The sequence below is a fragment of the Equus przewalskii genome, chromosome 11 (assembly GCF_037783145.1).
Source record: "Equus przewalskii isolate Varuska chromosome 11, EquPr2, whole genome shotgun sequence".
Taxonomy (NCBI): Eukaryota; Metazoa; Chordata; class Mammalia; order Perissodactyla; family Equidae; genus Equus; species Equus przewalskii.
In genome coordinates, this window is record NC_091841.1 from 28,084,433 (window position 1) to 28,140,800 (window position 56,368).

A 56,368-nucleotide genomic window follows, 5' to 3' on the forward strand; every position below is an offset into this window, starting at 1 on the left:
GCTGCTTTCCCTCAGCATTATAAGCAAAATCCATGCATCTTGTTGCAGGTGCTGGAAGTTTTGTTTCCTCTCTGCAGCTCTGTAGCTTTGGTACATGCGCTCTGGCTCTCATGTGCTCCGGCTCCTCCCGCCACTGAAGGGTCTCGAACATGAAATTGACAAGATCTCTTTCCAGCTCACTCCAGTTCCTGCATCTACTGGGGTTGACACCAGAACCAGGCTGGCCTCAGCTGCGCCTGTCTGCTGCTGCCAGAGCAGCCGTATCAGACAGCGCAAGTGGGCTGTCCAACTCACCACTCCCTCCCAAACCAGGAACCCTGTCCTTCCTCAGGCCCCGGTGTCCTCACCTGGAAAATGGGCTCAGTCCTACCAAAGCTGTAGTTGTGAAGATTAAGTTAAATGAGAAATGGCAGTGAAAGCCCTGGCCCTCCCCCGCCAAGGGGCGTAATTAATACCCTTTCTCCTTTCTCCTCCAGGTCCAGAAAATCAACGGGAAAACAAGGGCGCTCCCTGTGGATGGGAGTGAAACTGCAGCCCTCGCTCCCCAGGGTCCTGCTTTCTAGGTGAAGGAATCCAGTGGCCACAAGGCCAGTAAAGACCCAGCTCCTACTGAGAGGGCAGTGCCCACAGGTTGATCTCAGCCCCAAAAGCCCAGGGAGTAGATGATCCAGGAACCACTGCTGCCTTTGCACACTCGTTCCCCACCCCTCTTCCCAACCTCAATCCAGACCCTCCAGGAGACCTCCGCAGGTGCCCACTAAGCCTGCTCTCCTGGTTGCTGTGCCCACAGCACGTGGCACCATCCCCTACACACCCCAGCCCCTCCTAATGCCTGCGTGCCTCCCCGCCAGACTGCGCGGGCAGGGTGGGACCTTTAGCCCTGTTCCCGGAAGACGGAAGATCGCCCACACCTGGCACAGTGCCTCCCATCCAGCCAGGGGCGTCATAAATATCTCCTGAATGATTCATTCATTCTTTTGGGAGAGAAGGCGTGACCTCTAAGTGGTTAAGAATATTGGCTTCGAAGACACAGACTTGAGTTCAAGTCTTCTCTCTGACCTTTGGCTCTGTGACCTTGGGAAGCTCATTCACCTGTCTAAGCCTGTTTCCTCATTTAAAAAATGGAGTGACCACGACCCCATTAGGTCATTGTGAGGATTTAGTGAAGTGATGTTGGCCTACAGTACCAGCCCAGTCATGGTGGGAGGGGGTAATCATCCATTCAGAGAAGGGGAACCCTCCCCCTGCTCCGCCTGTTTTCTCAGCGGTTCCTTGAAGTGCGCAGTACCGGGCTCGTTTTACAGAAAAAGAAACTGAGGCCCAGAAAGGAAACAGAATAACCCGGGGTACGGCAGACTGGGGCTAGAACCCGGGCCTTCCGACTCTGCGTCCAGTGCTCTGCCTGCGTCTCGGAGCCTCTGGTGAGCACATCCCCACCCCACCCTCGTCCCCCGGCCTGGGAGTGAGGGGCTGGGGGCGCGGCCTCAGGGAGACCCCCGGACTCCAGGGCCCGCTTGGGGATCCTCGACTCAGACCACGGAAGCGCCGCGCGGCTCCCGGAGCGGAGAAAGCGCTCGGGGTTGTCACTTTAAATTAAAGAGGGAGCGGGCGGGCGAGCGCGAGGGAGCGCGCTGCGGGCTCCTGGGAGCGTGCCCGGACTGCGGCGCAGCTCCCGTCGGCCGCCCCGGCCCGGCCGAGACCCCGGCCCGCGCCGCGCTCCTCCGAGGCGGGCGCTGGGCGACACTGCAGCGGTGGCGCAGCCGGCGACCTCCGGGCTTGACGCCGGTGCGTGCGCGCTGCGGGAGGCCGGCCGGGAACCCGGAGCCGGGAGCCGGAGCCCAAGCCGGAGCCCGAGCGGGAGCGGCGGCCCCTCGGCGGAGCCGGGGTGAGTACGCACCTGGCCGCCCCCCGCACAGCGCCGGGATGGGCGTCCGGCGCGCGGACGCACGCAGTGCCCTCTCCCCGTGCCGCGGACCCCCGGGCTCCCCGCGCTCTGCGCGTCTGCACACCCGCGCGGAGCGCACACCCGCGCCGCGCTTGCACACGCACGCCCGGCACAGCGCACGCCGGGCGCCCTTCCCCGGCCCGGCCACTCCGCGCACTGCGCATCGCATCGCGTCCCGCACGCCCGCCCCGCGTGTGCACACACGCGGCTCACTCGGCCATTTACACACCTCCCCAGGCGAGTGTGCACGCCCCTCACGTTCACACTTAGCACCCTGACTATCCCAACTCCCCCTGCCCCGCCTCACACCCCCTCGCGGCTTCGGGGTCAGCCCCCTACACTCTGATCCTCATATACCCTGGGGGTTCCCACGGTAGGGGTGCTGGGTCTTCAGTAAATGCCCCGGTCCTGAGAGGCATGTCGCACCCCAGCTCCAGGAGGCTCTGCGATCCCGGGAGAAGATCCTCAGCCTCTGTCCGGCGTCACCGGCCTGGGTCGGGGGCTTTCCAGGGGCCCCTGGGAACCTTTGACGCGCTGCTTTTTGGGAGAGGAAGCTTGCCCCCTCGGGCTCTAGATTTGGGCTGAAGAGGGTGTGGGGCCGAATGTGAGCGCCTGGAGCCAGGCCTGTGGGTGGAGGAGCCCTGAGTCAGCCATCCTGGTGACCCCTCTTCTGGGGGCTGCAGAAGGACTGTGTGCCCCACTCCTCAGTCAGTGAGGCACCCCTACCCCAAAGTGCCTGGAAACCCTGCTCCCTGGAATGTCATCCCCTTCCGGAGCCAGGGGTTGACAGGTTTGGAGAGCAACAGCAGTGTGCTTCCTTCTAGAAATGGGGAAACTGAGTCTCAGAGCAGGCAGGAGAGCCGCCTAAGTTAACCCTGCCAGTCTGGAGAAGGGTCACATGAGCGCCCAAGCCCCCGCCTCCCCTCTCTGAACTCTGAAACCTTCCCCAAGCAGTTTGGGCCAGGGGGAGCTCCCAGCCTGGGGTTCACGTTTGGACTGAGCCTCTTGTCAGCTCTGGTGACATGGGCAAGTCATTGCCTGTACCTCAGTTTTCTTTCTAGTCCAATGGGCAGAGCAGCAGCCCCCTGAGAGGGCGGCAAGGAGAACTTGCTGAAATAACACAGCAAGTCCTTGGTACAGTGCCTGGAACACAGGTGCCCAATGAATGCCAGCCACCACCACCCCAGCCCATCTGTACTGTGGTTTCTGTGGGCTTGTGGGGGGGATGGTAGCAGGATGTGGTTATCTCAGAAATGGGATGAGCACTTGAAAAGGATTTCAAACCCAGAGAGCCCATAGAGGCCCGCACCCTGGGAGCTCGAGGGCTGCCCTGTACCCCCCCCCCACCCCCCCCATCCTTCCCATTACCTGCTGGCCTCAGCGTGAGGGCAGGGGGAGCCAGCACCTTGCCGGCCAGAGATGTGATGTGGGGACAGAGTGAGCAAGGAAATGGGGTCGGGGGGAGCAGAGACACGAGGCCTCTGTCCCCTACAAAATTTCTGGAAGGCCCTTTGTCTGACAAGCCCAGGAGGGGGCCTCGGCTGTGGTCGGATTCCAGTAAGGCCAGTGGCAGTTCATTCCACCCGCCTCCACTCCGAAACGCCTGGTCAGGAGGTGGCATGGCTGCCAAGAGCCCAGGCCCAGATCCATTGCACTTTGGCGCCAATCCCAGTGTGGCTGCTCATATGCTGAGTGACCCAGGGCCCCAGCTTCCCCATCTGGAAAGTGGGGATCCATTTGTCCATCCAATCATCAGCCCTAGATTGTGCGCCTGCTATGGGCCAGGCGCCGTTCTGAGCATTTAGCATATGTTGGGTCTCATTCTTACAGCAATGGGCGGGTATTACCAGGTAGGTATGATTGAGCCAGGATTGGAACCTAGAGCTGTTTGCAGTGAGCAAGCTCCGTGCAGTTTAGGGTTTGGCTGGGGAGGGGGACCAAGGAAGGGACGTGGATCGAGGAGCTCAGACGAGGGTTGGGGCAAGTCTGGCTCACCCCTGCTGTGACCCATTTCCTGTGTGTCAGAAGCTCGGGGAAGCTCTGGTCACAGGCCGTCCTGGCCTCAGATGTGCCTTGTCAGCATCCTGTTCCCAGCTGAAGCCGCAGCCCCTCTGCCTGGCAGACCTCCAGGCTGCCCGCAGGAGCCCGTGGTCGGTGAGGTAGAGCCGGGGTCTTGGGAATAGCGGGTAAAGGCATTAAGAAGGGCACTCGCTTTGCAGCCAGATCTGGCTCGGTCTCAGCTTTCTGCTTCCTGGTTGGGTGACCTTGGGCAAACCCACTGCCCTTCTCTGAGCCTCACTTTCCTCCTCTGTGAAGTGGGGCTAATTATAGGATGTGCCCCATAGGGAGTCTTGGGAGAGGTGATAGGGAAGCGATGCATGAAGTCCTTGGCACAGGGGCTGTGACTACTAATAGAAGAGGCACTGGACTGGGCAGCAGCCACGGCTAGCTGTGTGGCTTTGGGCAAGCCACTTAACTTTTCTGATCCCCCCTCAGCTCATCTGAAGGCCTGCTTACCAGGCTCATGAACAGAGATGCTTCCAGGGGCCAGCAGGTTCCGGAAGAGGTAGGGGGAGCGGTTCCAGGCCTGAAGAGCAAATGCCCCATGTGGAGGGGCAGAGCCTGCTCAGCTCCAGCTCTGGCTGTTAGAGGGGGTGGATAGGGAGGATATAGACCCACTGTCCCCAGAGCTTCTATCGTTTAAAGGGAAACTAGAAATCCATTGGGTTTTTTTTTAGAAATCCATTTTTAATGGGAAATTTTCCAATTTTTAAACGTTGGCAACTCACTGTAACACGCACAAAAAAGGTACAGGCTGGTAGTGCTGCCCACGTGATCCCACTGTTCAAACTAGGGCCTAGGGGGCCTTTTGGACCATTGCGAGGCCAATAACCACAGCAGCTAGTATTTGCCAGGCCGGCCACGCTTCTCCTTACACCCTGAAGGGCAGTTGTGAGCCCCAATTAACTGATGAGACAAGCGACGCTCAGAGCTAGGCAGGGGACAGATCCGGGATTCAGACAGAATCTGGGATTCTGGGGTCAGAAGCTGACCTCAAACCCTGTGCTCTGGCTGCCCCCGCCCCCCACCAGCCCCAAGCCTGTGCATCTCCCTTCCCAGTTCTCTCCTCCCTCCTGTCCCGCTTCTGCCCCTTCACAGGGGACCCCTGCAGGAGCTTCTGGCTGGGGGTGTACCTAGAGCCATTCACACCTTCACTGAAATCACAGCTCCCAGGCAAGGGTGTTGTGATGAGGAGAGGGGAAATGTGGGCAGTGTGGGAGTCTGGGGTCTGCGCTGGAACAGCCTTGGAGGGATGGGGGCCCTTGGACGGCCAGAGGTCTGATAGAGCAGATCTGGGCTCTGTCTTGTACCATGTGTACTTACTGCAGGGGTGTCCCCAGCGCCTGCTAGCATGCTGTAAGGCACAGGGGATAGGAACGTGGAGCCAGATGGCCTGGGTTGAACAGTTTCTTAGCTGTGTGGCCTGGGGCAATGGCTTTACCTAAATGACTTTACCTTCATGCCTCAGGACTCTCCTCTGCAAATCAGAGATAATAATAGTATCTACCTCAGGGGCTGTTAGAGGATTAAATGAGGTCATATATATGCAAAGGCTTAGAGCCTGCTTGGGTGTGAGGAGTGCAGCAAGGCTAGCTATCATTATCCTGATTCCAGCCCAGGGCCCAGGAAGGAGCCTCCACTCAAGTCAGCATGGGTAGAGCCCTTCCTGGGTAGCGCCTACCTACCATCACCATGACAACCCGCATCTCACCATGGAGTGGGGCATCATCACGGGAGCTGGGAGCAAGGAGCTGTCTGGGCCCCTGGCAGAGGTTCGCCCCAGAGCCCTGGTCTGCCCTGCTCCTCGAGGCCTCCCGCCCTGGGACTTATGGCACTCCCAAATGTGCTGGCTAACACTGTCTGGATCAAGGCATCCCAACTTGGCTCCAAGGCCGCACACTGGGGAGAACCTTAGGATTCCTGAACATGCTCACCGCCTGATTTGACCCCAGTCCCAAAGGGAGTCGATAGAACGCTTCGAGGGGTTGCAGACAGGCTAGCCACAGCCCAGGGTCTTTTTATGTTGCGCCTAAACGGCGTTTACATTTTTTGTGAATTGCTTGCAACATTTAGAAACCAAGAACCTGCACATAAAAAATCCAGGTATCTAGCTTTTCTTTCAAGAGCCAGCTGTGCTGGGCTGGCATTCCCACGGGAACAGAAAAGCAGCTGCCCTTGGGTAGGCAAGCACCCTGCGGTTCTTACGCCCCGTGGGCCGCCTCCGTATCGCTCACCTTGTCGGTTCTTAGGCACCTCTCTGCACTACGAGGGATCGTGGAGGCTGGGCTGGAAGGTCTCCTGTCCTTGCTTGTCCCTTGAGCTGAGACCAATACAGCTCATTCCAGCCTTCCTTTTTCAACACCCGCCCCCCTACATTTTGAACATCTCTGTGAGCCAGATTTACCTCTTAGCAACAACAATAATAAACCTACGTGTAGTCACCGGGATTCGGGTAATGGCTTGTATGAGCCCCCGGACCTTTCTAGAACAACCTAGACCTTTAGTGGTTCATAAAACTTGGGAGTGGAGAATGAAGTCGGGAGGAAACCATCCCAAGCAGTGAAAGGACTGATAATAAAATTTGCAGAAAGGCAGGCTGTCCTTTCCAATTTAGATGAAAGCGTTTGACGTCAGGCTCGGTGAGCATCCTGAGGGGCTACTCCACTGAGTACCAGAGTCGCTGCTGGTCAGCCTGTTGTTCCTAGGATGGAAATGAGGTGGGGGTGCCAGATTTAGCAAATACAAATACAGGAAGTCCAGAAACTTTTGAGTTACAGAGAAACAACACGTCATTTTTTTGGTGTAAGTATGTCCCTCGCAGTATTTGGACATACTAAAAACGAGTCTGAAATTCGCATGTCACTGGCAAGGCCTTAGCCAGACAGACAGGGAAGTTCTCAAGGCAAATTCAAATGTCACTTGTGTTTTAGCAACCCTGAAATGCAGTCTGGAGGGCTCAAAATGAGCTTTAAACACCATTTTTTAAAATGCTACTTTAAAAAACCACCTACTTTTGCCCAGGGCCCCCCTCACGGCTGAGTGTGCACTCCAGATGATGGGTACACAGGCACCAGGGAGGCCAGGGCCCAGGGTCGGGCTTGGTGACCCTCTGAAGCCCCCTCCACTGACTCTCCTCTCCTTTCCAGTCTCAGCCACTGCAGCAGGCGTCATGGCCGTGGACGTGGCAGAATACCACCTGAGCGGTGAGTCTCAGCGGCCAGCATGTCATCTCACAGGACCCGCCCACCAGGCCTGGGGTGGGGGGGTGTCCCCAGGACACTAATAACGGCCCCGTTTTACTGGTAAGGACACTCAATGACTTGCCCAAGGCCACACAGCCTTGGGGACACCAGGCTGGGACCAGTCTGAGGTCTCTTCCTCTTTCTGCATCAGTGGCTCCTTCCCCTCTGTTTGACTTGAGGGGATCCCCCAGGAGAGCCCGTGTCCCGCTGCTTCCTCACGGTGAGCCTGTGACGTGGAATCTGCCCACCCGGGGCCGTTCCTGGATGCTGTCAAGTGGCCAAGTGAGAGGAAACCCAGGAAGGTTGACATTAGATCCATGGGCCATTGAACTCAGAGATGGCCCAGTCCAGGGATGGCAAATACCTGGGACGCAGCTCCCGCCTTCCCGTGTGTGCCCCAGCAGGCACTGAACTTGGCAATGGCCTCAAGACACCAGACACACTCCAAGTGATGGTGGATGATGTCAGAGCTGAAACAGACTCCCATCTTTTCTCCTTATGTTCCCCTCCCCGTTTACAGATGGGAGAAAGGAGGCTCAGCGAGGGAAAGGGACCGTGAGTAAGTAACAGGGTCAGGACATGAACCCAGCTCTGCTGACTACCTGGCCAGTGCTCCCATCGCTCCAGCTCCTCCCCTGGCACAGCCCCCCACCAGCCCCGGGCAGAGCTGAAGGGAGCATCAGGGACCACCTTTCCCAACCCCCAGCCAGGGTTTCTCACTTTTCACCCACAGGCCCACAGGTCTTGGCCCAGGCCCTGGCATGGCCTTGGGCAGGTGAGGAAACCTCTCTGAGCCTCCACTGAGTCATCTGTAAAATGGGGGCAACCAGGCCCGGCCTCAAGGATGCTGGGAAGGTTCAGAGAGCACCCCACACTGTGCGAACACCGCTGTCTCCCAACTCCAGGCCTTTGCCTGGAGCGGTTCCCTGCGTTGGCCTGGCTAAGTCCCCACGACCCAGCTGGAGGTTGCAGGTGCAGATCCCGAGCCAGATTTTCCAGCAGCGAGTATCTCCTCTCTCCCTCAGCTTCCTCCCCTGTAAGATGGGGATAGTAACAGAGCCTTCCTCCCAGGGTTGTCCTGAGGACTCAGGGGTTAATGTACAAGGAGTGCTTGGAACAGGGCCTGGCGCATAGTAAATAGTAAGAGAAGCTATTATCACTAGATTCCTCCACCTCCTCCTCATTTCTAGTCTCGGCTTAGACCTCACTTCCCTGGGGATTCTTCCCATACCGTCCCAAGGCTGGTATTCAATAAAATGAATAAATAAATGAGCATTAATTGTCGTCATTTCCTATCACCTTCCTGAGGCTTTTCCTTTTGCCTGCCCGGCCCTGCGCCCCTTTTCTGCCAACCAGGGTGCCGGCTTCAGTCCCTCAGCCCCCTGGGATCCTCATTCTCAGGGGAGCCCTGCTCTGCCTTGTCACCTTGCCGTGCCCGTGGTCTGCTGGGACCTCAGGCCTCTGTGCCCGCCCCCTGCTAGGACCCGGGCCCTGCTGTGAGCCAGCTGGGGCAGCGTGCACGTCTCAGCAGGAGCCGCTCGCGTGTGCACCTCACTCTGCACTTTACCAGATCCCCTGGTATCCCAGCCCCTCCCCTCTTCAGCAGACTCCCAGGACCTCCCGAGCCTCATCAGGTCTGGCCCTGGGGCCTCTGTTGATCTTCACTGTGGTCTTATTTAGCCCACAAATTACCTTCTAGCAACAGGAGTCAGGAGTAAATAGGGTCTGCTCACGGACCCCCATCCCTACTTTCTGCTCTTCTCACGTCTCCCTGGGCCACCCAGCCCTTGTGCACACACTGTATGACTTTTACATCAAAATCATGTGTTTCTACCATCTTGAGGATTGACTTTTTTTTTCTCTTAACAATGCCCAGAACATTTCCGTGCATCCCCACAGTGACATGCTAATGACCTCAATTGTCATTCTTTAAGGCCAGTGACATTCCCTCCCAAGACAGCACCACAGGCCCCCTCGGTCGGACCCTCAGGCTGTTTCCAGATTTCTGCTGTTATAAATACAGCCCCGATGACTCACCAGACATAAAACTTGTCAGGATTTTTCCCTTAGAGTAAATTCCCCCCGTGGAACCACTGGATACGGGATGTTGTTGTCGTCACCTCCTTTTTCTGGGCGAGGAGACTGAAGCCCAGAGACGTTAGCTGGCTTGCCGAGAGCCGAGGAACTGGCACCCAGACTCTGTGTGTCTCCCCACTGTGGCCTTGAGCCGATAAATCGCTGTGTCCTTTAGCCTCTCAGCTCAGTTCTCCTCAAGAAAGTGGAGGTGGGCACCTCGCGGGTGCTGAGTGCTGGATGAAGGCCAGGGCAAGCGTCGTGGATTCTGGCTGGAGTTTGCCAGGCTCAGGAGAACAGGGCAGGGGGAGGCCTCCCACTGTCAGGGGGCCACCACTGCTGCGTGAGCCCTCCCTATGCGGCTGGGCTTCAGGAGCAGCGGTGAGGACCCCCTCCAGCCCTAAATGCCCCACCACCTCCCTCCCCAGGGGCCCTCTGAGACCTCTGGGCTTTGTACACCTGTTCTTTTTCCTACCCTGAACTCCCAGTCCCTGGTACCTTGCACACTTCTTGCTCCTGCTTCATATTTCAGGTTAGATGTCCCTCCTCCAGGAAGCCCTCTTGGGCTTTTCCCATCATGATGCCCATCACTCTGTTTTGTCTATTTATTTGCCCGGCAGTGGTTACGCTGCTTGTTCTGGAGTCTGGCTGCCAGAGTTGGAATCCCAGCACCACCCCTTTCTGGCTCTGTGACCTTGGGCAAGGTCTTTGTGTGCCTCAGTTTCCCCATTTGAATTGAGTATAAAGGCAACACAGAGAATGGTTTAGAGAATTGTATATGCTACCAGTGTGACCTCCTGCAAAATGAATCCCACTGTCTCACGGGCTTCTTTTGGGAATCAGAGCCATGTCTTCTGGTAGGAGGATGACCTCCCCACATGTCTGGTCCTGCCATGTGCCAAGCACCATGCTGGGTGAGGACGCTCCCACAGTGCAACCATCAGTACGTTCCATTTTTAGAATCTATTCATCACCCCAAAAGAAACCCCATACTCCACATTTCCCCCTACTCTCGCAGCCCCTGACAATAACTCATCTGCTTTCTCTCTGTATAGATTCACCTATCTTGGACTTTTCATATAAGTAGAATCATACAACATGTGGTCTTTTGTGACTGACTTCTTTCACTTAGCATGATGCTTTCAAGGTTCATTTATGCTGTAACCTGTATCAGGATTTCCTTCCTGTTTATTGCTGACTAATATTCCATTGTATGGATAGACCACATTTTATTTATCTATTCATCAGTTGGTCGACATTGGGTTGTTCTAGAGGAGGTTAGAGGCAAAAATGAGGTCGTTTCTTTTTCTCCCCCAAATCCCCTTCCTCTTCCCCCAGACCCCAAAAAGCTGCTTTGATGGTCTGCAAGCAAGAGATCTTCTGAAGGCTATGAGGTCAGAGAACTCAAGGAGGCAAGAACAACCCTATTTACCTAAAGCCTAATGAATGTTTAGCCATTGTTCACAGCTCTTCATCTCCTCTAGCCACATATCGCTTCTGATAGAAACGTATGCTTTTGTGGAAAAGGGGATAGAAGCAGAAGTCATAGAGAGTGTATGTCTTGTTCAACACTGGATCCCCAGGACCTAGCACTGAGCCTGGCACACAGTAGGCACTTAATAAATATTTGTTCAATGAATAAGTAAGTCAGTGCTGAATTACCCCCTCCCTGGGTGGGGATCTGTCACCACTGAGAGGCCCCATGGTCCACTAATGAGAGGCTGCTCTTGCCTTACAGTCATCAAGAGCCCCCCTGACTGGGAGGTTGGTGTCTACGCTGCGGGGGCCCTGGCGCTGCTGGGAATCGCAGCTGTGAGCCTGTGGAAGCTCTGGACGTCGGGGAGCTTCCCCAGCCCCTCCCCATTCCCAAACTACGACTACCGGTACCTTCAGCAGAAGTATGGCGAGACCTACGCAGAGGCCAGGCAGAAGGTGAGCCTTTGCTCCTGCTCTCATAGGGCGCACCCCGAGCTGTGTGCCCCGTGCCCCACTGTCCACTCTTGGGATCAGCCTCCACTCCCTCCCCACCTCGCTCCCTCCTGGGTAATTTCCTCCTGTGAACGGGGACCCTCGTCCTCCTCCGTGTCGCCCACGTAGCCCCATGCTCGGTAATCAGTGAATACTTGTTGAATGAATGAATGCTTTCAATTTTCACAAAACTGTCCTGTGAAAAGTACAGGAAAATATAAATAAGGAGAAAAACCTCTCCCAAAATGCAACGGCTGTTAACTGTTTTTCAACTATGGACATTTTGATTGATTTCTTTCTAATATTTTTAATCTACCCCCTGCGTCTTCTTTCCATGCATAGTCTTTACACAATGGGTGTCATTTCTGCATAGAATGTTGTACTCTGCTCTTTTCATCTCACTTATAGCTGAAGCGTTTTCCCGTATTGTTGAACACTATCATAAAACATCATTTTAATGGCTGGGTAAGGTTCCTTTTTATGTGTGCCATGATTTACTAAATGCCATTATAAATATGCAGTGAATGTTTGATATGTAAAACTTTGTCTTCATTTGTGATTATGTGCTTTGAGTGGATGCCCAGATGTGGAGTTACTGTATCGGGGAGTACAAACGTTTTTAGGGCTCTCAGTATACATTGCTGGGTGTTTGGTCGTTTGATACTTGGCAGAGACTTTTTCTAACATCATGTAGAGTTCCAGAGAGCACAGCCAGAATGTGTTACCACATAAGAGTCCCACATGCTCACTCCCTGGGGGTTTCAGAGGGGACTATCTCTCATTCTCTTGGGGGGGACTATAAATTGGCAACATGTGTCAAAAGCTTTCAAAAGGACTGTGTCCTCTAAGCCAGGATTTTAAGAAAGCTATTTGATGCTCCGATATTTATATTTGGGAAAAACTAGAAACGACATAAATGTCTGACAGCAGGGGATGGTAAAATAAATGATGGCTACCTGCCCAATGGCAAATTGGGGGGAGGTGTTAAAAATTATGGTAATAAAGACTATGCAGGAACATGAGAGATGCTTAGGGGACAAAGGCTTTTGTTTTCTCACATGCCAAGGTCAATTTGGAGAAAAGGAAAATTTTAATAATAGGGTGAGTGTTACCCAACATGAAAGCTTTCTTGCGTTGTAGACATTTTTGTAAACTTCCTTTGAGGCCGCTTGATCATCTGTTGAGTAGCTATATTCTAGTATTCTTACCTGTTCCCCTTCTGCTGGACACTTAGGTTACTAGCTGTTTTGTTTTGTTTTTTTATAAACATCACTGCAATGAACATCTTTACGTATGGAACTCAGTCCATATAAATAAACAGTTTTGTGAAAAAGCTCTCTTCCATCCTGGTTAGAGAGAAAACTGAGTGAAGTGAAATAACATTAAACAAGGACCTTCCTACCCAAGGCATGACCTGTTTTGGCAGAAGGGGGAACTTGGAGGTGCCTTGAACGCACAGGGTTTAGCGCATTTCTTTGCCGTGTTCCCAAGACCGTGTGTATGCCCTTACGAGGCTCCATGTCCCTTTTTCTCACCCTCAGAGAGTGCCTGCCTGGAATGCCCAGCGGGCCACCACTCGAGGACCACCCAGTCGCAAAGGCAGCCTCAGCATCGAGGACACCTTTGAGAGCATCAGCGAGCTGGGGCCCCTGGAGCTGATGGGCCGTGAGCTGGACCTGGCCCCCTACGGGCCCCTCCGGAAGTCCCAGTCGGCTGACTCCCTGAACTCCATCTCCTCCGTGAGCAACACCTTTGGGCAGGACTTCACGCTGGGCCAGGTGGAGGTGAGCATGGACTACGATGCCGCCTCCCACACTCTCCACGTGGCCGTGCTGCAGGGCAAGGACCTCCTGGAACGGGAGGAAGGCAGCTTCGAGTCCTGCTTCATGCGTGTCAGCCTGCTGCCCGACGAGCAGATCGTGGGCATTTCCCGGGTAAGTGGGGGCTGGGGGGCCACACGAATCCAGTGTGTGGTAATTGTCCATTTGCACACCTGTCCCCTGAGTGAGCTTAGGGTCCTGGCAGGGAAGGGATGACATACTCAAGTTGGCTAATTTGGGGAGAGCTTAATAAGGACTGTTAACAATGGTGTGGGTGGGGTGTGGGGCCACCTCAGGGATGGCGTGTTCACCTGGTCTGAAGGGATGCGGGGAAGGGGAGGTTACTGGACTGAAAAGGAGACAGGTGTGTGGAGAAGGCCACCTTGATAGGCACTGTGCCCTTTGGTCAAGGGACACAGTCAGACTGTAGCAATACGACGGAGAAGGACCTGGGGGAATAAGCCCCCCAACCTCCAGTTTCCCTCCAGTGACCCCACTGGCTGACCCCACCTGAAGCCAGAGGCCAAGGGAGCCTGTTGATGCAGCCCGTGGAGGTCCACTCCTCGGCAGGAAAGCAGGGTGGGGAAGGGTGGAGAGAAAACAGGGAGGGCCAAGGAGAGGCCCCGGCACACCCCCGCCAGGCCACCCTCCACGTTCGCTCCGCAAGGGAGCAAAGCCTGCAGGAAGCACCCCTCGCTGCCCAGCACCGGCGGCTAGTAGCTCCAGGCTGGATGGGGGTCCAGACGCGGCTGCCGGGAGTCCTCGAGGTGGGCGAGGTCAACGTACCATGACCTCTGACCAGTTCAGGAGGAGCCTGGGGACCTGCAGGACCAAGTGCCCCTGACTCATTGGAGAGCCACCTGTGCCCCATCACTTTTATGATGCTGAGAACTGGCTGTTCCTCAGTGGTGGACACTGTCATCCCTCCCCCACCCCATCCTGCCCCCCGCACTCTAGGAGGATCTAGAACTGACCATTAGCCAAGTGCATGTGGGCCCCAAGAGGGGGCGGCCCAGCTTCCGAGAAGCAGTCCAGTGGGTGGTTAGGAGCAGGACCCTGGAGCCTGACTGCCTGGGTTCAAATCCCGGTGCCCTACTTCCTAGCAGAGTGACCTTGGGTAAGTCACCTAAGCTCTCTGTGACTCAGTTTCTCTGTGTGTCAAATGGGCGTCATAATTCTTGAGGAGCGGATGCATTAATATATGCAAAGCCCTTAGCCCAGTCCTTGGTAAACACTCAATAGATTCTCTCTCAGGACCGTCAAGGGTTCCTGTTGAGCCTGGATCCACGCTGCCTATGGGCTGGGCTGCCTGGAGGGCCTTGGGTGCTTTTGGACATGTCCCTTGAGGGGGGACGTTGACAGATGGCAGCCACCACAGCCTGCTGTGTGCTGAGAACCTGGTTCACAGAGCCCAACACATCTGTGATTCTCTCGTTAGCACCAACGAGACAGAGTAAGGGCATCTTGCAGATGGGGAAACTGAGGCTCAGGAAAGTGTTTTGCCCAAGACAACCCAGGCACGTGAGCAGGAGATCGAGGACCCACCCCTGGGGTTCCCATTTTCCTCCACCCGTGTGCTCAGAGAACAGATGGTCAGGGAGCCTGAGCTCCTGTGGGCAGGGGCCAGCAGAGAGGCTAGTTTGGCCAGAGGAAGGAGCGTCTGGCCGAGGATGATGAAGGGCCTGAATGCCGAGGTCAGGATCAGGAGGTGGGCTTTATGCCATGGGGGAGGAGCCCTTGATTCTCAAGCAGGCAACTGGGTAGGGAGCGTAGTTCCGGGGGAGCAGCATGAGAGGAGCCCTCCGGCAGCCCGGGCAGCCACCAAAGAGTGTGTTTCAGGGCTCCTGGAGGGGCCGGCGGATTTCTTCCCAACAAGGCAGGCTTCTTAGCACCACAGCCCAGCCAATCCCAGCAAGTGCGTGGCTGCCTCCGGGCTGGGCAACCCCCCAGCTTCAGGCGAGGTGCCAGGAATGAGAGCTCCTCTCTTTAAATATCGCCAGGCAGTGACTAAGGCAGCCCCCCACGGAAGGGGGAGCAGCGCCCTCAAGAGCCCCTTCTCAGGGGCCTGCCCACGGCTTCCTGGGAGGAGGCCAGTGGCGCCCAACAGGCAGGACCGGGCTTGGAAACTGAGTCTGGCCAGCCTCCCATAGTCACTCCACCCACTCCTCCATCCCACAGCATTCAGGCAGTCCTGGCCGGGCTCTGCGGGGGCTGGACGTCCATGGTCTTGACTCCACCGACAGTTATCCACAGCAATGCCCGCCTGGCCCAGGGCTGGACTTGAATGCACACAAGAAAGATGGAGACCAGCTCAGCAAGCGCTTTGCTGTGGGGCTGTGGGTACTGAGGATGGGAACTAGTTGGAGTCTGACTGTGGAAGCTTTGAATGCCAGGCCACTAGTTTGGCCACCATTGAGAGGAAGACAGGGGAGCTTTTAAATCACCAAGGCTGAGCCACCGAAGGAAGCACTGACATTTAGGTTGTGGGGGCAACAGAGTCAGGACTCCAGCCTAGGTCTCCAGACTCCCCATCCAGTGCTCTCTCTCTACCATGGCCTCACAGGCCCCTGGCTGCCTCCTCCCCGCCAGCTTCGGAGCTCCTTCCAAGGCCCTTTCTCTCTGCAGATCCAGAGGAACGCCTACTCCATCTTCTTCGACGAGAAATTCTCCCTCCCCCTGGACCCTGCAGCCCTGGAGGAGAAAAGCCTGAGGTTTTCTGTGTTTGGTATCGATGAGGACGAGCGGAATGTCAGCACGGGGCTGGTGGAGCTGAAGCTCTCTGTACTTGACCTCCCACTGCAGCCCTTCAGTGGCTGGCTTTGCTTACAGGACCAGAACAAGGTGAGTTTACCCACTTGTCCACCCATGAAGACAGTGTCACACGCATACACTCAGAGGAGGGACGCCACAGCAGCAGTCCGAACACCAACAACTTTAGGAAATTAGAGAAAGAGACCTGAGCCACATTCAAGGAAACTCAGTTTACTGCATGCCAATGAAAAACACTCTGACCACTGTTTACAGCTCTTCTACTGCTCTTACCACCAAACCTTGGGAAGCTCTGCTCCTCTAGTACAGTAGTACTCCTCTGGCCATAAACTGAGTTATTTCAGACAGAGGCCAAGCTGAAGTTTACCTTTATAGGTGTAGAGATGCTGGGGGAGCATAATTGTTATTTTAGCAAATGATCTAGTAATTCTAGTCTACTTGGGCCTCTATATGCTATGGCCACAGAATGTTTTCCTTGGTCTGGAATGAGGAAAAATAACTGCATTTGATTGCTACATTTGACAGGCAACCTCTGGCGCTCCTTCCAAGGCAGGACCCATACCCCATGGGAGTAGGGGATAGTGCATGCTTCATGGAGTGGGGGAGGGGGTCCCTTTCTCAGTCCTACCAGCCTGGTGCCCTGCTGTAAGGGACCCCGAGAACAGCAACTTCTCAATGGAGAAGGAAGCTTCTGCCTTTCCCTGGACCCCTCAAGTTCAGGGGGCAGGAGCCCTCTGAGCCAGCCACCTGTTCCCCAGGCCGCTGACGCTGTGGGCGAGATCCTGCTCTCCCTTAGCTACCTCCCTACGGCCGAGCGCCTCACCGTGGTCGTGGTGAAAGCCAAGAATCTCATCTGGACCAACGAGAAGACCACAGCGGGTAAGGCCCTGCTGGCTGCCTGGCTCCTCCATGTGGCTGCTGGGAGCTGTGGCCCAGCTGCTAAGCCCTGGGCACCTGGAGGCACCAGCAGGTGTGGGGCACGCTGCCAGGCCTCCCCACCCCCGGCTTTGGCTGAGCTCAGGAGCTGCACACGGTGGGTGGATTAATCTGGCTGGGGAAACATGGGAACCGCAGAGGGTAGCAGGGAGCCCCTGGTGGGGACAGACGGGAGCCTGAGACCAGGAGGCAGCGCTCGAGGTGGGGGCACTGGGAAGAAACCAAGGTGGGCACCTGCTTCCCAGAACTGGAATTCATGGTGGAGGCTCCATTCCCAGAGGTCGAAGTGCATCCCAGATCCCAAATAGGGACCAGGGCCACCGGGATGGTGTGGGTGCCATGCAGGACCTGACGCCCTAGGCCTGCAGGAGCCTCAGCCCTGGGTAACTGAAGACAGAGGGCTGAGGGAGCCCGACTTCCTGGGAGCCTGAGGGGACTCGGGGTCCAGGCAGGCGCAGAAGGATACCAGTGGGCGGTAGGTGACGAGCAGCGACTTGTTATTTCAGGTCTGCACATCACTGAGTCAGGCTCCGCTGAGCGGGCGCCCAGTGACTCAGGGCTGACGTCTGCACTCAGGCCATTTATAGAATGAAAAGCGGTGGGTCTGCCGAGCTCCCCAGAGCGTCATGTGAGGGGAGCACATGCGTGGGCTGGGACGAGGGCTGCCACAGCCCAGCTCCTCTCCTGACTCCAGTGTGAGCCTCAGCTTGCTCATCTGTAAAATCGGAAAGAAATAAAGGACCAATGGCAGACTGCAGGAGATAATGGCGATAGGGAAGCTTTGGGGAGTTGGAGCCAGCGGGCCGCTGGGACCGGGCAGGGCTGTGCCAAGTGAGTGTGGCGCTGGCCTTCACCCCACCCCCCCGGCCCTCCCACAGACCCCTTCGTCAAGGTGTACCTGCTGCAGGATGGGAGGAAGATGAGCAAAAAGAAGACAGCTGTGAAGAGGGATGACCCCAACCCAGTGTTCAACGAAGCCATGATCTTCTCGGTGCCAGCCATTGTGCTCCAGGTGAGGGGGAATGGCGCAGGGGTCGGGGCCAGGCCGGGTCACCCCCAGGGCTCTGGGCCACTCTATCCCCTCCGGCCTAGCTTCTCAGGGCTCCTGCGGGTGCTGATGGTTTGTTTCAAGCTGTCACCTTTCTAGTCCAGAAGCATTTACTGAGCACCCTCTAGGTACCTGCCCTATGTGGGTGCTGAGAACACAGGCACTGCTTCCTTGGTGCCCACGAGGGACAGGCAGGAATGTCCCCAGATGGTCCTAACCCACTAAGAGCATGCCAGACTTTGGCAGTCGGAAGGGGCTTCTGCAGGGAGCGTTAGCTAAGCTGAGATCTGGGGGAAGTCAGTTCCCGGGGGAGGGAAATGCAGAGACCTAGAGATGAGCCAGGGCTCACTCAAGGGCCCTAAATCTCCCGAAGTTCTACCTGCAGAAGCCCTGCTAAGGTCCCCATACCCCCATGGCCTTTGGAAGGTGATGTGTCCCAGGGAGACCCACTCCCAGCACGGATATCACAGACCAAGGGTGAGGGAACTGCAGAGGATAGGGCCTGGGCCACAGCAGTGCCCTGCTTGCATGCCTCAGAGGATGGGGAGCTCACCACCTCCACTCACTAGCTCCTTCCATCCTTGGGCATTCCTGACAGTGAGAAAGTCCTTTTGTGCCTTGAGCCAAAAGCTGCCCCTTGGCCCTGGGGCTGGACAGAGCCCACCTCCTCTCCCTTCCCGGGACAGCCTGTCTGAGTTTGAAAGCCCAGAACTCTGCCTCTGTCAGGATGTTCCTAATCCAGGCGGACATACCAGCATCTCTGGTTGGTCCTGAGGGTCATTGCCTTGTCCTGCCGCCCTCATAGTGCCACTATTCCACTGCCTCCTGACGTCTTGGGACCAGGGAAGGAGGGAGAGGAGAGAGGTCAGGCTGGGTTCCCACTTTGATCTCAAGCAAGTTCTTTCCCTTCTGCAGTAATGAACCCAGCCTATAGGAAGATAGTAGAGGAGCGTATTTTAGGAATAACAGGAGACGCTCTGACTATGTGCAGGCACCATTCTCAGTGCTTTATGCATTTTAACTTATTTTGTTCCCAGAACAGCTAGGAACTATTATTATCACCATTTTACACATGGGGAAACTGAGGTAGGAAGAGCCCAAGTCACTGGCCAAGGTCACACAGCAAGGAAGTGGGGAGGCTGACGCTTGAACCTGGGCAACCTACTGCTGCCAGGGTGTAGGGAGAAGCAACAGAGGGCTGGGGGTGAGCCAATCAGAGGTGAGGATTCAGTGAGCTGCAGGGGCCTGGCATTTGTAGACCAATGCCTGGGAGCCATGGAAGACCTCTGGCACTGCCCTTGGTCCCCAGCCCCCATGTCACTTCCTCCCCAGGACCTGTCTCTCCGTGTGACAGTGGCTGAGAGCAGCAGCGATGGCCGTGGGGACAACGTTGGCCATGTCATCATCGGGCCGTCAGCCAGCGGCATGGGTACTACGCATTGGAACCAGATGTTGGCCACGCTGCGCAGGCCCGTGTCTATGTGGCACCCCGTCCGGCGAAACTAGCAGCCGGGACAGGGCCAGGGCGGGCACTGGTGCCGCCTGGAGCCTGGTGCAAGCTCAGCTCTGACGCTCTTCTCCGTAGTCCAGCTGGAGCCATGAACGCTGGGGTCCCCCAGTGGAGTCCCCATGAGCCATCTTGGTCCCTCTGTCCAGACTGCAGTGGAGGAGTAGGCCTGGCTAGATGTCCAGGGAGCCAGGGTTTTCTCTCACTGAGGACCAGCTGTGGCTGGGCCGGGACCTGGGGAAGGCAGCTGGGTCCTGGCCCCTTGTGCTCCCATCTCGAGATCCCCAACAGGTGTGTCCCTTGGCCTGGGAGGGGGCCTTGGCCTCTCCGCATACCCCACCCTTGCTGGGAGGCCAGCGCCAGGCTGGGCCACATATAGGAACGTGCAAGTCTTGGGGGCCAGGTGCTGTGCTAGGCACTGGCAGGGGTGACACGAATAAGACTCAGCCCCTTGGATGTCAGGAAGACAAGATCTGCCTGCCCTGGTGATCTGCTCAGGGCAGCCCAGCCGTGTGGACTCGGGGAGGGCTCTGGGGGCTGGGAGGACGAGATGGGAGCTGTGCTTTGAGGGGCAGGGAAAGAACTGAGGGTGTCCCGGGCAGCAGCCACCTGAGATGGCAGGGACGTGAATTCCCTGTCACAAACACAGTCCCCAGCCCACCACAGTGGACATAAGGGCCTCTCTCTGGGCGGGAGAAGAAACCAAGAGACCAGGCCAAGCAGAGGCCCACAGGCCCCCTGGGACCCTGGCTCCAGAGTCATTCTCTATGAAACCTACTCCCTTGAACCAAAACCCTTACAAGGCCCAGAGGTCCGAAGAGGCCCAGACCCGGGTCCTTGTGTTCAGTCCCGCACACATCAGGCATTGGCTCCACAGGTGTTTGTTGAGTCCCTCCAGGCTAGGCCCTGCTGGGAAGAGAGATGCCTCAGCCTGTGGGGCTGGTGGGCAGTGGGGTGGCCGGAATACAGACTGCAGGGGACCAGCGGTGGGAGAGGGCTCCGTGGGCGGCACTGAGGACGTGGTGAGCAGGCGGGCCGGGCCTTGGAGGAAGGGGCAGCCGAAGCAGTGGCAGTGAGGGGAAGGCGAGGGGGGCCAGAATGGAAGTGGATAGGCAGGTCTGAATGCCAGACTGGGAAGCAGGCGGCTCTGGAGCACAGTTTGAGCCCCCAGGACACCGGGTGTCCTAGGTCGAGTTCCAGAAGCAGACCTGAGATTCTCAGGCAAGGGGGTTATTGAGGGAGAACCTACGGGAACAACCTGTAAGGGAGAGGGAGGCCCTAGACGGTGCAGCCGAGCAAGCGGTGGCTTCCAGAGAGTGGAGCTTCAGCCTGGTGGCGGACGGGAGCTCTGATGTGTGAATGGCACCCCAGAGGGGTCCTGCCCAGACACCTTCCAGGTGTCACTGGCTGAGGCAGTTCCCATCCATCAAAGGCAGCCCCAGAGAAGCAGCCAGCTGTGTGCCCTTTGCAGCTGAGGGGTGGGTGCCCCTGCTGGGTCAAAGGGAAGGGGCTGGGGGATGTGTGGCAGCAGCATCTGCTGTACGGGGCCACCCACAGGGTACAGAATGGGCTCTCAGGCTGGCTGCCTCTGATCCTCCACCCTGGTGAGCTCTGGAGATGCAGGCCCAACCAGTTATCCCCAGTGACGTTGGGGGGCCTGCAGTGGTCATGGGACTGGAGCCATCTGACACAGCGGTGGCCCAGCCCCGAGGTCTGCATGGGCCAGGCCAGCACAAGGCCCGGGGACACACAGCTGGTGCGCCTCCTCAGCCTGGGAGACCCCGACTCTTGCTACCCCAGCGGCCACGTGGGGCAGGCCGTCGACCCTCACCTTGTCTTCCCCTTGCTCCTCCCTCTAAATGCATGAAATGTTGACTGTGCCCCTGGGATGGGCGTGGTGGGGACTGAATATGCTGACTGGAATGATTCTAGAACCAAAATAAAGCTGGGGCAGGAAGGAAGGGGCTTCCAGGGAGCCCTGCTCAGCCCCGAATCACCTCCGTCTCTTCTCTAGGAATCAGGGACTCAGGCCTCCGTGCGGGTTACTGTGAGCACTCCTCCCCCTGCTGCAGGGTGCCCAGAGTGGAGGGAGGCCCCAGTCTGGTCAGGAGACCATCACAAGGACCGATGCCATTGGGCTGCCTGGGAAGCTCAGAGAAGGGGCCCTGAAGCAGGCCAGGCAGGGGGGGATGGTGGCAGGGAATATCAAGGAAGGCTTCCTGGTGGTGTCGCTGAGCTGAGTCTTCAGCGCTCCTTCTTGGAGCATATCAGGTGGACAGGCCGAAAAAGCATTCCTGGCAGAGGGAGCAGCATATAGAAAAGGGCAAGAGTGGGCAAAAATGTGGGCAATTTATGGATCTTGCTAGAGCAAAGTTGGGGGAAGACGAGAGAAGGGAGCCAAAGGAGAGGCTTGGAGGTGAGAAGGGCTGTCTGAGCTCAGGGAGTGCTGGGTCTCAGCCTGGAACCCTGCAACCCTTGGAGGTAGGTGCTGTTGTCATCCTCTTTTTTGCCCACATGGAAACTGAAGCTCAGAAAGTTTAGGTAGGGGCCGGCCCCGTGGCCAAGTGGTTAAGTTCTCACACTCCGCTTTGGCGGCCCAGGGTTTCGTCGGTTTGGATCCTGGGCGCGGACATGGCACTGCTCATTAGGCCACGTTGAGGCAGCGTCCCACATCCCACAACTAGAAGGACCCACAACTAAAATATACAAATATAAAAATGTACTTGGGGGATTTGGGGAGAAAAAGCAGGAAAAAAAAAAAGAAAGAAAGAAAGGTTAGGTAACTAGCCCAAGATCACACAGCCAGAAGCTCTCGGAGCTGGGATTCAAGCTCAGGCTGTCTGGCTCCAGATCTCACGCTCTTAACCACTAAGCCACGCCGCCCCCTTGCCCAGCTCTTTGAGGGTGGAGCTAAGAGGCAGCAGAGAAGCAAAGCTCTTCTGTATCCCAGGCTACTCTGGTTTTCCCCCCCTCCCCTGCCCTGCCCTGGAAGATGACAGCAAGTGTGGGAGGAGGAGGAGGATCTGGGTGGGAATTCCCCACAGGCCCCGGGAGGCCTGCCCACCACAGGGCCTGACTAGGAAGAGCTTGTGTGGAAGCCCCCCGCCCACACCAGGCAGACAGGGGTAACCAGTCAGGCCGCTGCAGGAGCCCATGATGGGTGGACACCAGGGAAGGCTTCCCAGAGATGGAAGCAGGAGTGCTGGCCTTGCGGGGCAGGGAGGACGGTGCACCTGGAGGAGGGAGAGGGGCCTCCAGGCATGAACTGCCTGCACAAAGGTGTCACGTGTGTCTGGGGAGCCACAGCCGGCTGAGGCTGGAGGTCAGGTGGGGCTAAGCTGTGGAGGATTCATGTCCAGGGTAAGGCCTAAGGTCCTGGTCCTGCAGGCAGTGGGGAGCCACAGAGGGGTGCTGAGCAGGAGCAGGCCAGAGGGATGAGGAGGGAAGTCAGCAAGCGCCACTCTTGATCAGTGAGGGGCAGTCAAGCTGCCTGTAGGTTTCAGGTTCATCCAGCAGGGCCCAGACGGAAAGCCCCCCGTTTCGTCTTGCCCCTTCCTCCTCCCCACTCTTGCCCCCTCCTCTAGCCCCAGGCGCATGGGCCTGCCTCGAGGGTCCCAGGCCCCCTGTGTTTGGGAGCCTTCAGGGATAGGCCGAGACCCGCCCAAGAGCGCAGGTGTGAAGGTCACTGACCTGACCAGCGGCATTGGCTGGGCCAGGCCTGAGTGTGGGAGGAGCAGGATGAGTCACTTTAGAATCCAAATTGACAGCAACTCCAAACTTCACTTCCTCTCTGCTGCCTGCGGTCGTCTGTGCCTGCAGACACCGGAAGGGACAAACCGAGAGGCTAAATAAACACTAAGACTGGGCCACAGGGCTCCATCGCTCTCCGCCCAGTCCCACCACATTATCAACCTTCCCAGCCCATCCAGAAGGATCAATTATGGCAAGGCGGGGGCGGGAGGCCTGCGTCCCCAGCCCTGGGCTCCATCAAATGGCAGCTGGGGTTGAGTTGGCCTCAAGGAGGCTGGACAGAAAGAAACTTGGAAGAAAGGGCCCCTCTGGGTTCCGCCTGCCATAGACTGGTCTGCTGCTTATTTGCTGTGTGACAGCTCCCCTCCCTTCGAGAGCCTCAGCTGCCCCATCTGAAGAATGAGCGTATTGGACAAGAAGGCCTGTAAAATCCCCCTGCACCTCTGACGTTCGGGGATTCTGTGTGTAGGGCTCTAGAGCCCAAATGCCCGGCTTAGAATCCCAGCTCCTCCATTTACCAGCTGTGGGAACTTGGGCAAATTATCTGTCCCCTTTGGACCTCAGTTACCCCATTTGTCAATGGAAGATAAGAATTATACATAGTTCATAGGCTGGAATGAAATGACACATGCCAAGTATATGGCATACAGTAAGTGCTCTGTAAACTCGAGGTCAAGGCTTTGGGTGGAGGTGTTCTGGCCAAGGACAAGGGCTCTTGGGATCTGGTCTTTGGGATGAAAGGGAGCGGAGGGTACATAGGGAGGCCTGCCAAGGCATCCAAAGGGGCAGGACCACACCTCTAAAGTTCCACCCCCTGGCACCCACTCTCCCCCACCTTCAGCCATCCATAAACACCACACATACCAAGCCAGGAACCCCAAGCAGAGCAGGCAGCCCTGGATGATGATGGTGCAGGGAGCAGAGCGGCCACACGGGGGCAGCAGAGACTCGGCCGGGACCGCAGGAGACTCCAGGGAGGATGGGAGTGGGGTACCAGAAAATGGAGCAGAGGGGCCAAGGCCGTGGGATCCTTGGAGCAGATGGAGGCTGGAGGATGGTCACCTGTCTGCTCGTCCCCCATTCAGGTCACATGCTGTATTCAGTGATCCATGCAACCAAATGTGCCTTTAGTCATTTCTTCAGTTTGTTTATTCTGAGTCAGCCCATCTTCCTTCTTTCCTTTCTTTCTCTCTTGCTTCCTCATTTTCCTTCCTTTCCCCTGTTTGTCCAGCCAGGCAGTCAACTGGTCACAACATCCTGAGCCACAGTGGGGTGCCAGCCTGGGACAGGCACTCCTGTCTGGGGCTACAGAGATGGGTCGACCTTGGTCCCTGCTCTTGAGGTGCTGAAGGCTTGGTTGGGGGCTGGAAGAGCCTGCCTGGCCACCTGCATCCCTAGGAAAAGATTCCACGTCAGACCAAGGGCTGGCCTGGCCACCTCTGCTGGGCTGGGGTCTGCGGGACAGGGACCCACTGTGTGGGGTGCCCAAAGGACTCTGGGCTTGGGACTGGTGGGGCCTCAAGGAGCTGAGTTGCCCACAGGCTGGTGGTAAACAGCAGCCACAAAAAAACAGTGAAACAGTAAACAGTACCCTGGCGAGGCAGCCTGTGACCCGGGCCACCTCCCCACTCCAAAATAAACTCCAAGAAAACAGTGCCATCCAGGGCTCAGCAATGTCTGAAATTTGGGGAAATTCCCTGCCAACCAGGACTGATTTCCCTGGCCCGGTGGCTAATCTTCCTCCTGCAGAAGCACAAGCATAGAGCGGGGTGAGGCTGGGGTTTAACACCAGGAGATCTGGGTTCAAATCCTGCCTCTGCGTCTTGCTAGCCTGAGACAAGCCGCTGCCTTTCTCTGAGCCTCGGTTCCCAAATCTGTAGCATGGGAGAGGCAGGTCGCCCACTCAGTCTGAGAGCTGAGCGGAATAATGCACAGGAGGTGCGATTTCAGAGAGAGCCCAGCTTCATGGGCAGACCTGTGTTCAAATCTGGATTCTGCCTCTTACTAGCTGTGGATCTTAGACAAGAACTTAAACTCTCTGCGTCTCAGGTTCCTCATCTGTGAAATGGGGTAACAATTCCCACCTGTTGGAGGACAGTGCCTGCACATGGTGAGCAATCCATTAATGGGCGCTGTTATTATTAGGAAATGTCCAGTGAAACTGAAGTGTGACACATGTCAAGGGTGTCATTAGAGTGATTATCTCTATAGCAACCAAGGCCAAACATGTCTGCCTGCCTTTTAGCTCCCTCCACCCCTGGCCCAGCCCCACCTGCCTCCCAGCCTGGCCACCCAAAGCCTGATGACAGAGCAGCGGGAGGATAGGGGATGACGAAGCTGACAGTTGATCACAGGTGGACGGGGCCCCTCCCCACCACTCCTAGGGGCGGGGCGCCCTGCTCAGTGGCAACACACCCAGCCCAGCCAACTCACTGCCCAGCCCTGTGGCAGTTTCGGGGAGGAAGGAGCGCCTGAAGGGTGGGGAAGTCCTCCGATGCCCCCAACATTCAGCCTGCTGACCGTGGCCTGGGACGAGCTTGGCCCAGGAGTCAGGGTCCGGGCCCTGCCTCTCTGCAGGGGGCCCTGACTCCCGCTCCGGCTGCCTCTTGGGGCCACAGTGAGGTTCCAAGGGGGCTGGCAGTGCTATCTCCCGTCATGGGATGACGTCACGACCTGCTTTGGCGAGGGCGTGAAACTCAAAGACTTCTGCCCTCTGTTCCTTTGAGCTTTGACGAAAACACTCAGTCTAGGATCTGGGGAGGCCCTTGTGCCCATTGTTAAAAGATTTCAATTCTGACTGCTAACAAGGGTGGGAAATCAGGTGACAGTGGGTTTCCAAGTCAGTTCTCTATTTATTCCTCCACTATCCAGGTCTGTTTAACCCTCAGCCTCACCCCCAGCACCAGCTCCCTAACCCAACCTTGCCCTCCATCTCAGGAAGGACTGCGGGCCCCCTAAAGCACCCCCCCCCTTGCCTCCATACCTTGCATATGCTATTCCTTCGGTTTGGAACACCCTTCCCTTCCCCCATCTGACAGGGTCTCACTTCTTCCTCAAGACTGGCCTCTCTTCTCAGAAGGGTTTCCTGACCCCCTAACCCAGGGAAGGAGCCCTCTGTCCTACGCCCATCCCACTGCCGGTCCCTCCCTCCACTGTAGCTCTCGTCACACCGTGGTCCTGCCTGTCTCCCATTTGAGGCCAAGGGCTTCTCAAGGTAGGGACTTTGTCTTGAACGGTTCAGGGTCCCCAGGCCCTTGGGCACAGAGGGGCCATCAGTGTTGGGTTAAAGAATAGGAACCACTCACACATGGCACCAGCCAGACCCTGCTCCAAGCACTTCATAGATGGAAGTTTCCATTACTTTCCCCAGATTATGCCCCAGCCAGAGGGGAGGCAGGCAGTGACCCACCTGCAGCGAAACTTCCTGGTGCTGGCTAGGGGCAGGCGGGCCAGGCCTGGCAGTGCCACCACTGACCCATAAGGGCGTGCCCGGGTCACTCCCTTCCCACCTGGCCTGAAACACCTGGAGGGAGGACTGTGGTATGCTCTGTCTCCAGAGCCCTGGGGGAAATGCACTTTCATTCATTCATTCATTCACCAATGCTCAGTGCCCCACCTATACTGGGTCCCCAGGACCCAGTCCCTGTCCCCACCAAGCCCGTAGGTGAGCATGGCAGACCCCCACCTCTCTCCTCCCAGGGGAAGTAAGCCAGGTGCCTCCTCTTTCCCTGTCCACCGCCCCCCCCACACACACACTGTCACTGTCCAGCTACTTGTCTCCTCCCCATCAGATCAGAGTGCCCTCCTGAGGACAGAGGCTGAGTCTGGGTGCCCCCTCCTGTGGCCTCGGCGCCTGCACCCAGGAGGTGCTCAATAAATGTTTCTTTAGCGGCTGAATGGTACGGGAGGGGAAGGGTCCGAGCCCGGCCGCCCCGCCCGGCCGCCGGAATCCCGGCTCGCCTCTCACCTGGGCCCGGCCGCCCGCCCCGGCGCGCCCTCCCGGCTCGACTTCCTCCCGCCGCCCCGCCCCTTCCACATTCCTGCCCCGCCGGGCCTCCCCGGCCCCGCTCCGGCCCCGCGCCCGCCGCCCGCCGGCCCCGCTCCGGCCCCGCTGCGGCCCCGCGATGAGGGCGGCCCAGGCGGCGGCCGAGGAGGCGCCGCCAGGAGTGCGGTCGGTCAAGGTGGTCCTGGTGGGCGACGGCGGCTGCGGGAAGACGTCGCTGTTGATGGTCTTCGCCGAAGGGGCCTTCCCCGAGGTGAGTGCCAGCGCTCCAGCACGGCGCCCGGGGCCTGCGCGCATCCCCCGCTGGGCGCCCCGTGCGCCCCGTCCGTGCCGGAGCTGCCGAGGCTGTGCGCCCGCCCCGGCCTCCCCAGGGGTCTCCCAGCAGGACACGAGATCAAAGAGAGTTCTCCCTCTGCCAGCGGGGTGGGGGGAGGTGAAGGCCTCAATATCATCTGTGAAGTGGCAAGAATGGCACCTACCTGGGAGAGGTGTCACAGGGGCTGACTTAGGCCACCTGGTATGAGGCAGGTCCTAAGGGAGGACTTGGTGGCCCAGCGTGGCTAAGAGGGACTCACGACTCTGGAGCCAGACTGCCTGTGTTCGATTCATGGCTTTGCCACTTCCAGCTGTGTGCCCTTGGGCAAGTCCCCTACCTTCTCTGTGCCTGTTTCCTTATGTGTGTAATAGGAATAATGATGGCGCCCACCTCCCAGGGTCACTGTGAGGAGTGACTTAGTACAGGTCAAGGGCTCAGCTTTGAGCCTGCAACAGGAAGGACTGGTGGCACACGTCTTTCTTGGGAAACATCGTCTCCCAGATCTTGCCCCTATAGTGGACATCCCGTGGGCTCTGCTTTGGAGGGCAGGAGCACACCAGACCCCAGTCAGACAGCTGGGTGGCATCTTGGCTCTCGTCTAATGGACTGTGTGGCCCTCGGTACATTGCTTAGCCTCTCTGAGCCCCCGTTTCCTCATACAACCTCATGGGGAGGGGGGACCCTAGGGTGGTGGTGAGATGGAATTAGGGTAAGGCTGAGAGACGAGCCCGAGTGGTACCTGGCACGTCCTTGATGCTTTGGGCACATTGACTGTCAGTCCTTCACTAGATGCTCCCTGACTGTCCACGCGGACTCCCCAAGCGCCAGGCAGGGGCTGGCCCACCCACCGTGCCACCTCTCAGCCCCGTTCTCCTGGGAGTCCGTGGGGTCGCTTCCAGCATCTCTTCTCCCTCCTGCCTATCCCCGCATCCTCCAAACCCCTGGGGTTGCGCAGGCCCTGGGGAGTCTGATGGGAGAGGCAGGAGGGGCTGGCCTGGGAACAGTGTCGGGCCTTTCTTTCCACTGTGGCAGCACTGAGCTGACTCTTGTGTGGTTTATGGTGCTGACGTCACCTCCTCTGGCTGGTCACATTTTTTTTAAGTTGGAGGGGGATGTGTTTCTGGGCCCCTGGATGCTGCCCGTGGGAACCCAACAATTATGGCACAGTGAGGAGAGCACCACAGAGGGTCCAGGCCGGCTGGGGCCCAGGAGAGGGGCTGGCAGGGGTGGCGCCTCACCACCCGTGTCCTGGGCTCTGAGACATCCTTGATGGTGAAACCCGTCCGATTTCAGAGAGGTTACAATGTGGAAAGGGGCATCTTGCAGTTGACGAAATGCGTGTGTTGAAGGGCACACAGGCTGGCCAGGGGAAGGAGGGCGTGCTTGTCACCAGGCGAATAGACCCGGCCTTGTCTAGGTGCCTCCCCCGTTTGGGGACCCTGATTCTCCGAGACCCCTCTGCCTCTCTTTGTTTAAAAGAAACACAAGGTCCAAGAGCGGGAAAGGCCTTTATTTTACAGTTGGGAAAACTGAGGCCAGAGACACAGAGCCTTACCTTGAGGAACTGGGCCCAGCAGTGGCAGAACAGGTCTAGAACCCAGGTCTCCCCACCCTGGACCAGGACACTCTCCACAGACCTCATTTCTCTGCTGTTGGACCAGCCTGCGCCTGTTCCTGCCCCTGGACTCCTCCTCCTGGCAGCCCTCCACACCCGGGAGCCAGCAGCTAGAAGATTTGGGGTCCTGTCTTCCAGGCCTCCTGCTGCAGCAGAAAGCAGAGAGGAGGCTGCAGTTTGGAGGGGCCTCGGTGACCCTTGTCTGGCTGTAGCCTGCCACCTGCCTCTCCTGAGGTCACCATCTCTAGCCTCTGGTGCCAGGAGTGGGCGGAAAAGCCCCATTCCCGGGTGTGGGGGTGGGTTGCACCTCCAGCTTGTAATTGTCACAGCCCTGCCCCCTGCCCTGGGTTCAGGGCAGGGGGAGCAGAGAAGGGAGAGCTCCCAAGGCAGCGGGGAACTCCAGGCTGGGCGCCAGCCTCTGCCCAGTCCTGGCTGGCATTTGGGGCAGCAACCATTCCACAGGGCCAAAGCCCAGGGGCCCACAGAAGGGTGGGGATGGGAGGGGGCAGGGAGCACCAGCTGTGCCTTCCAGAACCAGCTGAGTCCCTCCTGGTCCGCACAGGGACTCCCGTGGGGGTGCTGCCAGGGGAAACCCCTGACTCTCCTCTCTTGAGCTATGTCCCCTGTCCTGCCATGATCCATCCGTCTGTCTGGGAGATCCGTGAGGGCAGACCCAAGCCGGCGTCATTTCTGCCCTGGTCTAGCTCAGGCCCAGCCCTGCTTTTTAGCCGAGGACAGCTCAACAGATAAGATTAGGTGCTTATTTGCTCCATAGGCAGAGAGTCATCCTGCCTGGGGGTCAAAGAACAGGAGAGAAGGTATAGACGGAGTCCGCAGGATGGCGGTCCAGGGCAGGGGGCAGGGCTGTGACAATTACAAGCTGGAGGTGCAACCCACCCCCACACCCGGGAATGGGGCTTTTCCGCCCACTCCTGGCACCAGAGGCTAGAGATGGTGACCTCAGGAGAGGCAGGTGGCAGGGGACAGAGCCTGGCCCCCGGAGCCACAAAGACCTGGCTCCGTCCATAGCCAGCTGTCCAGTGTGTCACTTCCCCTCTCTATCCTCCTCAGGAAAATGGAGATAGAACTGACCTTCCAAGGTTGCAAGGATCAGAGGCAGTGTAGGTAAAGGGCCAGGCATGCTAGCTCCCTAGAGAGTATGGGTGACCGTGGCATCTCCACGGGCATTTGCAAGGTCCTGACACGTGTCCCCCAAGAGCTGCCCTGTACCTCAGATCAGGACGGTTCCTGCGCAGGTGCGTGGGTGACCAAGCTGGGACCTTGGCAGGTGTCTGTGCCCTCCCCAGTGACAGGCTGGGGAGGGGCTGGGGCCAGGGGTGCCACCTAGAGGGACAGACAGCCGCCGGTGTGGACACTGCCCTGGCAGCCAGATTTCTAAGCGCGGGCATTTATGCTGGGCCTCCCCTGCCAGCCGGTCTTCTTATGACACTGTGAAGGACGCTCTTCTCTAACCAGTGAGAAGACTGGCCCAAGGTCACACAGCTGGTGAGCACCAGACCGGTCCTAAGCCAGGCACATCTGATTCCAAAGCCAGTGCTCCTAGCCACCATGTCACACTGTCCCCCACCAGGCAAAGGGCCTGAGGGGAGGGGCCCTGGACAGGCAGGGGGCCCCTGAGGAGGTGGCTGGAGCCTTTGTCTGTTCCTATTAGTAGAAAGACTGACAGGTGGCTAGAATCGAGGGTGGGTTGAACGCCTACCCCAGGGCCACCCTCGACTTTTCCATCTGTCCCAGCTTACCACTCTGGAACCTTCCTTTCTTCTCACTCTCCCCCTGAAGCCTCCCGAGTTCCCTGGAAGACCACACTGACCCACGGTGGAGGGGCTGCCCCTCCCAGTGTCCAGGGCCCGACTCAGGCAGGCAGGCAGGCTCAAAGTCCCCCTGAGTCATGGGCAGGTGGGGGCTCCACCGGGCATAGGAAGGGCTAAAGACAGGGTCCCCTCAAGCTGTGGTCCCACTGACCAGCCCTGAGCAGGTGAGCAAGGCCTGGCGACTCAAGATGCAGCGGGTCCAGCGTACACCTGGGGGCAAAAGGCTTGTGTTGTGGCAGAGTCTGGAAAACCTCCTCGCCTGTTGCTCAGACCCCATCCGTAAAATCTCCCACTCTTATTCCTGCATTTGTGTTCAAAACCCGTCCTGCTGCCATTCATCCAGCCTTTATGGAGAGGGAGCAAGCTCAGGCCGAGCGGGCACTGGGGTGGAGGGACCTCTGGCCTGGATGAGCTCCTCCTGAAGCCAGACAGGGCAAGCAAGGGAGGCAGAAACAGTGCAGGGGCTGTGGGAGGGCATCCAGAAAGGCATCCTGGGGGAGGTGGCATTGGGCAGGGGTCTTGGTTGGATTGTGAGAGGCTGAGAGGTGAAGGAGGGACCCCAAAAAGCTACGTGCTCCCCAGGGCAGACACCAAGTCTTGTTTATTACTTGCTCCCCAGTGTCCAGAACCAGACCTAGAAAAGGTGCTAATGTTTACTGAATGAATGAATGAATGCATGAGCCAACGAATGTAGGTTAATGTCATTCCGGGAGGAGGGGACAGCATGAAGGAAAGCTCAGAAATGGGGCAGTCCCCCACCCAGGGGGACAAAGATAAAAATAACAGTAGCTGGCACGTGTAGAGAGCTTATTCTGTGCCAGGCCCCATGCACGGAGCACCTCACGGAGTCCTTACAGCCACACGCCGCGGCAGGTGCTCTCAATGCTCCCACTTTCCAGTCGAGGAGGCCGGGGACGTTCGGTACCCTGCCGGGGCACACAGCTAGGAAGTGGCAGCTCTGGGCCGCGGCAGCTCTGGGCCACGACACCACCAGCCAACGACTTCCCAGAGACCAGTACACTCTACTGACTCCCAGAGTGGCGGCGCCATGGGCCTGGGCAGCCTGGGGCCACCTCCCTTCAGCTGCCATCTTCATGGCCTCTCCCTGCCCCCTCCTTCCTAGAACTACGCCCCCACGGTGTTTGAGCGGCTCACCGTTACCTTGCAGATGAAGGGCAAACCCGTGCACCTCCAAATCTGGGACACGGCAGGTGGGTGTGCAGGGCTGGGGGCGGGGCGTGGTGGAGGAGGGACCCCAGATGCTCAGGAGCCAAGCCCCACTCCCTTCCTTCTGGATCAGGGAGGCCAACGAATCTCCCAGGAACAGGTGTTGGCCGAGATTAGGGGCCCCCCCCAGGAGCCTGAATCCTCCCTGCTCCTGCGCCTGCTGCCTCCCCCAACCCAGGGCAGCCCACTGTGTCCTGGAGACCAGCGGAGTCCAGAGCTCTTTGCTCTAGAGGGTGGGCTGTTCTGGCCTCCTAAGTAGCCCCCCTGGCTTCAGCTTCTGGAAGATCTACCTGACCTTGCCCACACGAAGGTTAGAGTCAAATCTACGCTGGAGCTGAAAGCTAACCTCAGGGAACCCTAGCAGCCCCTCACCTTGGGTGGGCTAAGCTGTCTTTGCCGGGGTCCCGCTTGCCTCTTTCTCCTCACCCCTCAAGCCCAGGGCAAAGCAGGCTTCAGAGTAATGGCCTCAGTCCTCCAGGCCTGGCCTCTGCCGTGCCTGCCACTCTTTCCATAACAAGGCTCTCTCAGCAGGGGGGTCTCATCCAGACCAGAGATGGCACGTCCCATGGGCAGGCCAAGTGCCTTCTGCCCTGAGGGGGACATTCACATGGAATGACCACTCAAGTGCCAAGTTTGTGTCGGACCCTGAGGGGCCCAATGAGCCCCTGATCAAGACTCCTCATCTGGTGGGATGACCTCCCTGATGTTGGAGGGTGCTGACATGAGCAGGCGATCTGGAAGGAGTGACCATCCCCCCTCTGCCCAGGGCAAGTTGATTATGACCGCCTGCGGCCCCTGTTCTACCCTGACGCCAGTGTCCTGCTCCTCTGTTTCGATGTCACCAGCCCATACAGCTTTGACAACATCTCCAACCGGGTAGGTACTGGGCGGGCAGGGAGAGACAGCCCCCATAGCCTGGTCACTCTGCTCTGACCCTACCCTTGACCCAGCAGACTGTCAGAGCTAGGCAGGCCCTGGATGACATCGAGTCCAATGCCTTTGGCATATATATTGGGAAACTGAGGCCCAGAGCGGGACAGCAACTTGACCAGGGTCCCATGGGAATTTGGTGGGATCTGGCCTCTGACTCCCAGTCCAGTGCTTCCTGACTGCTCTGTACTGCAGGTTCAGAAGGCTGTGGCTCTTTCCACTGTGACCCTGCCTGAGAATGCTGGGCGACCCAGAGACCCCTGCATCTCCCCAGCCTGGGCCTGCCCAAGGTCGCATGAACCCTCCGCTTCCAGCAGCTTCCAGCAGCTCTCAGCCCCCAACGGCATGACTGCCGGCTCTCAGCGGCCTCCCAGGGTGCCCCCCAGTTCTGTCAGGGATGCAGTCCCTCGGGTTCCCCTGCTCCTGCCGCCTCCAGCTGTGGCACAGCCCCTCCCCCACTGCTGCCAGGGCCTCCGTGCAGCGGCCTGCTCCAGGGTTCCTGAGAGCAAGCCGTGACGGCATTAGTAATAATAACCAGAGCATTCATGGAGGACTCACCGCGAGCCGGGCACTGTTCCGGGCACTTAACACATATTTACTCATCTTACCCGCTAACCCCCTTATGGAAAGGATACCATTATTACCCCAGGTTAGATCACTTGCTCCAGGATACACATCTATTAGAGTGCTAACACGGATATTTGAACCAGGCAGTCATGCAAAAGTATTGCCGGAGTACCTCTCTGTGCCAGGCACTGTTCCAGGCACCAGGACCGGGCAGGATGGTGGTGGTGGGACGGGGGTGCTAGCAGAGGGGGTGGTGAGAGGTGGGTGGATTCTGGATCTATTTTGAAGGCAGAGCCATCAGGATTTGCAGATGGATTGGATGGGGGTGGGAGAGAGACATTTTGACCAGAGCAACTGGAAGGGGGGACTTGCCATTTCCCAAGAGGAGAAGGAGCAAGCTGGGTGTAGGGAGGGGGGAGAGGGGGGCGCCTTTTGGACATCCCAGTGGAGGTGGCAGGCAGGGAAGCATCTGGGTCTGCAGTTCCCGGGAGAGGGCCGGGCCGGGCTGGGCAGATCCGTTTAGGAGCTGCTGGTGGGGAAGAACCTGGACTTGGGAGGGTTGGGGGGAGGTCACCTGGAAAGCAAGAGCAGCCAGAGGAGAGAGAGCCCACAGCTTGAGCCCCAGGATGGCATGGGGTGGGGAGACTCCAGGGGGGCTGAGGGGAGCGATCCCCGGTGTCAGGGCTCAGGTAGGATGAGGGCTAAGGAGTCACTGTTGGATTTAGCAAGATGGAGTCACAGAGGAGACCCTTTTCAAGGGCAGTTTTTGGAGGGGTGGGGTGTGGGGAGTCTGCCCAGGACCCCACACGGGCCCCATCTGGCTCCAGGAGCCAGGCAGTTTGATGCCGGGTTTTCCTGCAACTGAGCTGGCACGCGCTCCTGGAGATAGAAAGCCCCCGTCTCTGGACTCCAGGCCCCCTGGTTGTAGTCCAGGCTGAAATAACCAGGCCCCGGAGGCTCACATTCCAGAGAGCAGCTGACACGGGAAAGGAGTGCTCCCTCCAACAGGCCAACAGCTGCTGCAACCATTTTGTGAGCTGCTTTATTTTTAAAGGATCACTTATTTCCTTATATATCTTACCCAGCTGGGGAGGTGGACATGGGAACCCTCACCTTGCAGAGGCAGGATTCTAGAACAAGGGGGAGCAGGGCTCTGGGCCCAACCCCCTGGGCTCAAATCCTGCCACTTCCAGTTGTGTGACCAAGGCCAAGTTATGTAGCCTCTCTGAGCCTCAGTTACTGCATCTGTACAATGGGATTGATCATAGAACTTGCTTCACAAGGACTTGGGTGATGGATGGCTTCACATGGGTAGGCTTAGAGCCTGGCACAGCATAGTTCTCCCTAAACGTTGGCTGTGCTTATTGTTGTGGCGTCTGCCTGGGGAGCAGGAGAGGGGCCGTGGCCCATTCTCCCCATCTGCTGCCGAGAGGGATGGAGGCTCACACACGCACCCTCGCCCCCACCCTCCCCACAGTGGTACCCCGAGGTGAATCACTTCTGCAAGGAGGTACCCATCATCCTCGTGGGCTGCAAGACTGACCTACGCAAGGACAAGTCGCTGGTGAAGAAGCTGCGGAAAAATAAGTTGGAGCCCGTGACCTACCACAGGGTAGGAAACCCAGCCCAGGGGTGGGGGGGTGCCAGGAGAGGGAACCTGTGGGATGCGCTGATCCAGCCCAGCCTCTCAGCTGCACGCTCAGGGTGTGAATCAGGGTAGGGGTTGTCTGGGAGGTGGTCGTGGGTCGGGAACTGCCAGTGCGTGGAAGTGGTACCTAGAATACTCCGGAAGTTTCCCCTTGTGGAATGGAGGGCGAGTGGTGTGCACGGCAGATAGTCCTCCCCACCCACAGATGGGGGACCTGAGGCCCAGAGGGGACCCCCAGCTCTTCAGTCTGCAGGCCCCTTTCTGCTACAGGCCTGGCTCAGGCTGGGAAGTTCATTAGTTGGCGCCTTGAGAGGCAGAGACCCAGCCCAGAGCTGAGGCAGGAAACCCAAAGAAGCCATGGATGCACTTGGCCAAGCCAAGGGGCAAGAGATGTGGGTGCCCTGGAAAAATGCACCTCTTGTCCTGGAGACGCCCTAAGATGGCCAAGAGGGCTGTGGGGAGGCTGGATGTGAGCCCTCCCAGGGTTCGCCACCCTATGCCTCACGGCAGCCCTGTCCACTCTCCCCATTAGGGCCAGGAGATGGCAAGGTCCGTGGGCGCGGTGGCCTACCTCGAGTGCTCAGCTCTGCTCCACGAAAACGTCCACGCCGTCTTCCAGGAGGCGGCCAAGGTGGCCCTCAGCAGCCGCAGTCGCAACCTCTGGCGTCGTATCACCCGGAGCTTTTGTGTGGTGACCTGATGGCTTGGGGCCCTCCCTGCCCTAACTGCCCTAGCCGCATAGGAAGCCCAGTTGGCTGGCTGGACTGGGTCCCCAGGCTGTGACCTCCGCTGTGTACCTTAAACCGATGGGCACCACCAAGGCCTGGCCCCCAACCCTGGGGCTGGGATCCCTGGACTAGAGCGAAACCCCTCTGAGGCCTGAGGAAAGGCGTTCCTGGGCCCACCCACCCCACGATGGCTGGTCCTGGAGACCCCTGGAATCACCAATAGACAGACTCCCAGCTCCCAGCCTTGGACCACACATCCTGGGGTGGCCTGTGCAGCCTGGCGCCACCTTGTGGCTGTTCCCAGGGCTGCACCTTCAGGACCCGGTTCCTAGGACCCTCGGGCCAGAGCTCACACCCTGCCCCTTTCCCCCTCCTCCTGCCCCTCCCAGTGGTAATTAACAACTAAAGTGACATCACTTGTCAGTCTTGCCATGCCTCTTGTTTCGAAATGCCTTTACACACGTGTTTCATGGTGGATAAGAGCCCAGCCCACGGAGATGCCAGAGTGGAACTACCTGGATCCAAACTCGGGTTTATCGCTTCAGGACCTCGGTCAAGTTACTCCAACCCCGCGGGCCTCAGTGTCCTCATCTGTGAAATGAGACCAATCACAGCTGATGTCATGGAGCTTTTGGATGAGTAAGAGTGTGATGAGACACAGGCAAAGAGCTTGGCAGGGGCCTGACACACAGTAATTGCTCACAAAAGATTCACAGCTATTCCTTGTGTGATAATAAATACAATTGATAATAGTGTATGGATGTAATATATGTCATACAGTCGATAATATTGGATTAGGGTTCTCCAGAGAAACAGAACCGATAGATTAGAGAGAAAGAGAGAGAGAGGAATTGGCTCACACGATTGTGGGGGCTGGCAAGTCCAAAACCTGTAGGGTAGCCTGGAGGTTCAGATGAGTCAATCTTGCAGTCTTTTTTTTTTATTAAAGATTGGCACCGGCGCTAACATCTGTTGCCAATCTTTTTTTCTTCTTCTTCTTCTCCCCAAAGCCCCCTGGTACATAGTTGTATATTCTAGTTGTGAGTGCCTCTGGTTGTGCTGTATGGGACCCCACCTCAACATGGCCTGATGAGTGGTGCCGTCTCTGCGCCCAAGATCCGAACCAGCAAAAACCCGGGCCCGCTGAAGCGGAGCACGTGAACTTAACCACTCGGCCGTGGGGCCGGCCCCGAGGTTGCAGTCTTGAGTCTGAATTCTGCAGGGCAGCAGGCTGGAGACAGGCAGGATTTCTGTGTCGCTGACTTGAGGCAGCTTGCTTTCTTCATCAGGAAACCTGTCTTTTCTCTTAAGGCCTTCAACTGATCGGATGAGGCCCACCCACATAGAATCAGACAGAACACCCACCCCCTCAGTTTCATTAGAAACAGCTCCAGGGGAGGGAACACTTCCTCCAGGTGAGGGCTCATGGCTCAGGTTACAGAGCTGAGCTGAAGCAGGTGGAATGATGTTAGGGGCCTGCTGGGAAACCCCACCTGGATTATAGGCTCCACTCTGGGGTTTTAGTATAAGCTGCTCAGGAATGGGAAACAACTTTTCCCGGCCTACATTTCTAGCCTGATTGCTCCTCCCCCAAGCACACCCCATGCCCAGAATGTGCTTCCCTTTTCTTCCCTTTCCTGCCAGCCCCCAAGCCCAGTGAGCTAAGTCCAGCTCAGATATCTCTCTTCTCTGGTTTCTTAAAATGTGTGTTCCTGGAGCCCTTGGTAGCTGTGTTGCTATGATGCGTTTCACACTGACGTCTTCCACATCTGTCTTCTTGCACAAGACCTCAGCTTCCTTGACGTCTGGATCCTTGTCTCCTTCATCTCTTTGTTCCCAGCCCTCAGTCGAGGCTGTGGGTTGGCCTATTGGCATTGCAGAATGTTCCATCTCTGGAGTCAGAAGCAGATCCGGGTTCGAATCTCAGTCCTGCCGTTTTCTATAGCTGTCTGATCTTATGAGAGTTACACTCTCTGAGCTTCACTATCCCATCTGGCTGAAGTTCAACTCAGGCCATCGCTGCACTTCCCAGCATGCATGCTGGAAGGTCCAGGCCAGAGAAGTGCTCTCTGTGAGCAGAGGGCAGCATGATGGGAGTCAGGACGGGGGGATACAGTGGTATGCAGGGGCGGGGCTTCTGGAGCCACTGCACAGAGGAAGAAGTGGGCACGTGTCCAGTCTGGTGGGGGCTGCTGGAGAGGAGGGTCCTTGCAGGGGAGCAGTTGAATCAGGAACGCACACATTCAGTTTCTCTCCAGGCGCCACCCTTGGCCACCCTCTTTCACTTTCTTCGAGAGCTCATCACCATTCGCCATGGTTCTGTCTCCCCACTGGATTGCCAGCTCCCCGAGAGCACGGACTGGCTTGGTTGGAATGCCCTGTGCCTCACACCGTGCCCAGCATATAGGAAGCACTCAGGACAAACGTGATGAGTGAGTGGATGGATGCTGTGGGTCAGTGTTCCGCTTCAGGCCCTCATCGGCTCCCGCCTAGATCACCACATGAGTCTCTCAGCCTCCTTGCTCCTCCTCATCATCACCAGAGCCATTGTCCAAAGCACAGATCCAGTTATGCCACCCTGAGCCTTCCGCAGCCCCTCCGCTCAGAGAAGGAGGTCCAACTTCCCTGGCTGGGGACCCAGGACACCTGACACTTAGCCTCACCTAGGGAGCCATACCTGGGGAGCGCTAACGACCATACTAGCCTCCAAGCCTTTGCTCAGGCTGTTGCCCCACCTCTGCATGCCCTTCCTCCCAAACGCTGCCTACTCAACCCCTGGTCCCCCAGCTCCTTCAGAAGCCAGCTCAGCTCAGGCACCACCTTCTCCGGGAAGCCCCTGGGTCTGGCGGCCTCTTCCCTCCCACCTCACTGCGTGGCAGGAACGCACCCACACACCAAAGCGCCCATTGTCTCTGCGCAGGCCCTGTAGCTAAGGAACCGGGCTTTTCTTCCCGTGCTGTGGGAAAGGCCAGGTTGGACTCCTTTAGATGACAGGTCTGTTGGCGGGACAAGGCGGGATCGCTGAGAGGGCGAAGGTGGGAAGGGGAGATCACTTGGGCAGCTGCAGGTGTCCAGACACAAGAAACAAGCCACCACACGTCAAGGCCAGGTGACTTCTGGGCTGGGAAGCCGTGATGGTGCCGAGGGTGGACTGCGGGAAGGGTGGGGACTCTGAGAGTGAGGGAAGAATGCAGGCCTCTCCCAGTGCGTGCGTGCGTGCGTGCATAAGAAACATGGAGAAGGCGAGCCCTGTCCCTGAGACACCGGCACTGGGAGAGGTGGGCCCGTCGGTTGGCCGATTTCCAGCTTCAGGCCCCCATCCCGCCAGGTGGCCGTGCAGCCCTCCCGGGTGTCACAGGAGGGCACAGTGAGTGGCAGCACTTGGAGACAGGGCCGAGGAGCCAGGGCTACTGTTACGGGTTGTTGTTATCCTCTCCGCCTCCTCCTTGCCCACCAAGCCCCTCTTTCGATTTCTCACAGCCCCGCCTGGCAGGGCTGCCCGGCCAGACGAGTGGGAGACGGGGAAGGCGCAGCCCAGAGGCCCGCTGGGGCCAAGAGCCACAAACCACAGTGTCTTCATTTCTCCACGCCGCCTCCGCCCAGCCTTGGGGTTGTCTGCCGGGAAGGCAAGGGGTGGGGGTGGGGACCCCAAGTCATCTCCTCCAGGACAGGCCGCTCCCTGGCATCTTCGGGCAGGCAGGGTGGGGCGCACTCTGTGAGTCATGAAGTGTCCCTCTCCCCTCTGCCTGCACAGCACCGGGGCCCCACATCTGGGTGCAGGGAGGGGGTGGTGGCTGGCAGATGACCCCCCCTTCAGGCCACCCTCTTTCTCTCTCTAGCCTCCCTCTGCTCCTGGGGTCCCTTCCTTTGGTGGGTGAGAACTCATGGCCCCAGGAAGTCATCCCAAAGCCCCTGGCTAGGGAATCAATCAAGCCTGTGACGGGGCTGAGGGGCAGAGCTATCCAAAACAGCAGAACAGCCAACCGCCCACCCGACATTCCAGGGCTTCATCTCCAAGCTAAATGCTTGGAGTGTGGGAAGTAGGGGATTTTCCTGCGTTCAAATCCTGGTTCTGCAATTTACCAGCTCTGTGACCTTGGACGAGTCACTAGGGGTCTCTCTGTGTCAGTTTCCTTATCTGTAAAATGAGGGTAACAGTAGGACCCACCTCCTGGAGTGTTGGGAGGATTAAACGAGTAGTTAAGCCTCGGTCAGTCTTAACTGCGAATCAGAGTGGTTAACTATGAAATGACGGTCATTATTTACTTTGCAAAGTTGTTGCAGGATCTGCAAAGCAGGAGCGAACGTGGAAGTGTTTGATTGACGTTGGTGCCCTCTTCCCAGCCTGGGTCGCCAAGCCTTGGGAGGAGGAGAGAGGGGGCTCAGACCCTCCTGACGACGAGGACCAGAAGCATCAGAGGGGAGTAGACGTGAAGCATGAAATAGATAGCTCTTTGTAAGGCTGGCAGGACAGGGCTGGACCCTCTGAGGGGAGCCAGAAGGATGGGGCTGGAACTTCTCTAGGGCTCAAGTTTGCAGAGGAGACACAGCCTGGTCCAGGGCTGGGCTCAGGGCAGATATGATGCGTTCAATTAGGAAATATGCATTGGTCATCTGTCGTATGTGGGCCCTGTTCTAGGCAGTGAGCACCAAGTGGTGGGGGGGAGTGAGCAGGATGTGGTCCTTGCCTTCCAAGCTTCCATCCTCCATCCTCCTTTTGAGCTCCAATGTGGGCACAATCAGCAGGGGAGGGGAGCATCCGGTATTCACTCAGAAGCCTGCTCTGGCCATCGGCCATCGGCCATCGAGATCAACAGGAGGGGAGCTGGGGATGGGAGGGCCAGGGAGGTGATTCCCGCTGAACGAAAGACACAGACACGGAGCTCCCCCACCCCACCCGTGCGTCTGAAACAGGTTTGTTTTAGGACCCCTGCTCCTGTCTGCCCACTAGAAGAGCATCACAGGGTCCCGTCTGGCCAGGTGCTGTAGGTGACATTCTGCACATCCTGCCTCACTCAGTCCTCACAACCCCCACTTTACAGACGAGGAAGCAGGTTCAGAAAGCTAAAGAGCGGGACCAAAAGCAGGGAGTGGTGGGGTTGGGCGTGTGGACACGGGAGGGGACAGGACTCCCAGCCCGAGCTCCCGACCTCCCCTGGGCACTGTCCTGGAGGCTGGACCTCGACCAGCAGAGGGCAGCAGGGTCCAAGGAGAGGAGCCATTCCCCAGCACTGGGAGGCTGGCAAGTCAGACCAGGCGTGGAGATGTGCCCCATCACACCTGCCTGGGGCACTTTCGGTGACACACCACTCCCGCCAGTCGCCACCCATGGAGCCAAGCCCACCTCAACATTTTACTGAAGGGAAAACAGGCTCGGAGTGGCCAGGTGACTCAAGCATTCCGCCACTCTGGGCAGACCCGGCATGAGAATCACACTGTCCCAAGTCTGTTATGGGTCTGGGGTCAGAATGTAGGGTTTAAATCCTGGCCCTGCATTTACCACCTCGGAGGATTATAGTCAAGTGTGTGGGCTGGAGTGAGATCAAAGGACACGTCGCCCCGAAGCGCTTCCCATGGGGCCACGTAACCCAGGTTTGCTTAACTTCCTCTATGCTACGCCTGGGGAGGCAGGCTGGGACCGAGGGGTCCGTCCCTGCCCTCCTTTCCCCTCACCCCACCCCAGAATTTGTAACATAGTTCAGGGCGATGATGAAAATACTTAAGAATGTCAAGGAATCCCAAGGGAGTGCTCCCAGAAAGTAAGGTGCTATGGGCCAACAGCTGGGGCACGCCCCGTGTGGCGTGTGGCGAGAACTATCCTGCAGGGCTGGCAGGAGGAGGAGGGAGTGAGAAGAGGCGGATCCAGAGGACTCTGGGGTCCTTCCTGCTGGAGAAGTAGCCCACAGGGACACCCAGACCTTGTGATGGGGTCGGGAGGGTGCTGGGAAAGGTCGGCTGCGTTGCGAGCTCTCTTCTCCCTGTTTTCCCACCAACTAAAGGCCCTAAGTCAAGTGACAAGGGGCTGCCTCCATGGCACTGAGAGGTGACGCCCCTCAGGGCTGCCCTCTGGTCTAGTCTTGCCACTTTAGACACCCTGAGCTCTCCTGGTGTTTTCACTTCCCACCCCAACTCCTCCCCACAAATGAAAAAAAAGAAATGGCCTGATAAAGGGTACTTTACAATACCGTCACCATCACTCGCCCTAGGTCCATTTCTGAGCAACACCTACATCCCCACCTCCAGGTCCGGGACGACCCGACCCACAGGGTGTAGGGGCCAATGTAAATGCCCCCACCACCCTCGTGGCTATCTCTATTACACATCCCTAAGAGCTTCTCCTCTTTCCAATCTCCTTTTCCCCACGCCTCCTGCTGCTTCCTGGGCTCTCCTGCTATTTGTTGTAGTGGTTGCATTTGTCTTGGTTTCCTACTCATTCATTCATTCATTTATTCAACAATTCTTTACTGGGCGTGGACTACAAAATCTCTGCTTTCCAGCCGGGTACCTGGACCCCTCCCTGGTTTCTGGGTCCTCTGTGCAGCCTTGCTGGGAGGCAGTGCCCCTTTCTCTGTGCAAGCCGGGCCACCCACTGGACCCTCACTCTCTCCTGACCCTGGCAGCTACGACATCACCAATGTCACCTCCTCTTCCACCCCCTCACTTGGGACTTTGAATCTGGGGCAAGAGACGAAAAAGGATATTTAAATTCATTCTGGTGATATCGGCAGTATCTTTTTCTTTAACTAGTATATAGAGCTTACTGCATGCCAGATTCTTCTAATAGTAACTTATTCAATCCTCGTAACCACCCTACAGTCATCAGCAACCCCATTTTACAGATGAGGAAACTGAGGGGCAGAGAGGTTAAGAAACTTGCCCAAGGTCACAAGCTAGCAAGTGACTGGTCTGGGATTTGAACCTGCACCAGGTGTGTGCCTTGTCCAGGCAGTGGGTGGGGGTGGCAGGCCCACAGACAGCAAACAGTGGCTATAACCTGGGCTGTGGGGGCCTGTTCCCCCCACTCACTGACTCTAAGAGTGATCAGACAGCCTTTTCTTAAGGCTTTTTCTGCTGAAATTAACTAGCCTTTTCTGACCCTGGCAGCCTCTGAAGAGCTCTGAGTACTTGAGATCCTGTATTAAGGAAAAATTGGAAAACATTAAAAAATAGGATTCAGTGGGGGCCAGCCCAGTGGCACAGCAGTTAAGTTTGCACGTTTTGCTTCTTGGCGACCCGGGGTTCACCGGTTCGGATTCTGGGTTCGGACATGGCACCGCTTGGCACGCCATGCTGTGGTAGGCGTCCCACATATAAAGTAGAGGAAGATGGGCACAGATGTTAGCTTAGGGCCAGTCTTCCTCAGCAAAAAAAGAGGAGGACTGGCAGTAGTTAAAAATACTCTCAATTTCATGGTCACTCAAAATGACTGTTGATAATTTGCATATTTTCTTTTCCTCTTTTTTCCTGTGGAGAAAACTTTTGCAGAGTTGTAATCACACTGTCACACAATTTTGAATTCTGCTTTTTCACTTAACATTTTAGCCTAAACATTCCTATATTCCAAACAACTTGTGAATGTCATTTAAAATGTTTTAAATTTTATAATAAAAAAGTATAAATTGTTTTTATTTTTAAAATTTTTTATTTAAAAAATAAAACTTTTTAAATTTTATCTTGTTTAAATCTTATTCTTAGATTTAAACAAGAATTCAAATATAGTACACAAAGTCCTCATTTACCCTTCACCTGGCCTCCCCTAATAATAACATTCATTTATCAAAACTAAGAAATTTGGGGCTGGCCTGGTGGTGCAGCAAAGTGCGCAAGTTCCACTTCGGTGGCCCGGGGTTCACAGGTTCGGATCCCAGGTGCAGACATGGCACTGCTTGGCAAGCCATGCTGTGGTAGGCGTCCCATGTATAAAGTAGAGGAAGATGGGCACAGATGTGAGCTCAGGGCCAGTCTTCCTCAGCAAAAAGAGGAAGATTGGCAGCAGATGTCAGCTCCAGGCTAATCTTCCTCAAAAAAAAAAAAAAACCTAAGAAATTAATGTTAATACTATTAATTAAACTCCAGACTTTATTGAGTTTCATTAGTTTTTTCACGAATGTTCTTCTTCTGTTCTAAGATCCAATCTGGGATACCACGGTGCATTTAGGTGAATATCATTTTTAGTGGCTGCGTATTATTTCATTTAGTGAATATTCTAACAAGTTTTTTAAAACCTCTTTGGCTGTTGTACATTTATTTGCATTGTTTGTAGCTTTTCTTTTAACAAAGCATATTTGAAAACAACAAATGCTATTTAAATAGAAGCCCTGCTGACCAGCAGCATATATTTACTAGTTAGTGGTCCTGCATCATCCCAGGCACACACACCCCGGTGTGCAGATAAGGAAACAATCGGTTAGGAGACCTGCTCAAGGCCACACGGTGCCAGCAGGACAGGGGCTCAGGTCTTCCTGCCCCTAAATCCTGACTGCAGTGACCAATTGTCCTCTAATTGAAACTCTGTCCCATCAAAGTGTTAGTGCAGCTTTTATTCAGAGTTGTTCAAAGGAGTCCAGGATGAGTAAACTAGAGCAGAAAGGTTTTAGAGAAGGAAAAACTCTTTCTGGCTTTTTCCATGACACTCTCGGTTTCAGGAACACTGACTTACTGCCTGATGGAGATCTGCAAAGATGGCTGACCCAGCGAGTGGGCGGGCCTCGCTTCCCCTTCTGCAAAGCGGTGATGATAACAGTACCTCCCTCATGGACTTTCCATGAGTTTCCAGGGTTGAAAAAAGTCAGGTATGGGAGGCCTTGACATAGCCCCCGGCCTGCTGAGTGCCCAGCAGATGGGAGCCTAGTGGGTCTAGGGAAGCCACTCTGCCATTATCTATGTCCTGCACCCCGAGAGCCAGCCCTGAGGGCAGTTCTGCTGTAGAGGTCGCAGGCTATGCTGAAGGGCCCTTGGGGAGAGGGAGTGTTGCTCCCCATCTCCCACCGCTCCAGTCGTGCAGGCCTGTTTAGGGCCCAGCTCAAGCACCAGCTGTGGTGGGGCTATTCTCTACCAGCTCACTTAACGATCCTAACAACCCTAATGAGGTGGATGCACTTAACAGAGCTGCGGAAGGGGCAAGACTTCCCGGGATTTGAACCCAGGAAGTCCACGATCTTAACCGCTACACCGCACTGGCCTCCTTCCCCCACAGTGGCCTTCCGGGTCCTCTCCCTGCCACTGAGCGCCCAGCCGCTCAACTTCTCGAGCTCTGAGGGCCACGCTCAGGCTCAGTGCTCCACTACCCAACAGAGAGACGGAGAAAGTGCCTGGGCGGGCAAAGCAGGCGCACCAGGGAAGGAAAAGAGAGAGGGAAGCCAGGAAAGGAGGAAGGGAGGAAGCAGGGGTGGGAAAAGGAACAATTTTGGAATTAATTTGATTTTTTTAATTAAAAATTAAAGCACTTTACCTCTGATCTTCCTCCCCAAAACCCATAACCCCTTTTCAATCATGAGAAAAACATCAAAAAAATCCCATTTGAGGGATATTCCATAAACTACCTGACATGGCCTTCTCAAAACTGTCAAGGTCATCAAAAACAAGGAAAGTCCAAGAAACGGTCACAGCCCAGAGGAGCCTAAGGAGACATGACGACCAGTGCGGTGTCCTGGACGGGATCCTGGGACAGAAAAGGACAGGAGGTAAAAACTGCGGAAATCTGCCTAAAGCACGGACTCTAGTTGACACTAACGTGTCAGTGTTGGATCATTTGTAACAGATGTACCGCATTAACAGAGGATTCTAATAATAGGGGAAACCATGTGAAGGGTATATGGAAATTCTCAGTACTATCTTCACACTTTTTCTGCAAATCTAAAACTTCTAAAATAAAAAGCTTATTTAAAAAATTAATCGAAGTAGTCACCAGGAGAAATCTTCAGAGTCGGACATCCTATTATCCGTGCTGAGTGGGGCCCCATAATCTTTCAGCGGAGAGCCTCTGAAGACCCTAATCATCGGAGCCTGAGCCACCCCCTGCGCCATCCTGGCTGTGCGGCCGTCTGCAGGGCTGCCCAACTGGTGCCTGGATGGCGAACTGGCTGAGGGCAGGCCCCAGAGACTTAGTGATACCCGCTCTGGGCCTCCCTCAGTGCAGACAATGTTTACTAAATGCACGTGGGCTGGCCAGGGCCTGAGCTGCCCCACTTCCAGGCAGGACAGTTAAGATGGGTGCAATTCACACCTGCTTGTGAAATTCAAGGTCTGAGCTGGAGCGAGACCCGAACGAACCAGGGGGACCTCCTAAGGTTTAAGCAAACAGACACTGACCTCTGACAATAGAAATGTAAACAGCCCTTGATGGGTTTGCTCACACGTTTTCACTCCACTCTTGGTGCGTGTCTGCCCAAGTTCCCTTAGCCCAGGAGTCAGGGAAGCCAGTTAACAGCAGTAAATTATCCAAATGGTTTCCAATCAGATCTAAGGACTTAGCCCCAGGGCACAGCCCCGCCCCTGGGCTGACAGCCTGCCCCAGTGACCCTGGTTTTGAGGGACACCAGCCCCCCTCCCAGCCTGCCCACCTCTCCAAGCTTGCTGGCACCTCTTCGCACCCCAAGCTGGCCTCATCAGCAGAAGGGATTAAGGCAGGTATTAAGGCCTGGCTGGGCGCGGCAGACAGGGCGCGGTAGACAGGGCACGGCTCACTGTGCCGCTGGTACACGAGGCACAGCTGTTCACCGGCCAGAAGCGGCCCTGATCCTCTCCACTCACTTGATCCCAGCCTCCCTCTGCCTCTGGCTGAAGTTCTCTCCAGTCCAGCCTCACAGGGCAGTGGCCTATGATCACTTGCACATGGGGCTGGGCCCTGGAATGGGAGGTCGTGGTGGAGGTGAGGGAAGAATTGAGGGCTAAGCCAGGCAGGGGGACCTTGGAGACTTTTTGCAACTGGACTGAGGATGGAGCAGTGCAGGGCGAGAACCACAGGCAGGATGGGCCTGACAGACCAGCAGACCCGCCTAGAAGGAGGACGCTCAAGCATACATTCAGGCTGAAAACTAGTCAGGGCCAGCACTGAGACCCTTCACCTAAGGAGCGAAGGCCTAATTTGTGCCCCACTCCGGCTCCCTTCCCCCAAAGCTGCTCTGTGAGCTCCTGCCAAGTACACACCTGACACCCAGGACGTCACAGTCACTCAGAGCTGCGGGCAAGACCCAGGCCAAATCTCCCTTTTGGAGGGGACCCTGCCCCCGCAGCCTCACTTTTTAGAAGAATTGCACAAGCTGCCCTGAGCCCTGCAGACAAGCCCGCCTCGCCAGCCCTAGCTCCCCCCTCTGCTCCCTGGAGAGAGCACCTTCCGCCCCAGTCCCCACACTGCAGGGGAGGCTGCTGGGATCCCCTTAAAGACTAGGGGTCAGTGTGTCCCTGGGCACGGAGCAGCATCCCTCAGTGGGACCACCTTCTGCTGCCTGCCCCTTGGCTGCAGCCCCCGCAAACCCCTGGCCCATCTGGGCGTGATCACTGAGGGGGTTAAAGAAAAGGCACCTTGGCCCTGGGCTGGGCTTTCTTGGAAGCAGCAGAACTTCAACTTAGCAGTCCTGCCTCGTGCCCACCCTGGAGGATCTCAAGACAAGCAAAGCTTGAGTTGTACGGTTCAAAGCATGTCCAGGACAGCGCCTTGTGAGGAGCAGTTCTCATCTTGTGCATCATCTCAGTACACGAAGTGCCGCAGCGTCACCCTAGGCTCGGCTAAGCTTCGAAGGCTCAGGGCTTCTCCCAGGGGATTGGTGTCCTCAGACTCGTCACAAGACTGTGAGGACTCAGGAGTGGGGTGGGCCCGAGACCACATCACCCCAGCCGTTGTCTGAAACTCGATGTCCTCATGCACAACGTTGATCAAAGAGGACAGTTGACATCTGGGTGGTGGGCTTGGGGGCATTTTCCAGCTGTTAACGGTAGCACGTGTAACTGCAACTTGCTGGACCTTGAGAGGAGAGAGGAAGGGGCATGAAGGGGTGGGCAGGCCCATCGCAGGGCTGGGAGAAGGCAGGTGCCTGTAGCCTGGGCACTGGGGGGATGAGAGTCAGCAGGCAGGAAGGAGGGGCGGTGGGGGGAGAGGATGTGGGAGGCAGGGCCAGCCTTTCCCTAGGAGGATCCAGAGCACACTGCTCTCCCTGCTTCCTGGGTCCTCCTCTGCTCCCAGGCTGCTGTCAGACCCTGCCTGGCAGCTGTCACTTCCCTCTGCCATTTGTTATGGCCTTTCTATCTCCTCCACTGGACTGTGGTTCTGTTTGAGAGAAAGGGCAGTGTCTTCGTTGCCCTTTGCAAACCTAGTGCTCACCGGTGCCTGACACGGTGACGGTGACTCCCACCTTGAGCTCCTCAGCCATGTCATGTGTAGACATCTCATCCCCCAGCCTGGCCCCCTTCCGCCTTGCTGTGCCCCAGCCTGGCGCCCAGGGAACCTTCTTCCTCACCACGTCCCTGCACTCCACCCATGCCTGGCCGTCCTTCAAGTTCACCTTCGGGGGGAAGCCCTCTGCAGCCATCCAAGCAGCCAGCTGCCCTCTGCGAACTTGGCTTTGTATCACTCCTAACACGCACAGCCATCCGTGTGTTAACAGAGCAGGAACTCGACCTCATCTGGGTGTTGAAATCATCCTTTGGGGAGGTTGGGAGCATGGGCCTGGGAACCATGCTACCTGGGTTCAAAACTTACTTCTGCCTTGTTCAAGCCACACGACCTTGGGCAAGACGCTTAACCTCCTTGTGCTTTTCCCTCAGTCTGAACTGGCGTGACCATCACAACTCCTCACAGGGAGTTGAGGATCAGTGCGAAGAGCTGGGACAGGGTTGGGCCCTCAATAACACTGAGTGGTTTAAAGGGTGTCTCTGGCACCTGGTGGAGACCTGGCTGGTGGCTGCAGGGCCCCATGGGAGCAGGGAGGCCTGTGAGATGCTGCTGCCCTGGGGCCTCCTTCCTCTTGCTGCTCCCTTAGAGCCCAGCAGGCTGCCCCCTCCCACACCTTACCCTCCCCGCCCCCTCTGCACTGGGCTGGTTCCTCCTGGGGCGGGACCTCAGCACAAGAGGTTTTCTTTCCAGCTGACCTTCCTTTACCACGTCTGCAAGTTCAAGCTCAAAAGCCCCCCGCGCCTAGAAAGGCTAAGTGCAGGACATCACTCAGATCTGACGACATTCTCTCTCTGGAACTGACTGCTCTCTTTTGGTGCCCACCATCCCTGTCTCAGTTCTCTTGCAGAACCCACAGAACTCTCTCTCCACTGCATTCTGCAGCCCTGGATGTGGTGGCCTGCTTGTGGCCCCTCAGCAGTCCCTAATCTCTGCCTCTGCCCAAGGGCTGCTCGGGCCACTAACTGCACACGTGCTGGGCAGTGAAAGTGCCAGAGAGCACATCGCCTCTGGAGGCAGCCCTCAACCCAGGACAGATGGCAGCTGGTGGATAAATGAAACTTCGAGGCCTGTAGAGGTCCCAGCCAGGCTGAGCTCCAGGGGCCCTCTGCAGGAGCTCGCTGGATAATGCCCCTGGGTGGGTCTTCCTCCCTTCCTTGTCTTATTTCCCCACTCCCCTATCCTTGCTTCCTAGGACCACCTCCCAAATAAACCACTTGCACTTGAATTTTTGTCTCAGGGTTTGCTTCTGGGTGAACTCAAACCAAGATAGACGCATTTGCTTACGTTAAGACCAGGACCTGTTGCGTTTGTCTTTGTGTTCCCAATGTCCAGCATGTGGAAGACCAAAGAGATGAATAAACCTGCAGTTATTCTGAATTCTTCCACACACTCCACACCTGCATAGGAATCTGACAGTATGCTCAACCTTTCATTAAGAGGATTGAACTCAGATTTAGTCAGAGTTCTCTGTTGCAAGCAACAGAAACTGACTCCAGCTCACCAAAGCAGAGAGGAATTTAATGGAAGCATGCGTGTGCGCATGTGGTGGTGGTGGTGGTGGCTCCCAGAAGTGATTGGGGGCCGGAGGACCAGGTTCGGGTTGGTGGGAAGCCAGCGAGCTCTGTGGGCCCACTGCTAGTGGCTTAGTAGAAACAGGCTGACCTCCAGGTAGAAAGGATCTCCATCTTTCCCCACGTCCTACAGTCACCTGCTTCAGAGTCAACATCCTGAAAGAGAGGGGCTGCTGAGTCAGACCTGGGTCACAAGCCACCCCCCAACTGCAGCAGGTAAGGGGAGGAGGGGCTGGCCCCTTCAGCTTCCGCAGAGGAAGATGCCACTACTCTCCCTCAAGACCCCCCGGAGGGATCTCCAAGAGAGGCTGGAGTACCTGTCGGAAGAACCCCCTTGAGTGGAGTTGGATGGTGACCACCAAGAAATGCAATGTTCATCAGACTTTATTCCTTCTCGCCTGCTCAGAGGGCAAAGCTTAGACTATGAGTTACCGCCACCCTCCACCCTCCATGCCCTCTGCCAAACACCGGTCTTTCTCTGCCCCGTTTCAATACCTCTTCCCATTCCTCAGTTACTGTCTCTAGTCTCTGACCATCAACCCTGCCTATTACCACCTCCTCCCCCAGGCATCCGGCCTCCAGCTACTGCCTGCCAGGTGCCCAGCGCTCGTGCCAAAGCTGCTTTTCCCATCTCTTGCCTGGGGGATATGATACACTTCTCTCTAGAGCCTTTTGTGACTGTCAGTGACCAGCCTATTCCTGTCCTGGGCTAAACTCATCATGGGCTCCTTCTCTCCAGGCCTTGTTGCTTCCTCTTCCTCTTCCAACTCTACCACCCACTGGCTGGGCCTTCCTGGCAAAATGACTCAATGTCTCCTTTCTGCCATCATTTCATCCCATGAGTCTTTGCTCAGATGCAAATACTTTATGTGCCTGCAGTGTCATTCTCCCATTGTTACTTTACAGATCCCACCTCTTTCCCGGCAAGCCCTCTAGTCTGTCCCTGTGCCCTCAGCCACTACACGGTGGCCAAGTCTCAGATTACCTTCACAAGCATTTAGTGAGTGAGGAAATGGCTATTTTCAAGGCTTGATTCCAGACAGTGGAGGAAATGAGCACACAGCAAGCCCTAGTCTGCGGGGGGCTTCCTCCACTGAAGAGAGAACAAGACGTGCTCACTGGAGATTTTTAAAACACAAGAGGGCATACAGTAAATAACCAACTGGGTGGGTGGTTTACAGCGCTGTGGGAGTTCACAGGGCCAGCAGGGAAGGGGGACAGGAGGACCCGGGGAGGAGGGAGCATTGCCTGAGGCTGTTTGGAAGAGAGGGTAGTATAGGAGACCTCGTTCCTCAGGGGAGAGTCCAGGGGAAGTTCCGACAGAGAAGTTGTTGGCCAGGTGGTGCTGGAAGGTCAGAGCCGAGGTAGCTGTGGGAGTCACCCCCACCGAGACGATATTTGAAGTTAGGAGAATAAATGAGGACTTCCAGGGGGAGAAGAGCTGAGGGCTGAGGGGGTAGGCTTTGCAGAAAGCCCAAGGGCAACCGTGGGAGAGAGAGGCAGAGGCAGAGCCTGAGGGAGGCAGAAACTCCTGTTTATCTGACAGCTGCGGCCATCGTGACCCGCTTTGGACTCTAAGCTCGCCTTCCTGTGTGGGGCACCTGTCGGGGTCCTCACTGACCTCTGGCATGACTTTCAGTCACTGGAAGTGGGCTTCCTGCGATCACTCGCACTGCTTCCCGAATCCACTCACTTCTCCCTCCAAGGAAGTTAAGAACAGTAAGACATGGCTTCTGTCAGAGAGAAAAGGGCTGGAATTCAAAGCCTCCTTCAACTATACTGCCTTCTCCATCCCCGAGACTATTCAGGGGATTTCAAGTGTAAACCCCCTCAACCTCCTGCTCCCACACCCTTCCAATGATCTCCCTGTGTGCTGCCCTCGCCACCTCTCTCCAGGTTCACAGGAAAACGTGTCTTCTCTCAGCTGGAGCTAATGTCAGGGCCAGTCTGTGCGCCCTGGCTGCTCCACACTGAGAACCTCCTGCTCTATCCCTCACTCCTTATTTCCAGGTTCCATTTTCAAGTCCTCTCTCTCCCTACTGACATCTTTGTAGGGCACATACAGGCTCCCTTCTGTCCTATCACCCTCCACCCATCCTGTCTTCCCTTTGCTCTTCTCTTCATAGCCGAGTTCCTCGAAAGAAGGGTGTACGCTCGCCATCTTTTCTTACTTCCCCTTCATTGTTGGCTCATTGCATTCCAACTTCCCCACTCCCAACTGCACTAACACTGCTGTCAAAGGTTGCCAGTGATGTCACAATGGTTCCCCATCCGGGATTGGTCTTCCTCTCCCTGGAATGTTCTAATGGCACCTCCTCAGAGAACTCTTATCTTTTTCATAGAATTTATCTAAAATAATTTGCTGTGGTTCTCCCAACTAACTGTATGCTCAGCTATAATTCACAAACTCATTTAGAAGTACTTCCTATGTTCCAGGTGCTGTTCTAGCACTGTGAGCGTTAACTCATTTAGGTCCTGTGACAACGACCTATGAGGAAGGACTCTTATCCTCATTTTACAAATAAGAAAACCCAAACCCTAAGATCTGTGTGGTTTGAGCAAGATGACGTGTTCACTGTGTGGTACAGCCGGACTGGGAACATAGATTGTGTGTCTCCAGGGTCCCTGCTGGACCACTACGCCATGCTGTCTCTCAGAGCAGGGATCTGCGGGTCGCGTCCATGGTATTCCCAGTGCCCACAGCAGTGCCTGCTGCCTGGTAGATACTCAATAAATATATGCTGCCTGGATGACGAAATACCCGTCACCGACGAAATACCCTTCACCTACGAAAGACAAACCCTGTCCACTTGCTGAATATGGCAAGAGAGGTCCTCTAGATAGGATTCGCCCTTCTGCAGACTCAGCTCTTGTCGGCCATCCTGCTGTGTCCAGAGCACACCAGGGATGGGAAATGCCCTTCTCCCATTGTTTTCTTGGTGAACATGAAAACCCTAGTAACTTTCAAGCGTCACCTCCTCCATGAAGCCTTTCCTCCCCCACAGCAGAATTGGCCCCTCCCACCTTTGTGCCCTCACAGTATCCTGTGCAGACCATGTATATATCCTGCACAGACCTGATGTCCATCATGGCATTCGTCCTGCTTTACACCTCATGTGCATATACGGTTACTATTAGATCCTTTCACTGTTTCAAAGGGCCTCAGTTTGGAAGCTAATCAATTTGAGGAGTGGCAGAAAAAGCAGCTATCAGAAGACGTGGTTTATGGTTCCAATTTCATTGCAAACTAGCTGCTTGACCTTGGCCCAGCTGCTTAAGATCTTTGGGGCTCAGATTGCCAGTTTTTAAAATGAGCGGGTTGGAATACACGACCTCCGAGCTCCATGGCAGCTCTAAGGTTCTGTGATTCAGAGCTGATACCCCCTTAATAGACGAGGACCTCGCAGATACTATAGGGACGAAGTTAGTGCTGCAGCAAGTGAACACCAGCAAGTCCTGGAAGAGGGAGATGCACTGCCCTAGTTCCCCAAGCTGTGGGAACTGTCTTCCTCTCTCCCTTCTCCAGCTCTGCCACACTATTGTTTGCCTATGCAAGTTGGCATTTTCCAAGTAGTCGTGTTTTTTTTCTTCTCTCTTTAGACTGTAAGCTCCTTGAGGGCAGGGTCCAAGTCTTATATTTTAAATCTTGAGGACCCAGCAGGTAGTTAGAAATTGGCATGAATTTTGTGATTGATCGTGATAATAGTCATACAGAGACCGAATCAAATGTGAGACAGTGGGTGGCAGGTTTAATCAGAAGTGTACCAGGTAATGAACAGAAAGCAGTGGAAATTAGGGGCATTGTTCTAGTATCAATAGCATCCAGATTACATGCCTGTGTATTAAGGAGCAACTTAAAAGCATATAGAAAGAAATATGGTCCTTTAAGAGGAATAACTAGGATTCAGAAAAAGGAAGCCGCTGCAGATTCTATATTTATCTTCTAGCAAGCTGGAATTGAGAATTCAATTTGCCTACTTTTCTGAATTTGTTGACTATAAAAATGCATAAAATATAGAAAATAGTAAATGAGTACGAAATACTCAAATGAAATAGAAAATGCTGAAATATATTATAGAGTATACTAACTTTTGTGAAAAACATGAACCTTCACCAACACAAACATAATGAATTAAAAACACAGATGGGTAAATCTTGTGATCCGTTTCAATAATAAAGGATTAAGGTATAGATGTAGTGTCTCCCACATTCCTTATACCAATAGAATTACACCGGAATAGAAAGTGAACTAAGGATATGCAGCTCACCAATAAGAAGATAATTAGATCAACCGTAGAAACAGATCTAGTAATGACGATCAGATCAAAACAGGAACTCTAAGCTGTGGCAAATCAGGTATAATTGCAAAAAATACACACAGAAATCTCACCTTAAAAGCAGTCAATATTTTCTTGCAGTCCCCCAGAGAGTGTGAAAAAAGATTTAGCCAGAAAGCAAAAGAGTACTGAATACATTTCAGAGTTTAAATATTTAGCAAGCATTTTGGAAAATAACGATTGTCATTTTAAAATTGCACACTTCAAATATAATGAGCAATATAATTAAGGACGCATTTTGAAAAAAAATTGACTGGAGATATTAAGTTTATAATATCACATCAAAAGCTGTGCTCCAGGGGCATGCCCAGTGGCGCAGCAGTTAAGTTCGCACATTCTGCTTTGGTGGCCCCGGGTTCGCCGGTTCGGATCCCGGCTACGGACATGGCACCACTTGGCACACTATGCTGTGGTAGGCGTCCCACATATAAAGTAGAGGAAGATGGGCACGGATGTTAGCTCAGGGCCAGTCTTCCTCAGCAAAAAGAGGAGGATTGGCAGCAGATGTTAGCTCAGGGCTAATCTTCCTCAAAACAAACAAAAACCTGTGCTCCAAAACGGACTCTAAAGATGACACCCAGAACCTGGAGACAGCAGAAAGCCTAGGTCACAAGAAAAGCTGGAAGAAAAAGAGAGTGAAGAACTTGGCCTAAGAGTCTCACACTTCCCTCCCGGCTCGGTCTGCAGTAGCAGGGGCTTTAGTTTCCAGCACCTCTATGCCAGACGAGGTGACAGCTGCAGGGACAGACTACCTGGAATAACTGCTATGGCATACCCTCTGCTCCAGATGAAACGCGCCTCTCCTACTCTATCAAAACCAAACTCCTCTGGACAGGTTCAGCGCCCTCCAGCCTTCACGCTCCTCTGTCCCTCGAAAGCGTTATTCATCAATCCAATAACCATGAACAATGAGTGCCAACTTTGCCCGGCACTGTTCTAGGCACTGTGGATGCAGCGATGAATGTGAACAAGTTGCACAACACTCCCTGCCCCGTGGGGCTGACACCCCAGTAGAATTCTACACCCAGTTCTTACTGTCTACAGTATCTTCCAGCGATTCACTGTCATGATTGTGCTCTGAGTATGTCACATCTTCATGGTATCTCCTCCATGATGTGAAGTCTTCAAACGTAAAAGCCAAGGTTTCTTTTTTTCCTTTTGTGAAGAAGATTGGCCCTGAGTTAACATCTGTTGCCAATCTTCCTCTTTTTTTTCTGTATGTGGGATGCCACCACAGCATGGCTTGCTGAGTGGTGTGTAGGTCTGCACCCGGGATCTGAACCCATGAACCCTGGGCCACCAAAGCAAAGTGTGTGAACTCAACTACTACATCACCCAGCCAGCCCCAAAAGCCAAGTATTCTAATTTCAAAGTCTCCTTTCTCCATCCAAGCACTGAATTTAGTGTTGGGCACAAGGTACTCAGCAATAAAACAAATCCTTCACGTAGGAAAAAAAGAAATAAAAAGAAATAGAGCAACCAGTAATCTTTCCTAAATAAGTTGTCTTCCAGCTTCCAAAGGGCATTTGTGTCCATTAGTCCATTTGACTCCACAATAATCCTAGGAGGGGACACGGCAGGAGTCATTATTTGTGTTTTATTAAAGAGAGAACTGAGCTCTCACCAGGTTAAGGGACTGGGCTAAAAACACACAGCTGGGAAAGACCCCTCACAAAGCAGCCTTAGCTGAAGCTGACAAAAGGCAGTGAAAGCCCTTGGAGAAGACGGGCAAAGATCAGACCCACTGGGAGGATCTAGGAACAGGCCTAAGTGTTTAGGCAGCTGGCCCTTTGGGGACGAGTCTGGGGCATTGCAAGACTACCACCAACCCAGCCAGGGAACAAGCACAAGGTCGCAAACAGACCCTGCAACCCCAGGGTGCCAGAAACTTCCCCCTACCGGGCACAGGTGTAGTGAAGCACAGGGTGCCGCATCTTTCAGCCTACTCTCTGGGAAGGCAGGAAGTCCCTTCCTTTCAGAACTGGAAGTGAGGGTGGCCCGGCCCCAAGGGAAGCTAAGGCTGCGAAAAAAGCAGGTGGGTCCCAGATGCTGCTGCAGCTGCCCCAGCAGCCAAAGTCAACCCC

At 55.9% G+C, this 56,368-nt stretch overlaps 2 protein-coding genes and 2 long non-coding RNA genes across 13 annotated transcripts; 2 read left to right on the top strand and 2 right to left on the bottom strand.

The window, feature by feature from the left end:
• The first annotated feature begins 1,153 nt into the window (after positions 1-1,153).
• Positions 1,154-21,366, top strand: SYT12 (synaptotagmin 12). 5 transcript variants are annotated; one of them, XM_008533596.2, is made up of 9 exons: positions 1,200-1,421; positions 7,153-7,209; positions 7,769-7,807; positions 11,060-11,253; positions 12,831-13,223; positions 15,735-15,950; positions 16,637-16,757; positions 17,693-17,826; positions 19,195-21,366. In XM_008533596.2, exons 2-9 carry the CDS (start codon positions 7,176-7,178, stop codon positions 19,366-19,368), a joined length of 1,305 nt encoding a protein of 434 aa, XP_008531818.1. In that variant the 5' UTR covers positions 1,200-1,421; positions 7,153-7,175; the 3' UTR covers positions 19,369-21,366. The 5 variants fall into 5 exon arrangements, with proteins under 5 accessions (XP_008531828.1, XP_008531818.1, XP_070421694.1 ...); XM_070565593.1 differs by lacking the exon at positions 7,769-7,807 and adding an exon at positions 10,660-10,715 and having other exon boundaries at positions 1,252-1,421; XM_070565592.1 differs by lacking the exon at positions 1,200-1,421 and adding an exon at positions 1,549-1,885.
• LOC139074522 (uncharacterized) lies at positions 16,078-27,159 on the bottom strand. Its single transcript, XR_011524202.1, has 4 exons — positions 27,087-27,159; positions 23,984-24,513; positions 23,060-23,182; positions 16,078-17,529 (listed from the first exon to the last, which is right to left on the bottom strand). It is a non-coding gene; the product is annotated as an uncharacterized lncRNA (long non-coding RNA).
• Positions 27,158-36,740, top strand: RHOD (ras homolog family member D). The gene is made up of 5 exons (XM_070565594.1): positions 27,158-27,375; positions 32,009-32,096; positions 32,879-32,988; positions 35,087-35,221; positions 35,790-36,740. The coding sequence occupies exons 1-5, from the start codon at positions 27,244-27,246 to the stop codon at positions 35,955-35,957; spliced, it is 633 nt and encodes a 210-aa protein (XP_070421695.1). The 5' UTR covers positions 27,158-27,243; the 3' UTR covers positions 35,958-36,740.
• An 8,649-nt stretch (positions 36,741-45,389) lies between these two features.
• Positions 45,390-52,175, bottom strand: LOC103559824 (uncharacterized). 6 transcript variants are annotated; one of them, XR_011524198.1, is made up of 7 exons: positions 51,569-52,175; positions 50,933-51,040; positions 50,265-50,345; positions 50,039-50,103; positions 49,661-49,785; positions 47,509-47,947; positions 45,390-45,646 (listed from the first exon to the last, which is right to left on the bottom strand). It is a non-coding gene; the product is annotated as an uncharacterized lncRNA (long non-coding RNA). The 6 variants fall into 6 exon arrangements; XR_011524197.1 differs by having other exon boundaries at positions 49,661-49,773; positions 51,569-52,157; XR_011524201.1 differs by having other exon boundaries at positions 49,661-49,773; positions 50,933-51,065; positions 51,569-52,157.
• Between the last annotated feature and the right edge of the window lie 4,193 nt (positions 52,176-56,368).

Coding starts and splice junctions, on each gene's coding strand:
- RHOD (XM_070565594.1), top strand. CDS start 27,244: ATGAGGGCGGCCCAGGCGGCGGCCGAGGAGGCGCCGCCAGGAGTGCGG. Junction 32,097..32,878: donor CCAAATCTGGGACACGGCAG/GTGGGTGTGCAG, acceptor CCCTCTGCCCAG/GGCAAGTTGATTATGACCGC. Junction 32,989..35,086: donor TTGACAACATCTCCAACCGG/GTAGGTACTGGG, acceptor CCCTCCCCACAG/TGGTACCCCGAGGTGAATCA.
- SYT12 (XM_008533596.2), top strand. CDS start 7,176: ATGGCCGTGGACGTGGCAGAATACCACCTGAGCG. Junction 11,254..12,830: donor ACGCAGAGGCCAGGCAGAAG/GTGAGCCTTTGC, acceptor TCTCACCCTCAG/AGAGTGCCTGCCTGGAATGC. Junction 16,758..17,692: donor CAACGAGAAGACCACAGCGG/GTAAGGCCCTGC, acceptor GCCCTCCCACAG/ACCCCTTCGTCAAGGTGTAC.